Raw genomic sequence first — 70434 nt, forward strand, 5'->3', positions numbered from 1 at the left:
TATTTTTAGAACACTGCATAAATAATTTTTACAGCGTAAAAGCAAAATAAATTCACCTATATTGTAATACAGTAAGCTAGAGTATTTAGTTTAATTTACAGTAACAAGTGGGCCCACGAACGACCAAAAGTATTAAAGGCAGTAAACCTATAATTTTTGAGGATGCAAGTCCAACTGTAGCCCTCAATAAAATGAGCTATCTATCAACTATCCTGAGCCTGAAAGGAGTGGAAAGGAGGGTGGTGAGATTTTATAATCTCAATAAGTAAACAAATATCATCTAAAATTTCTAAAGCTGAGTAAATAGAGACAGATAAAATAATTTAATATACTGTAATTCATCACCTTTCAACTCATTTCAACCAAATAAAATCAATTCATATAAATCGAGTAATCAACATGGCTTATGAATTTTTTAAAAACTTTGGCTCGTGCCAAAATCATTCTCATAACCAGTTATCAGGGATGCCTTGATCGAGGGCTATCCCAACCGAGTCCGCCAAGGCTGTTAAAAAGTTATGTACGCATAAATCATATTTTTATTTTGAAAACATAGTCGTTCCTTGACGTTGGCTGCGTTCACCCTCACGTGGTGGTTTGGCGTGAAGTGAACTCTAAAGTATTAACCTCAAAATTTATCCATCCGCGCCTCTCATACTGAGGTATGAATATGACCAGGTTCCGTGCCCTTCTAATAGGCTAGTCCACAAAACCAGTCCACTGCAGCAAGCTAAACCCACCATACAATAAAAATTCAACAGCATGACATGACAATTTTATCATTATCCAGCCTATCAAGGCAAACAACAGTTTATACATTTCAACACAAATACCAATTCAACCATTTATGCCAATATTGTTATAAGCCAATCAATTAGAACCATAAATTCACAATACATCAAATGGTCTCCAATTACTCTATTTGAAAAACCATCATTTAATTTCAAGACAATTTTATAAAATCATCTCATTTAATCACATTTTGCTTATAAATATAAAGATTTGCCATTTAAACTCATTTTTCATAAAATCACAAAATCGGATAAAAACCACTTTAGATAATTAAGACGATAATAAGGTTACTCACTATTTCGGGAGTTGAATTCCAAGTACTCCGATTCTTGATCCTCGGGTACTATCTCTTTACTTTTGCCAGAATGCTCACCACCTAGACATAATGCACAATAAGCCATTTACTACATTTGTGCTAAATTGTTATAAAACCAACTCAGGCTCTATACTAATACATGAAGTGGGATGTGAAATACTTGGGTAACTATCTAAATACGGTGTTCAATTTAAATTCAGTTATGTACCTAAATAAAACGGTATTGACCTAATTCGATCTATCTCTCGATTAATTGGTCAATATGTCCAATTTAACTCCAAATAATTTCATTTTTCTCCCAATACTCCAAATCATCAAACACAAGTCAAATAGCATAAAATCTAGTAAAATCATTTTCACATTTTCTCTTGGAAAATTCGACCATGGTGGGTGCATCAATACTATGATTTTTCCTACTTGATTCTCACACCATAAATCATCATTTCCTAACCAATTCACTTGAAATAAAATCAAAATCATCACCCACACTCTACATGAAAATTCGGCCAATGATGGGTGATGTGAGAAATTGAATTTTTCTTACTTGATTTTCATACTACACATCACTAACTAACTAAAAATACTAAAATATCTTAAAATCTAACCAAATCAATCATCAAATCTTCTCTCTCTAAATTTGGTTAGCCATGAATCCTTCATGATATCTTGTGATTCAACCATGAAAAATGCAAAATAATGCATGGGAAAGGTAGATCACAAGTCAAAATCAAGAAATTTTACGTTTGATTGCTTGATTACTTGGAATCCACCAATTTTTCTCTTGAATTTTCACCCTAGGGTTCTTGTTCTTTCTTTTCTTCCTTTGTTCTACTTTGGCCGGCCATATGAATGAGAAATGGGCTGATTTTATGTTGACTTTTAAGCCAAAAAATAAAAGGATATAAATTTGACACATGTCACCATTCCATTGGTTCATGTGTCATACTTAGCCATTAAGTAATCTCTCTCTACCACTTAAATTTTCTTAATTATCCATGATAATATTGGGTAAAATCCATGTACTGGACAAGTGTTGGGTGGTGTAAAATTACAATTTTACCCCTAGGGTGGCAAAATGACTATTTTACCCCTACACTAGAAAAAATATCAAAATTAAAATTCTTCACTTCTCAAACTCAAATTATACTCCCAATGATCAATCTTAGTCAAAAATTCCAGCCAACACTCACATCTTAACCTCGGGTTGCAAAATGACCATTTTGCCCTTAGGTCATGAAAATTCCAATTTGACTCCAAATCGGTCCTCGAACTCTGAATCACCATTTTAAGTCATTCTGGGGTTATAAAATTCTCAATTTCATTTTAAAATCTCTATTCAGACTAGTTCGAGGCTTAATTCAACTTAATTGTACCATTTGGTACAATACCGTCCTTTAACGATTTTCAAGGGACCCAAGTAAGTAAACATGCATTCTTATGTAAGATTGACATAATAAATATATTGTAGAGTTGGGCTTGATAATTGTATTAAGAATATGCCTTGTTAAAAACTTATTAAGAAAAAACCTCATGGGAAAAAAATATGAGTGAAGGAAAAAATGTATATAATTCTTTTCAAGAATAAGCTTTTGAAATACTGTCTCATTAAAAATCTTATCAAGAAAAACCCAGTAGGAAAAAGTTTGATGAAAGAAAAGAGTACAGTATGCATTTTACTTCCCATGATGACTACATTATTTAATATTTTTAAAACGATGTATTCTAATCTTTTGTACCAACTTTTCAAATGTTCCAGTAAGAAGAACTTTGGTGAATAAATCTACTAGATTGTCACTTAAATAAATTTGTTGAACATTAATATCACCTTTTTCTCAAAGATTGTGAGAGAAGAAAAATTTTGGTGAAATATGTTTTGTCTTATTACCTTAAATGTATCTTTCATTTAACTAAGCAAACGATACAATTAAAGGATATGCAAGTGGTATTATCCTCATATAACGTTGTTAGAATTTTTTTCTTGATTGACAAGCCACATGTTTCTCGAATATATTGAGTTATAGATCTTAACCAGACACATTCACGACTTGTTTTATGAATTGCTAAAATTTCTACATGGTTAAAAGAAATAACAACTATAGTTTGTTTTATAAAACACTATAAAATAGTGGTATCTCTATATGTGAATAAGTAACTTGTCTGAGATTGAGCTTTGTGTGGGTCAAATAAATATTCTATATTTGCATAACCTATTAAATTTGATTTTAATACATATGGGTAATACAAGCCTATATCCATTGTTCCTTGGAGATATCAAAGTATATGTTTAATTCCATTATAATGTCTTTGAGTTAGAAAAGAACTATATCTTGCTAATAAATTTACGATAAATGATACATCAGGTCGTGTATTGCTAGTAAGACATATTAGTGCTCCAATTGCAGTAATGTCACATCCCATTTTATGGGAGGATTACGATTGAAGCAAGGACTTAGACGGGTATAGCTCGTTAGAACCAAGCAACTCTTTTTTCATTCATTCATTCATAATTAGGTTCATTAAGCATCATTATCATACATTAGAGCATTCAATATACCAATCACATGCATCCATCCATCCATCCATAGACATCAATACACGGTTATGGAACTTCTCAACTCAAACAATGTATATACTTTCATTCATTAATAACATGCATCTACACCCTTGAGTGTCCATGTAAGCTCTCAAGCCAATTATAACATTTATCCATAACATTTCATTAAGTAAATACCATTCCTTGACTACATCATTATAATCATGTTCATACACACATAAACATGAAGTAAAGACCGACTTGTCAGTGAAACATGATCGACCTTCTAGGCGTTCAGTGGGCTGTTAGACACTTACCAAAGAAAGAAGAATGGATCACGTCTCCATGACTTAGGTGGATGAGAGCTATCATTGATCTGTAACAAAAATAAGAGAAACTAATGTGTGAGTTACAAAGATTCTATGAGTGAATACGAGAAATGGACAAGCCAAAGGGGAGAGTTTTTGTACAAATTATATTGTTAATGTAAATATGAATCTTGAGATAAACATACTTCATTTTCAAATTTCTCATCAAATAGAGTTGTTATAAACCAGTCTCATTTTCAGAGTGAAATCGACATTTTATACACATATATTTCTTTAAAATCAGTTAAACGTTTACGCAAAGCCTTTAGGAAAAATAAGAAAGCTATACCTTACCTATGATACTTACCATATAACCCAAGCTATGGGTAATGTACTCCATTCTTTCATATATCATGTGAACTGCTCGTGTACTTAAGATTGTCTAATAGAATTTCAACCGTAACATTTTGTGATCATCTCTAAATTCATATAACTCATGTAATCATTTATCAATTTATATAACTCAGTAATCAATATCTAATCTATGAAACTCGACAATGCATTAGAACTTGCTCTACATATCAGTCTATCTTTGTTGTCTCCTAGCCTAAATTGTAATCTATAACTCAGTCAAACATTTTGAAAATAAGAAACAATCATGAGAAACATCATAATAACAAAAATAATATTCAATAATCATGAAATTAAGGATGTTTACTCGCTCTTGGCCCACGTTTGGGTAATGGTGAATGGTACATTGGCCTTATTCAAGTTAAGTGGTCCTCGCCCTACTCAGAATGGATAATGAATTAATCCTCACTATCTCGAATTCCCTATTACCTTTCGTGAATGGCATGTCGACCTCAATCATGTTTCCCTTAACTCAAGGGTCAATCATACCCTATAATTCATTTTGTGAATTCATATTTAATTTCATTTAATCATTCCTTTCAACTAAAGTATGGTACTTTAGGGCCAAGAAGTTCTTTATCATGCTTACAAGATCAGAAATGGTATTTTTTTACATCTATTGACCTTACAATTATTGGTGAACTTAATGGATGTGCTTTGTCCATATAAAATCATTTTAACACTTTTGTTATATAATTTTATTAACGGATAAAAATTCCATTTGTCAAGTGCTCAATCTGAAAAACCAAACAAAATTTTATTTTTCTAAGATCTTTTATCTCAAATTCTTTTTTTAAGTAATCCACAACTTTTGATAACTCTTCAAGAGTTTCAATAACGTTTAGGTCATAAACATAAACAACAATTATGACAAATTCATATCCAGATCTTTTTATAAAAACATATGGGCCTATAGGATCATTTTTATAGTCTTTTTTTAACAAATATTCACTAAGGTGATTATACCATATGCATTTAGATTGCTTTAATCCATATACATATTTATTTAATTTGATCAAATAAATTTCTCGAGAATTTTGTACATTCTTTAGACAACTTAAATCTTTCAAGGATTTTCATATAGATATTAATATCAAGTGAGTCATATAAATAAGCTATAGTTGCATTCATTAAACGCATTTCAATCTTCTCATGTATTGTCAGACTAATTAAATATAAAAATGTAATTGTAACCACCACAAGAAAATGTATCTCTTTATAATCAATAACAGGCCTTTAGGTAAAACATTATGTGACAAGCTGTGCTTTTATATCTCACAATCTCATTTTTCTCTTCTTTTTTTTTTTGCACAAATACCATTTAGATCCCACTAGTTTTACACCATTTGTTATATGGACTACAGTTCTAAAAATTTCATGTTTTGCAAGGGAATTCAATTCCGCCTTGATTGTGTTGTTCCACATTAGCCAATCATTTCTATATCTACATTCTTCAATAGATATAGGTTCAAGATCCTCATTTTTTTTATAATATTTAGCGCTATATTATATGTAAAAAAAATATCATCGACGTTTATTTCATTTCAGTTCCATCTTTTCCTTGTCATGATATAATTTATTAAGATTTCTTCATTTTCAATGACTTTAGGTTTCTGAATTTCTTTTGAAATGTTATCAATTATGTCAAGGGTCTCTTTTACAGTTTCTGTTTCTTTTTTTTTTTACCATTTTGTATATTTGCTCCTTTGTTTTTCGATATTTTTACCTTCGGAACTGATTGATTTTCCACACTTATGGCCTGCCTTATCCTATAAGAACATCAATTTTGATTAGAGCATTTACAGTTGGTATATGAGATTTAGTTACTCTATTTAAACCAGTAAATACGTCTAGCATTTGATTTCTATATTTTACAAGTGAATTATCTTTTGAACTTCAAGTTCACATTGATTTTTGCAAGGATCAAAACTAGCTAATAATAATGCATTCCAAGAAATTTTCTTTTTAGCTTATTATTTTCTCCCCTAATGTTGAAAAAATTGTTTTATCAAAATGACAATCGACAAACTTTACTGTGAATAAACCTCCTGTTAATGGTTCTAAATATTTAATTATAAATGAAAATTTGTATCTAGCATTTATTTATAACCTTATTTGAAGATCCATCTTTATGCGTTGTGGTGGAGCAATTAAAACATATACTGCATATCAAAAAATTCTTAAATGAAAAATATTTAGTTTTTGACCATAAACTAATTTTATAAGGGAGAATTTATAATAATTCATTGGCCACTTGGCCTGATGCGTACAAGTGTTGTTGTATGCAAAATGGCATGCGCCGCAACTAGAAATGGAGAGTTTAGTTTTCATAAGTAATGGCTGTGCAATTAGTTGAAAGTGTTTAATAAACAATTCTGCTAGATTATTTTTTTTTGTATAAACATGAGCAATAGGCTATTTAATAGTTATTCCAACTAATATGTAATAGTCATTAAAGGCTTAAGATGCAAATTCACCAACATTGTCAAGGTGAATTGTCTTGATATTATAATAAAAAAAATGTGCTTTCAAATAAATGATTTGCAAGAATAATCTTGCAAATGCTAAATTATAAGTTGATAATAAGCACACATGAGACCATCTAGTCGATGCATCGATTAAAATTATAAAATATCTAAATAGTCCACATAGTGGATGAATGGGTCCACATATATTGTTAGATTAATAAGCTCAGTATGAGTAAGTCCAAGAGGGGTGAATTGAACTATTTTAGAAAATTTGAAGAATGTTTTAATTTTTAAAGAAAATAAGATCCCTTCTTTAATACAATGCTCAATTTGAAACTGATCAAATTAATTGACTTCTCGATCAATGAAACAAATTAGAGTTTCAAGTAAAAAGAAATAGTAGAGAAATTGACACAAGTGTTTTATAGAGGTTTGGCCTCCTTGCCTACGTCCTCTCCCTTATATTCACTAAGGAGTTTAAAATCCACTATTGAATTAAGATTCAATACAATGCCTTTTGTGGATAAAAAATAACCGTTTAATACAATGCGTTTTTATGGTTAAAGTACAACCACTCTACATTTTCTATTGGTTAAGGTATAACCACTTAAGCAAGTACAATGAAAGAAAGACAAGTGCAACTAATATGCCTCTTAACGCTGAAAAGAGAATTTGTTACAATGGTTAAATGAAAAGATGAAAGCTTAATAGATGCTTGATTGGAAGACTTTTTGAATTTAAAAAGAGTACAATGAGTTTTGAATGTCACTTAGCTAAATCTTCTCTCTTGAGCTGTGTTTTCAAATCTTCTAATCTTAATAAATGCTGAAGAAGCTTGTATTTATAGTTGTAGGAACTTCAAGGGTAGTTAGGAGTGCATTTAATGTGAAAATAGCCATTCTTCTCTTCGTTCAAGACTCCAACGATCACATTGTATCGATACATATGTGTATGTATCGATACATTGCCTTTTATTTTGGAATTCTCACTGAGATATATCGACACATTTGTGCATGTATCGATACATTTGAACTTGCTTGCAAAGGTTTTGACATTCTGGTTAAAATGTATCGATACATATGTCTATGTATCGATACTTTTGAGATAATGAGCACTTCTGTTGAAAATGTATTTATGCATTTCTAAAATGTATCAATACTTTTAGGGTAGTAAGTATTCTGTCTCAATTCTAATGATACAATTGAGAATGTATAGATAGATTTGAGTTTGACTTTTGAGTTTTGACTATGTTGAAGAACATGTATCGATAGATGTTGGAATCTATCGATACTTATCCAAATGTATCAATACATGAAGAACATGCATCGATAGATTTGGACCATAATGCAATTTTCAGAGCCTTTTTCATTTCTTTTCTTTTTCAAACTTACATGATGTTGTTTGGGAATGTGAGAGCTTTGATCCTCCATAGGTTAAATGACTTTTGGTCATTTCTTTTTATCATTTCAAAATATATAAAGAAAAAATATTCTAACAATTTCCCCTTTTTTGATATGACAAAACTAATGAGCTTGATTTGCTAGATTTTTTTAAGATTTGGAAATTTGTTTTAATCTTAAGTCCTCCCCTAAAATTTATGCTCCCTCTTAACTTAAGGTCTTAAAGAATTATGTGATTTAGGAGTTTGCTCTCTATTTTCCCCCTTTTTGTTATATAAAAAATTTTTTAAGAATGATACAGAGATAAAGAGAGAGAGAGAGCGCAACACGAGTGAATTAGGAATTGCAAATGGCATGTGAGCATAAAGTAATAAAACAACTAGTCATAATTAGAATGAACACAGGTGATGATGGTACAAATCAAAATGATAATAAACATAAACAACTATGCAGAGTCAGAATAAATCCTAAACCAAAGTACAACCAAAATTAGTCATTGAAGACCATGTAATAGCAGCAAAGGAAATCCGAAATAAACTAAAAAAAATCCAATAAATGTGCAATGATGATCATGAAGAGAATGTGGCCATCTAATCCAATAAGGCATGAAAGGGGAAGTGAGCATCCAATGTCCCATGTGAGGGGTTCAAGCAGACAGTGGAAATTGAGTGCGAAACATAGTGAATTGCTCCTCAAGAAGCTATTGGCAATGAAAGAGCTCCTGGTTCGAGCCTCTAAGGCATCCAACCAATGAACAACAGGAGTATCCATAGATTCCATAAAAGATAACAATTGAGAATAGGTTTGCTCATTATCAAAAGCAGTGGACATAGAAGGGTAGCTAGGACTGACACTAAGGTGAGTGCTCGAATTGGTACTAAAGGCGACATCGAGCTTAGCAAAGGTGTCCTCACGATCCTCATTTCCAACAAACTCAAGGTCATTAATTGTTTCTTTGCAGACACAATAATTATTGACAAATACGAAGCCAAGCTTATTGATGGCATGCTCATTGATCTTTATGTGCATCACATGTTGCTTAGGTGGATCACACCTAGTGTTAATGCCCACAGAGTCGATGATTGCCCTTATAGCCCTGCCATATAAAATGTCTTCCTAGATTTGGCTATGATCTTTAACATGTCATCAAGAATAAACTTGGCTATGTTGACACGCTGGTTGCATTTGATGCGGTACAAAAACCAGAAATCCTCACTTTTGATGGTAGAATAATTTATGCTGTAAGGGTGAAGAGTGTATGAGACAATAAGGTGGAGGATGCGATCATAAAACAATAGACGTTTAACACTAGTCACGTCTTTCTCACTCATGGGAGGATAAGTGTAAACAGTGGATAAGACTACCTGTGACATGACACCTTTAACATAGTTTAAATCACCCTAACAAAACTCTAAGTCTAAAATAGAATTGAATGTGTGTTGTGTAACCACAATTTTCTTGCCCATGATATAAGTGCAGAACATATCAGTGTGCTTTATCGATTCATTATCCTCATAGTCTTGTAATTTTATAGTGGCATTGAAATAAAAGACTTGGACAAGATCGACATAATAGGTTCAGTTCATTGATAGATAATTAAGCTATTTTAATTTTTGAAAATGATCAATATATGAAAAATTGATGTTAGCATGATAGTTGAAGTCAATTACCCCTCATAGCTTAACATCTCACTTGGCAAAATCCTTGTTGAACTACCGTTCTAAGAATGGATGGGAGAAATTTTGCTTGAATGAGCAATCATTAGAGCGTAGGGCTAGAGGTGGTAGAGGTTGGGAGGAAAGAGTAGCCTCGGAGGTGGAGGCCCTACTATGGTTAGTGTTGGATTTTGTACGTTTAGGACGAGAAACCATTTGAAGAGGATTGTGGAAGAAAACGATCGATGGAAACTGTTATGAGGGCTGGAAAGATGATTTAATTAGACCAATTTGGCCAAAAATGTAGCCAATTTCAAGAATTGAAGGAAAGTAGAAGTTAGGGTTTTGAAATTGGGATTTTGGGTAAAATGTGATGAAAATTTGAGAAAAAAAAATTTTGTGAGTAATAAAAGGAAATAGAAACAGTTTAGTCAATGCGAAATTGAATGAAGAACATAAAAAAGTTTGTAGGGATGAGAGAATTTGGAAAAGAGAGACGTGAGGTTAAGGTGAAAATGAGTTATTAGGTTCTTAAAACCCCAAGATGTATCGATACATGGGCATATGTATCGATACATTCAAGGCAGAATGTTTTATTTTTGGCCACTAGACTAAATGTATCGGTACATATGTGTATGTATCGATACATTTAACATGAAATTTTAATGTTGGCTATTGAACGAAATGTATCAATAGAATAGACAAATCTATCAATGCATGTTCTTCAGGTTTCGATACATGGGGTCTCGAATCAATACGTGAGCCTCTGTAGCCCTGAACAAAATACTTTTGACTCTAAAAATCCATGATTTGGTCCAGACATTTGATATAAATAACATAATTTGAGTTTTTAAGTTTTAAAGTATTGTTAAGATAGGTTTGGAACGTATGCAAGTGAAATTTGAGGAGAAAATCGAGAATTTTGTAAGATAAAGTCTTGGTTCACTCATTAGCTCTCCCATAAACCTTAAGAATCAAATGGCCATGGCATGAATGCATAGAAATGTTATGAGCAAACAGGTTCATCAATGCCAAGAATCATTCAAACACTTTGCATGAAGTCATTTCAAACATGAATACAACCAATCATCAAGCATGATATCAAGAATGAATTTAGAAATGAATGCTACCAACAATTAGAGGTACCCACAGGCCAGTTTTTTTTGTATATTGGGTTAATCAAACCTAGTTCACTTCCGATCTTGCAAAATTATTCTCTATCAAGCTTTTGTAAGGATGTCAGCCAATTGATCTTTTGTAGCTATATGCTTAAAGACAACATTTCCTCTTTGACCATGATCTCTAATGAAGTAATGTCTTATTTCAATGTGTTTAGTTTTAGAGTGATGGATGAGATTCCTTGTGAGATTTATGGCACTAGTATTATCACATTTTATGGGAATTATGTCGATAACTAGTCCATAATCTTCTAATTGTTGTTACATCCATAACACTTGAGCACAACAACTTCTGACAGTTATATATTCAGCCTCAGTAATGGATTGAGCTACACTATTTTGTTTCTTTGAAAACCATGAGATCAACATACTACCTAGAAATTGGCATGTATCGGATGTGCTCTTTCTATTTATCTTACATCCACTAAAATCGGCATCCGAGTATGAGTGGAGATCAAAAGTAAAACTCCTTGGATACCATATTCCTAGATTAGATGTCTCTTTCAAATATCTAAAAATTCTTTTGACAGCACTTAAGTGTGGCTCTTTAGAAAATGATTGAAACTTAGCACACAAACCTACACTAAAGCTTATATTCGATCTATAGAGCTTTTGGTCAACGAACATACTTTTTTCATCCTTGTCAAGAATAATTGAAGTGGTCATTGGTGTGTGATATGCCGTTGAGCTGTCCATACCAAACTTCTTAAGCATATCTTTTGTATATTTAGCTTAACTTATGAATGTACTTTCTTCTTTTTGTTTAATTTGTAGTCCAAGAAAATAGTTTAGTTCACCCATCATGCTTATTTTAAATTCTCCTTGCATGCTTTTAGCAAACTCTTGACAAAGAACCTCATTAGTAGCACCAAAAATAATATCATCAATATAAACTTACATAATTAAAATGCCTTTGTCATTGTTTTTAATGAAAAGAGTTTTATCAACTTTTCCTCTATTAAACTCATTTTGGATTAAGAATTTTAATAGTGTTTCATACCAAGCTCTAGGAGCTTATTTTAATCCATATAAGTCTTTTTTTTTAATCTAAAAACATGATCTGGAAAAGTTGGGCTCTCAAAATTGGGTGGTTGTTCAATATACATTTCTTCATTAATTAACCCATTTGGAAAAGCACTCTTAACATCCATTTGATAAAGCTGAAAGTTCATATAGGGGCTCACAAACCGGGCGATTGTTGAACATATACTTCCTCATTAATTAACCAGTTTAGAAAAGCACTCTTAACATCCGAATTATTTCTAGTCTAGCTACCGTGCATCTATTTCATCATAATCTATACCTTTCTCTTGACTATATCCTTTGGCAATCAACCTAGCTTTGTTCCTAGTTATGATTCCATTTTCATCCTTTTCGTTTTTAAAAACCTACTTTGTACCTACAATTGGGTAATCATTTGACCTAGGAACTAGTTCTCACATTTGACATCTTTCAAATTGGTTTAATTCTTCTTGCATGGCTAATATCCAATAATCATTATTTAAAGCTTCATCAATGTTCTTGGGTTCGATTTGTGGGATAAAAGCAACATATTCACAAACATTTTGAACTTTAGACCTAATTCTTACCCCTTGCTTAGAATCACTAATGATTTTACTTTCATCAACTTCTCTTCTTACCATTGGATAGCTAGGTTCACTTTCTTCAATTATTGGTTCAATGTTTTGCTCTTCCTTTTGTGATGTCTCTTCATTTGTTTTGGATCCTTTAATATTAAAATCAAACCCTTCAACTTGTTCTTGAAGGATACCTGCATCATTATCATAATGTTCCTTTCTAGAAAGAAGGTTACAATCATCAAACAACACATGAATAGATTCTTTAACAACTAATGTTCTTTTATTGAATACTCTATACGCTTTAGAGGTAAAAGAATATCCTATAAAGATTCTTTCATCACTTTTAATATCAAAATTTATCTAGATTATCCTTCCCATTATTTAAGACATAGCACTTGCAACCAAATGGATGAAAGTAATTAAGTTAGGTTTCTTTCCTTTGTAAATTTCATAAGGAGTTTTCTTTAAAATTGATCTAACCATTGCTCTATTTATGATGTAGCAAGAGGTATTGACGGCTTCGGCCTAAAAGTATCTAGGTAAATTATTCTCACATAGTATGATTCTAGTCATTTCTTCTAAAGTCCAATTTTTTTCTTTCCATTACTCTATTTTATTGTGGTGTCCTAAGGGTTGAAAAGTTATGATTATATCCATTTTCATCACAAAGTTGTTCAAAACCTAGATTTTCAAACTCTTTTCCATGATCACTTCAAACATTTGTTTTCTTATATCCTTTTTCATTTTCTACTTTTTCATTTTATGCTTTTTTACAAAAGGAAGTAAAGACTTTAAGGTTTCATATTTGTGTGCAAGGAAAAAAACCCAAGAAAATATAGTGTAGTCATCCATAACTACTAAGCCATATTTTTTTCCACCTAAGCTAGTGGTTTTGGTTGGTTCAAATAGATCTATGTGCAGTAATTGCAATGCTCTAATGGTTGTTACATCTTTTTTAGATTTAAATGAGCTTCTCCTATGTTTGCCTTTAGCATAAGCATCATAAAGTTGATCATTTTCAAAATTTAGTTTAAGGAGTCCTATTACAAGATCTAGAGATAGTAGTTTTGAAATTGTGTTCATGCTAGCATGTCCTAGTTGTCAATGCCATAGCCAACTATCCTCATTCTTTTTAGCTATGAAACATACATTATTAGAAGATAAATCATCCAAGAAAACAACATATGTGTTGCCTTGTCTATTACCAACAAATAAAGTTTCATTTGTTTTAATATCAACAACATGATAGATTATGTTTAAGACCATCTACAAATAGAACATTTTCAATTTGAGAGAGAAATTTTTACCAATTGTGCCAATACCTTCTATGTGATCTTTTGAGTTGTCACCCAAGGTTACATTACCTTCTTTTTTTGGTCTTAATTCCTTAAAGAACTCCTTGATTCCTGTCATGTGTCTAGAACACCCACTATCGAGATACCACTTTCCTGTTTCTTGTGCTCTTGACTTCAAGCAAGTGAGCTCTTCCTACAAGAAACACAATCAAACATTTGACTTGAGTACCCAAATTTTCTTGGGTCTATATGTGTTCGTGTCTTTGGTTCCTTTTGGAACCCATTCCAATTTTACTACCTTACCTTGTGGAGGCTTTGTTCCTTTTGGAACCCATACACTTTTGACTTTCTTAAAAGTAATGGTTCTCAAAGGACAAGTGTAAGTGGAGTGTCCTACTTTATGACAATAAATGCATTTGATGAAAGATCTAGTTTTTACATTTTCTTTAACAGAGAAATTTTTAAAATGAGTATTTTTTTTAGTCCCATCATAACCTATTCTCTTTTTTATCAAATAATGCTCTTTGTGTTTCTAACATATCATTTAATTTTTGTTGACTCATGTTAAACTTTGAGAAAGTAGCATACAAATTTTCATTATTCCTTTTTAGCTCATTTCTCTCAATCTCCAAGTCTTTAACTATTATTTCTAGTTCTACTTTTGTTTTAACTAAGAACTCATTTTTTACTTTAAGCTTAAATATGATGTTCTTGTATTTCGATGTTTTTTCTTCAAATTCAAATACTAAGTTATCATATGCATCTTGTAATTCATCAAATGAGTATGAGTTTTTATTTAAGGTGTATGAATTTGAGTTATGAGAAGTAAAGCATACCTTGAAGTCTTCAAATGCCATGAAGCAAATATTGGCAACTTCATCTTCTTTATCTTGAGAGTCATCACTATTGCTCCAAATGGCCACCATGGCTTTCTTCTTGAAGTTCTTTAGGACACTTTTTTTGTGTCGACATTCATATTTAGTGTGTCCTATTTTAGTGCACTCATAACATATTAAATGGTCTTTGCGATGTTCCCCTTTTGCCATGTCTCCTCTAGAAGGTCTCCTACCCCTATAGTTCTTTCTCATAAATTTACTAAATCTCTTGGCTAGCATTGCTATGTCCTCATCTTTCTCACTCTTATCTTTTATACTTAGACTTCTCTCATCTTCTTCAATTTTAGATTTTAAAGCTATTTCTTTCTTTTTATTGTCCTCATTCTTTTCATCATCCAAGGCATTGTCATGTTTTATAGTCATCTCATATGTAAGTAGGATCCTATAAGTTCCTTTAGTTTGAAATCATTTAGGTTTCTTACTTCCTTTATGGTTGTCACTTTTGGTCTCCATGACTTGAGAAGGCTATAAATTATCTTTTTGACTAGTTGAGCATTTCGGAAGTCTTTTCCTAGAGTCTTTAATCCTCCAACTATGTGTGTGAATCTCTCATATATTTGATTTATGGTTTCATTTTCTTTCATCCTAAACAACTCATAATCATGTGTGAGAAGTCTTATCTTGGATTCCTTGACTTGATTTGTTCCCTCATACATTGTTTCTAAAGTATCCCAAATTTGTTTAGTAATTTCACATATGGATACTTTATTGAATTCATTAGCACTTAGAGATCAAAGAAGTGTATTGAATGCCTTGCATTTAGTTTGTATTAACTTATTTCCTCTGTCATCCCATTCTTTCAATGTTTTTGCAAAGGTTTTTCCATCTACTACCTTGGTTGGAACATAGGGACCATCTAAGATAACATTCCAAACATCAAGATCAATTGATTGAATGAACATTTCCATTCTTTTCTTCTAATAGGAATAGTTCGTACTTGAAAAGAATATAAGTCTTTGAGTTGAATGCCATTCACCAAAAATAGCTGAAATGGATTTCATTTTGATATTTTAAGCTTGCGTTTCAAATCACTCAAGGTTGTTAGACCTATAAAATTGAGCCCTTACTCTGATACTAATTATTAAATTAATAAGCTCAACATGAGTAAGTCCAAAAAGGGGTGAATTAGATTGTTTTGAAAAATTTAAAGAACCTTTTAATTTTTAAAGAAAATAAAATCCCTTTTTTAAATCAAATGCTCAATTTGAAAGTAATCAAATTAATTGACTTTTTAATCAATGAAAGAAATTAGAGTTTCAAGTAAAAAGAAAGAGTAAAGAAATCGATACAAGTGTTTTATAGAGGTTCAACCTTCTTACCCACGTCTTTTTCCTTAGATTCACTACGAAGTTTGAAATCTACTATTTAATCAAGATTCAATATAATGCCTTTTGTGGATCAAGTATAACCATTCAATACAATGCCTTTTTATAGTTAAAGCACAACCACTATACCTTTTCTATTGGTTAAGGTATAATCACCTAAACAAGTACAATGAGAGGAATATAAGTGCAGCTAATATGCCTTTTAAAGGTTGAAAAGAGAATTTGGTATAATGGTTAAATGAAAAAATGAGAGTTTAAAAAATGCTTGACTATAAGACTTTTTAAATTTAAGAACAGTACAATGGGTTTTAAATGTAACTTTGATAAATTTTCTCTCTTTAGTTGTGTTTTCAAGTCTTCTAACCTTTATAAATGCTAAAGAAGCTTGTATTTATAGTTGTTGAAACTTTAAGGGTAGTTAAGAGTGCATTTAATGTGAAAATAGTCATTTTTCTCTTCATTCAAGGCTCCAACGATCACATTATATCGATACATATGTGTAAGGGTGAGCAAATAGGACTCGAACCAAATAATCAAACTGAACCGAAATGAGTTCGATTTTTTCGGTTCGGTTAGTTCGGTTATTTAATTAATTCGGTTAGAGTAATTCAGTTAGTGTAATTACTTCGGTTTGATTTCAATTAGAACAATGTCTAACTGAACTAACCGAAGGGCATTTTTGAAATTTTACTTAAAAAATTCCTAAACCTAAATCCCCACTTCCTCTTTCTAATTTTTGTCGTCCTGTCTCTCGTGACTCCCAATCTCCCATCTCCAGTTCTCCACTATTCATTCTCGTTTCTCGCCCTTTCTAGTTTCCACCGACTGCCGTTCGTCGACGTCCGATCTTTACTCCAGCCAATCTGGTTTCTGCCGACTACCCTTTTTGGTTTCTGGTTTTTGCCTTCATCTTAAGCAAGTCTAAGTTTGTCTCTGGTTTCTGGTTCAGTTTCTTGTTGCTGCCGACTGCCCTTCCCTTATGAAGTGACTGGTAAGTTTTATTTATTCTGCTGCCACCATCAATAAAGTTTGTTTATGTATCCTATGATTATTTATGTATCCTTGTGTTTCAAGTGTGAGATGGCTGACATTAATTGTTTGTAGTTGTCGAGGAGCGAAATGAGAGTTTTTGTTGCTTCAAGTTTGTTTACATTGTTGCCAATTTAGCTCATTTTCTGAGTTCTTTTTTTATTTCTTCTTTTTCATATTTCTTGATGATAGTTTAATTTGGTTTTGAATAGTTAGGGACCACAGCTTGAACAAGCTACTTACAAGAATCGCCAACGTCTCTACGTCTTTGAATAGGCAAGCGTGTTTCCTTTATAGGGAATTTTTTTGTCTACCGAAATATGGCTTGGACTGAACAAAAAAACCCCCTCTTGTTTCATTTTGTCTGTTGCTTGATGTTCAGTTTTACATAACAAAAAAATACTCTTTCTAGACTCTCAATTTATTAAAGCAATAACAGATGCATCAAGCTTAGAACCCTTTGAATTAATGGAACTTACAACAAAAGCTTGGTTGAACAATGTTGAAGCATGTTAAATTTGTGCTTAAGTTGTTTAACCTAACATCACTCTTTTTGGGAAAAAAATTGTTATTATCGTTATTTTTTACATCTTTTCTTTTTGTTATTGTTAATGTTTTAATGCCAGACTGATTTTTAAAAAATTGTTATTATCATTAAAACGTATTAATATAATGATTTTTTACAATCATACATATTAATATAATGATTTTTTACAATCATACATATTAATATAATGATTTTAAAGCTTGTTCCTTGTTCTGCACTTCAGTACTGATGTATGCAGCTTGCTTCTTTTTATATACACGATTGCTTCATATTTTAATGGTAATACAATAAAACATGAGAAAAGGATTAGTTTAGGTGCCACCATAGGTGTTGGATGTATTGCTTTGAATTGAACCTTTAATATACTAGCTTGTTGGAATTTCATATTCAGCAGTTACAAGAACAAGATGATCACCATCTCTAATAAGCTCTTTATATATAAAAACTTGCTAATTAATTAATTCTTTTTGAGTGACAGGTTGAAGATTTTAATGGCAAGTGAAAGCAATAATCCAACTCCAGCTCCTACTCCTAGTGATGCTGCTACGCAGCCTACTCCTATTGGCATGCCGTCATCGTCACCAACACCAACTACACAGTAAACTATAATCTCCACTAATGATAGTGATGCCGTCAATTCTAAGAAACGAAAAGCACTTCCACCGAAGTCTGAAGTTTGGAAACACTTCACTAGATTCGTCAATGATCAAGGTGAACAAAAAGCTAAATGTAATTATTGTTATAGGGTACTTTCTGCTAATACTAAATATAATGGCACAACTTCATTGAAGAATCACATGAATTCTTGCAAAAAGTTTCATAGTTCTATTAATGATTCTACTCAAACTGAGTTAGCTTTTCAATCGAGGGATGGGTCTATAGGAACTTAGAAATTTAGTCAAGAAGCCATTAGAAAGTCTCTAGCTAATATGATCATCAAAGATGAGTTACCTTTCAGATTTGTAGAAGGGGAAGGATTTAAGGAATTCGTGGTAACTTAATGTCCTAGATTTATTGTCCCGTCACGATGGACTGTTGCTAGAGATTGCTCTAACCTTTTTGTTGATGGAAAGAACCATTTCAAATATATATTGAGAACATCTTCTTTTAGGATTTCTCTAACCACAAACACATGGACATCAATTCAAAGAGAGAATTATATGTGTCTTACGACTCACTTTATAGACAATGATTGGAAATTACACAAAAGAATTTTAAACTTTTGTCCTATTTATAGTCACAAAGGTGAGGCCATTGGGAAAATGATTGATAAATGTTTGCGTGATTGCGGGATTAGTAAGGTTTTCATTATTACTGTTGATAATGCTAGTTCCAATGATGTTGTAATAGCATATTTGAAGAAAAAATTGAACTTAGGAGGAAATAGCTTTTTAGAAAGCAAATTTCTACATATGAGATGCATTGCACATATCATTAATCTCATTGTCACTGATGGATTGAAGGAAATGAATGATTCAATTGCTTATATTAGAGGGGCAATTAGATATGTGAGACAGTCACCTGCTAGGTTAGCAAAATTCAAAGAATGTGTTGAGTCTGCAAATATTTAATCAAAAAATTTGTTGTGTTTGGATGTTAGTACTCGATGGAACTCCACTTACTTGATGTTAAAAATAGCTCAAAAGTTTGAAGAAGCCTTTAATTTATTTGAGGAAGCTGACTCTCAGTATAGAGCTGATTTGTCGATGGGAGATGGGATACCTGAACATGAGAATCGAGAAAATGTTAGGAGGTTGAATGTTTTCGTGAAACATTTTTACACACTCACAGTAAAAGTTTCAGGTACTTCTTATGCCACTATTAATACTTTTCTTGATGATATTTATGGTATTTATTGCACTTTGAGAGATAGACAAAGGCATCCTGATGTTGAGTTGCAAACAATGGAAAAGAAAATGAAAGAGAAATTTGATAAGTATTGGGAAAATATAGAAAAAATGAATAAGTTGTTTTATGTTGCTTCTATTCTTGATCCAAGGAAGAAACTTGTATTTGTGGAGTTTTGTTTGAGGAAAATGTATTCGAATGCGCAAGTTTCATCGATTTGTGTGAGTTTGAAGAAAACAATGGAAGAGTTGCTTGTAAAATATAAAAAAAATGTACAACCTCTTCTTGAGAAAGTTCGTGACAATAGCTAATCCCAAGTGAGCCAAATTTCTGAATTTGATGATGATGTTGACTCTAGTGCTAGTGTTGCTCTTCTAAATGAATTTAAGAGATATAAGATTGCAATTGGTAGGAAAGAGGATAAATCAGAATTGGGGAAGTATTTAAGTTTAAATGAGCCTGATGCAATCGATAGTGATGACTTTGATGTTCTCATTTGGTGGAAACTCAATAGTCATAGGTATCCTACTCTTACCCTACTAGCTCATGATGTATTAGCGATTCCTCCATCCACAGTTGCTTGGGAATCAGCTTTTAGCACCGGTGGTGGTGTGCTTGATGCATATAGGAGTTCTTTAATGCCTAAGATAGTGCAAGCTCTTATTTGTGCTCATGATTGGCTACGTGGACCTTCCTATTATCTTCATGACACTGAGAATGATTTGGCAGAGCTTGAGAAAGTTGATGAAAGTAAGTATTTTATTTATATCATCATTTCATTTTTGCTATTTTAATTGTTAATATGTTATTGCTTTATTTCTTACTTTCTTGTTTATGTATTGTAGAGTTGTCAAAGATTGCAGTGGACAATGTACTTGATAATCTTTAAGGTAATCAAGTAAGGTTTAGTACTTGATAAATATACTCCTAAATATTTATCAAATTAACAATGTTATATTATCTTATTCTTGAAAAAGTTTAGCCTTTATTGATAGTCTTGATTCTTGAATTTTATATTTTAGGCTGCTGCTGAAAATCCAACCCAAGCACCTACCATTGCACTTCCCTTTGTTGCACCACCCTTGTCTCTTACATCTTTCCTTCCATCTGAACCCTCATCTGTTGTTGTTGAAGACTATTTGCTATTGTTTTTATCTAGTTAAATACTGCTAATGATTTGTTGTTATTTGCTCAAAGATTATTTATTGTTGTTATTATCTATGTTTTTAATTATATATCTATGTTTTTATCTCACAACTTGAGATTTCTCATGGCTATCTAGACACATCTTAGTTATGATGCCTTGTAGTTGTGTAACTTGTGTTCCCACCAGCAACAACATCTGTTAAACAAAGTTTGTTTAAGTAATTGTTCTTAGTCCCTTGGTAGATAGCTATGTTCTTTCTTTGGGTTAACTGAATTCCTTTTTACTTATTAATAGTGGAAAAAAAAGGAGCTAGAGATAATTATAAAAACCTGTAGATTACCATAAATGAAATGTTTTAGCATGACCAGGCTTAGCCATAAAATTGCATATATGTTCCTTGAGTTAATTACCATGTGCATTGAAGAATATGAAGAACATTGAGAAGATCCATATCCAGAGGCTGAAAACATGAAAGAGTAGTGGTGAAATATTGTTATTAAATTGCTCTTGGTTCGATTACATGTTTTGGGTGTTCGATGGATAATTTGACTATTAGTATAATCTTTTTAGGTGGGGTGGGTGTGGAATCAGGACACATGGTGGGTGTGGGGTAGTTTTAGGTTAGTTTAAACTTTGATAAGTACCTTAGCTTATATTAGTTGGAGCTCTTGCTGCTGTGAGGTTGTGATGTATGTCAACCTAAATGAGTTGAAATTCATCCCACCCTCCCATTCATGGTGCTCTACTTTGAGAAAAGGTTACTGAATTGATTATCCTGTCATTATGGGTAAATGCCTTTGTGTTGTTGCGTATAAGTTTACAATTTTGTACTTGTATACATTCTAGATCATTAATATTTTATTATTTTGGAAGCAATTATGGTGTTGTAAATCATACTATTAGTATGAGTTCATCAGAAATCATACTGTCACAATCCTATTTTATTGTTTGTTTGTTTTTTCTTAACCCAATTGTGAATCAATGCATAACTCTGTTTTAGCACATCAAGTTTAAAAGCCATTGTTTTAAAACCTTAGACTTCTAATTTGCATAGCTTTGTGGTAAACTGTCCATTCAAAAGTAAAATGGGCTTGAACATTCAGCAGGCAAACAGGAATTAAAAAAAAAATTATTAAGTTCGATTTTTGATAACCGAACTGAACTAACCGAGTTAGTTCGGTTTCGGTTAGTTCGGTTAGTAATTTACTTCGGTTTGGTTTTGGTTAATTTTATATAGGAGTTCGGTTAGTTCAGTTACTAGATATCCAATAACCGAATTAACCGAACTACTCGTTTTCACAGCCCTACATATGTGTGTATATCGATACATTGCCTTTTATTTTGAATTCCCACCGAGATGTATTGATACATTTGTGCATGTATTAATACATTTGAACTTGCCTGCAAGGGTTTTGACATTCTAGTTAAAATGTATCGATACATATGTCTATATATTGATGCTTTTGAGACAGTGAACACTTCTATTAAAAATGTATCAATACTTTTAGGGTAGTAAGCATTTTGTCTCAATTCTATTGATACAATTAAGAATGTATCTATAGATTTGAGTTGGACTTTTGAGTTTTAACTCTGCCGAAGAACATGTATCGATAGATGTTGGAATCTATCGACACTTATCCAAATGTATCAATATATGAAGAACATGTATCGATAGATTTGGACCAGAATGTAATTTTTAGAGCCTTTTTCATTTCTTTTCTTTTTCAGACTTACTTGACAATGTTTGGGAATGTGAGAACTTTGATCCCCTATAAGTTAAATGAATTTTGGTCATTTCTTTTTGTCTTTTCAAAATATATAAAGAAGAATTATTCTAACATATATCACCTTGAATACTTTCTAAAAATGTAAGAGATTTAGTCCCAACTTTAGCTGGTAATGACCTTATAATTAATTTGTTTTGAGAGCAAGCAACAAATGAGAATTCATTAGACTGAAAATTTTTCTGGTTTTTCGATGGATGACCACATATATTTTCAATAATTTTTCGCATCATTTTTTATTTGAATGGCCTAACCAGTAATGCCAAACATTAAATTCATTAGTAAACTTATGATTTACTATAGTATGAGTTTCAATCATTCTAATATTTGAGTAGTATAATTTAGAGAGCAAAGTAGGTAATTTTTTCAACACAACTTCTTATCTGAGATAATAAATGTAATATATAATTATTAAATGTCTTTTTCATTCGTTGTCTCAATATAATATCCATTCAGACAAATATATTTAAAACTTAATAAATTTCTTTAAGACTTAGTAGAACATAATGCATCTTTTATTATAAACTTTGTTCCTCTAGGTAGTAAAATTTTGACTCTTCTGAAGCCTTCAATTAATCTTGTACTACCAGATATTGTATTAATATTGGTTTCTTCAATTGTCAAGTGAAAAAAATATTTTTTATCTTCTTATCTTTAAATATAGTATACATTGTAGTAATGTCTGTTATAAGATGAATATCCATATTTTTTTAGTAAAATAATATATATAATAAGAAACTTACAAGTTAATATAAAAAAACATTAAATATAAAATTTATTATTAAAACACATAATAAGAACATATCATTTAATTGTAATAAGAACATATAAAAACATCTTTATAATAAAGTTATATTAAAACATACCAACAAACTATTAAAAAAATTTCATTCTTAGATATTTTCATTATTAATTAAATGATCAATTCCTCTTTTAAGTTGGATAAAAAAATCAACATCTTAATGTGCTATATCAACTTGGCTATGGTTAATATCATCTTAAACAAAATTTGTCTTGATATATATAATTTCTTTTTTTAAGCTTTCAATGATACTTGATAAAGCTTAGTATACAACAAGTATGTGACCAATGGTCTTTCATGCCATATTGATAATAGATATTTTCTATATTTCTTTTATTTTGTCTATTTGTGTCTTTTTTTGTATCTTTTTATTATTCATCCACTTGTTCTAGTTAAAAGTATTTATCCACTTTTGGTGGTTAAAAGTATTCATTTATTTCTAATAATTTAAAAGTATCCATCCACTTCTAGTGTGTTAAAAGTATTCTTATTATTAGAATTATCACTAGTGTAACTATCATAATTGCAATAATTATGATGATCTCTTTCACGTTTATGACCATAATTATTAAATGATATCGCATTCACTTTAGGAATTGGACGAAAAGAATGGACAAGGTTCATGATGTTTCATTAGTAGGTCGTTATTTAGCTCAACCATAAAAAACACGAAATCCAAAACAAAATGTATTTTCAAATTACCAAAAATATAGTATTTTCCACTTGTTACAAAATAAATATCACATAAAGTCAATTTAATATGTTTAATTCAAAAAGTTTTATCAAAATCTCATAATATCAAAGATAGATTTACATATATAGAGTATAATCGTATTTGAAAGTATGATTTACAAAATGATTATAGAGTATAATCATATTTGAGAGTATAATCATATATAGATCTACAAAATCTCATACTTTTATTTTGTCTATTTTTGTATTTTTTTTATCTTTTACTATTCATCCACTCCATATAGTTAAAAGTATTCATCCGCTTTTTGTGGTTAAAAGTATTCATTTATTTTTAATAATTTAAAAATATTCATCCACTTCTAGTGTGTTAAATGTATTTTTATTATTAAAATTATCACTAGTGTAGTCATCATAATTGCAATAATTATGATGACAATTTTCACGTTCATGACTATAATTATTAGATAATATTGCATTCACTTTAAAAAATGGACAAAAAAAATGGACGAGGTTCATGATTTTTTATTAGTAGGTCGTTATTTTGCTCAACCACAAAAAACACGAAATCCAAAACAAAATGTATTTTCAAATTACCCAAAGTATAGTATTTTTCACTTGTTACAAAATAGATATCATACAAAGTCAATTTCATATGTTTAATTTAAAATGTCCTATACAAAATCTCATAATATTAAAAATAGATTTACATATATAAAGTATAATCATATTTGAAATTCAAAATAAAAAAATTATGTATATACTGTTGGAAGAGATGTCGTGATTTGATTAAGATGTTGACTAGAGTACCCTTGGTTGATAATATTCAAAACAAAGAAATCAGGTATAAACTGTTAACAAATCGGTGCTCTTCTTCCTACCAGATTTTCTTTTGTAAAAAAAAATTTATATAATAGGAATTTCTAAAATTAATAAAAGTTAAAATTATCTTTTCATATAATAGTAAGTTTTAACCTTTGGCTAAAGACGTAATTCATTGTACATGATTTCTTTGTTTTCACTAAAATATTCTTAGTCAGTTGGTGAATGTTACCATTTCGATTGATCATGTTGTTTGAGGAAAAAAATATATATTTTAGTTTTTTTATATTTTTTGTTAATAATGTTTGTATTTTTGAGTTTCATTATCTATTTGAAAAATTAATAAATTTACGTGAAATTTTAATTAAAATTTTAAAAAATTTAAATATTTTATTTAATAAATAAACATCCATAATTAGGTTTGAGTATTAGATATCCAATAGTGATACTCATTCCTACCCAAAGTTGAAATGTGTATTAAACTTTGCTATCCCGAACCCATCCCAAATCCAAATACAAATACTCATAGCCTATACTCGAAAATATTCACTTAAAAAATATCCATTATCACCCCTATTAGATTTCTACTATCATGTTTTCTTGAAGCACTAGATATTTTTCGTAGTCGCACGTTAACCCAAAAACGGCAAAAGGCACGCGCCGGGGTACGAGTACGACTCATTTGACTGGAACCCATCCCATGGGGTCCACGAGCCACGGGGTTGCTAAACAAGCCACGCGTACCTCAGACGTGGACCATTCTCCACACCCTCATCTGTCATCTATAAATCTTTCTCTCCCTCTCCACTCTCGCTCCTCTAACGAAGTGTCAAAGAAAAAGGGACCAAATCCTAATTCAAACCCAAAGCCTCGATTTGTCCCTCTTTTACCATAGCTCAGCTCAGGTTCGTTAACTTGTTTTCTTTGTTTCATTTATCTTCTTATGATTTTTCTGCTTATTGTTTTTGTTTATGCTATGATCTCTATTTACCCACTTTTTTCTACTATATTCGTTCTCTTGGCTCTGCTAGTAAACACTCATGCTTTATTTGGGTAAATCTTAAGGGATTGAATTTCTTGCACTGAGGGCCTTTTTTTTTTTTTTCCGTTTAGCTTGAATTGGAGATTTGATTTTATCAGTAAAGAAAACAAGGAGGATATGGATAAAATGAAACTGGCTCAATGGGGTGAGAGATTGAAAACGGGTGGAGCTCAAATGGGTAGAATGGTTAGTGGTAAAATGAAGGAAATTCTACAAGGCCCCACACCCGAATCAAAAATGGTCGATGAGGCTACATTAGAGACCTTAGAAGAACCCAACTGGGGAATGAACATGAGGATATGTGCTATGATCAATAGTGAAGAGTTTAATGGGACCGAAATTGTTAGGGCCATAAAAAAGAAGATATCTGGAAAAAATGTTGTCAGCCAAAGGTTGAGTCTTGATTTGTTGGAAGCTTGTACAATGAATTGTGAGAAGGTAGCTTCCGAGGTGGCTTCGGAGAAACTGTTGGAAGAGATGGTTAAGATGATTGAGAATCCACATACGGATAATGGGAATAGAGAAAGGGCTTTGCAGTTGATTCGCGCCTGGGGACAGTCTGAGGATCTTGCTTATCTGCCTGTGTTTCACCAAACTTATATGGTAAATATTTCCACCTTGATTCATGTTCTTTCATGTGCTGATGTCGTGGTTAAGCTCTACATAGTTTTATTAGTACTTTGATGACAATCACCGGGCAATGGCATTTATAGTTTCATTGTTGCATCATATAAATAAAATCTGTCAATCTGCTGCACTTTAATTATGGCTGCAGAAATTCTCTGGATGAAATGTTTAGCATGACGAAATTTAGTATAGCTCTTGTTATTTCAGATCATATATACACCTTTCCCTTATTGTGCTCTGGGGTTAAAATGCAGACAAGTTTTTAGGCAGCAAGACTTTGGCTAGCACCAATACCAATTTGCTATGATAAATTATATGCACATAACACACCTTTTGTTCTTCCCTTCCTTTTCCTGTCACTAATACCCCTCCCATTTCAATTTTCATGTTATAGAATTAAAATAATTAGGAGAATGAGTACCTGCGGCTACAAGGTTTTTCTCTTTTGTTCTAAGTTCAGCCAGGGGTTCACTCAGTGTTCTCAAAATATGCTGGAATTAGATGTTGAAAATGCCAACTTGCAGGTTGGATTTGCTCAAGCCAACTATTGAAGCTTCGAAGTCACCTTTGACTGTGTTATCATTTCATTTTCTTCCCTTTACTCTTATATCCAATGTTTTGATCCTTCACAATCCATTTTAACAATAAAAATATGTATTTATTGGAGAATTTGTAACAATAATGTGACCTTACTAAATGTGGTTTTGTTTTGTTTTTTTTTTCTGATATTTAATTTTTGATAAATTACCATATAGTCTATCAATTGCCAATTTGTTCCCTTCTGGATGCTGTCATACTTTTCTTACCTACACCAATTGCATGCAGTCTATCATGCATTCAGCTTTTTGCTTACATTTTCTCCTATTTTAATATAAAGCAGAGCTTGAAGGGAAGAAGTTCACACCTGCCAGTGGATGACGAGAACTCACCCTTGCACTATACCTTGGAGTCTTACATGGAAGAGCCATTGCCTCCCCCTGAAAATTATCCTGTCAATAACACAGGATTGCATGGTAGTGATCTTAGTACTTTTGCCTATAATAATGGGAGTCTATCAGTGGAACAAAAGAAGGAACTTTTTGAAGTAACTCGGAACAGTCTTGAGGTTCTCTCTAGCATGTTGAAAACGGACACAGAACCAAAGCCAACAAAGGTAATTCTTCTGCTTCTAGCAGGAAAGCAGGATTTAACTGTGTGCTATGTAGTTTGTAGACCTTGCTGCATATCCAGTTATTTCTACTCAACATTATTCCTGATATTATATGGGATGATAGCATAATATTGTAACTCCCGCTGGAGATTTTTTTTTTTCCATATCTTACCTGCTCTTTGATCTCTTTGGCATGCCGGGAAACTGAAATGCTACTGCACATTAGTTGTTATTATATTTTTCAAATAATATTTGTTAACGGCATCATGTAGCTTTTTGTTCTTCCAATGTGATATTGGCATGATATCATCCAAGTTAGTAGGACTGGATTAAATGCATTCTCCCAGAATGTGCCAACCCCCTTTAAAATTGGAATGATAAATCGAAGGAAAGAGCAGACATGGAAAACTGAAGAACTCAGAAAAGTTCTTGTGTGATTGCAGGACGAGCTGACAGAGAGCATGTTGGAGAAGTGCAAGCAGTCACAGCCAGTCATTCAGATGATCATAGAGAGCACTACTGATGATGAAGGAACTCTGTTTGAGGCACTGAATCTGAATGATGAGCTTCAACAGGTCATCTCCAAATTCGAGGAACTAGAAGCTGGTTTGAAGCCTGGAAACAGTGGCACCACTGAGGCTAATGTCTCTGCTCCAGTTGAGACCCGTAACAAACCTGTGATAGGTGGTTCCTCCTGGACCCATGACGAAACCAAGATGGGTGCATTCCCCAAAGGAGATAGTAGTAGTACTGAATGCAGCAGTGATAAGAAAACATTGAGTGAGAAGTGAGGGGGTTTGCTAGGTGTAATTTTGTCCCTTGGTCATCTTGTGTTGGTAGAACTTTATGGTTGGGTTATTGTAATTAAGAGTGAATAAGATTCTTAAGCCGATTGGCTGAATATTAGTTGATAACGTTATGTAATTACAGGACTAGGAGTGTATGACGTGAATTTAATCTCTCTATCAAAATTCAAAACCTCCTGTCTCACTTAATGCAAACAGAGTCTTAATTTGACTCTAAAATCATTTGATTGATTATACAGAAAATCCTCAAGTCTAAAAGGCCTGGCCTGGGAAGGCCGCAACCCGCAAGGCTAACGTTAAAAACTCATTAAGGGTAAAAATGGGATGCACTCCCCGAAGTGAGAAGCAACCCCACCCACCAGAAGAAACGTCTCTTGCAACTCTACCACTCTCCGCTTCGAAAATGGAAACTCAAACTCCACTTCCATAATATAATCTCCCAAATTCTCCCCTCCCGCCAATTCTCGCCCCCTCCGCCCAATCCGTAATCCTTCCATTTCCCTGGAAAATCCTCTTCTCACCTCCACCTCCCGTACAAACCCTTGTTTTGCTTTCCACCCAGACCCCCCAAACCCTAACTCTTCATCTCCAAAAATCCAAAGACCATGCCGTCCCTCACTTCTCCAGGCAAAATCCTCCGCTTAGAGCTTGAGAACTTCAAGTCCTACAAGGGCCTCCAATCTATCGGTCCCTTCTCCGACTTCACCGCCATTATTGGACCGAATGGGGCCGGCAAGTCTAATCTCATGGATGCAATCAGCTTCGTTCTTGGAGTCCGAACGGGACAGCTCCGTGGGGCCCAACTCAAAGACCTAATTTACGCTTACGACGACCGCGAAAAAGAACAGCGTGGCCGACGCGCATTTGTGCGATTAGTTTACCAACTTGCTGGTGGCTCCGAGCTCTGTTTCACCCGTACCATCACCCCAGCCGGCATTAGCGAGTACCGTATCGACGGCAGCGTTGTTAACTGGGATGACTACAATGGGAAGTTAAGATCCCTTGGTATTCTTGTTAAGGCCCGGAATTTTCTTGTATTTCAGGTAATTTTGTTTTTTTTTTTTAAATTTCATTTTTATAACTTCAAATAGGATTTTTGTTGGAAGTTGACGCTAACTTATAAGATATAATAATGTAATTTTGTGAATAATTTGTGGTCTTAGGGTGACGTGGAGTCCATTGCTTCAAAAAACCCCAAAGAACTTACTGGGCTGCTCGAGCAGATTTCGGGTTCTGAAGAACTCAAGAGAGATTATGAGGATCTGGAAGAGCAAAAAGCTAGAGCCGAGGAAAAATCAGCGCTTATTTATCAGAGAAAGAGGACAATAGTGATGGAGAGAAAGCAAAAGAAAGAACAGAAGGAAGAAGCTGAGAAACACTTTCGCTTGCAAGATGAGCTGGTATAATTAACATTTTTTCTTTGTATAATTTACTTGTTTTTTTCTTTTTTGGACATTAAGATGGCTTGCCAACATTTCCGTGCAGAAATCTTTGAAGAAAGAACACTACTTGTGGCAATTGCTTAACATAGAGAAGGATATTGACAAGATTACTGAGGAACTCAACTCTGAAAAGAGGAATCGTGAAGATGTGATGCGTGAGCTAGAACATTTTGAAACTGAAGCAGCTAAAAAGAAGAAGGAGCAGGCCAAGTACCTTAAAGAGATAGCTCATTGTGAAAAGAAGATCTCTGAGAGAAGCATTAGGCTCGATAAAAGTGTGAGTTCTTCCAAGTCTTTTTCTTTTGAGTCAGTGCAGAATGTTACTGTTGGACTTAAATTTTTGATCTAGGTTGGAATGCAAGTTTGTCAATTAGTTTTGGTTAAGTCTTTGGCGACTATTTCTTTTGATGGCTAAGTTGGGGAAGGGGGGATTTGAACTAGAGACCTCCTTTTTGGGGTAAGATGTCGCTACCACTAGGCTATTTCCTAGTCCACAAATTCTGTGGTGACTAGGTTGCTTCTTTTTATGTGTAGGTAGGACTTCTTTCAGTTAATGATATATTGATCTCAGTTTTTGGGAGAATGTTTGTAGACTAAGCTTACAAGCTTGGGTTTTGCTAACGAGTGTCTTAAGGGTACTCTTTAAGGTTACTAAATTAGGTAATATCTTCTCCTAATGCATTGTAGTTTATCACTTAACTGTTAACTACTGTATTTACTTCAAAGTATTACTATAAAAAGTATTTTAACTAACCTTAAAGAGTGTCTTTAGGGCATTGGTTAGCAAAACCCAACAAGTTATTATGCACTGTGATTTTAGCATGAGCTGTTCATGAGGTGAAATGTAGCCCTTTCCGTTAGCCATCTCTCATATTGATTTGCCTCGCTGCCTGGGTGGACACTAAATGTAGGTTGTGCTAAAAAACTTAGCTGTCATCATAATGCTTAAAAGGGCACCCCCTGCTACGCCCTATTCTAAGACAAGATGTATCAACTTGGAAGATAATGGATCAACAGTTGTCATTTGGTAATCTTACTAAAATGACATGGCATTGGAACTATTGGTGTTTCTGGTGTAAGCTTATATTGAGAATTTGAGAATCAAGGTTGATTATGGTGCTCAAAGCTGTGTTAAGCTTCTTTTTTTATTGGCAGTATCATTAATTATGGGACATAAATTGGTCTATTGTAAATATAGTTTTAGATTGGTTTGGCTATTTATGCTAGGGGCAAAATACTTTGTGACTTATCTTTGGAATCTGATTCCCTGATGATTATCCCTTCAGATGAAGTGACTTAATTTTGGGGCAAGTATTTGAGGTGTGCTACACATACCAAAAGATGATGGTTTTTTTGGTTATTGGTTGTGTCAATCTCCAGATGTTGGCTTCAAATTGCAATCTTAACGGGACTCTTCATGTTGGAAATTGTTTTTTCATTTTTATCTGTTGTGTCTTTAATTTTTGGTTAATGGTTTATTATCTTATGTGATCATGGTATACTAGAAATTGTGTGTGTTATGCCTTCTGGATCCTTCAATATTCTAATTATGTACTGGGTTCTAACTTCTCAAATGACCTTTCCTTGCATGCTTTTTATACTTAGTCCCTCGTATGAAATATGTAATCTATTAGTGAGTTTTTTAGCATGGTTATTCACATATAAGAGTGGATATTTGACATTAGGATGGAAATTTCTGATGGATTCGACGTGAACATGTGCCACAAATTGCTCATATGGCATGATCTTTGTTGAAAATGCACTATATTTATTGTGTATACTTCTTTGTGCTTCTACATGTGTAATCTTTACTTATTGTGTTGCTAGTTTCTAACCGTTAATTATCTGTAAATTTAATGAGCTGAAGAGAGGCTTGTGGCTTGTTTTTTTTTTTTATATTATCCCTGAGTGCAGCAACCTGAGCTTTTGAAATTAAATGAAGAAATGTCACGCATTAATTCAAAAATCAAGAGTAGCCGAAAGGAGCTTGAAAGAAAAAAGGAAGAAAGGAGGAAACATACCAATGATATAAAAGAATTACAGAAAGGCATACAAGATCTGACTGCAAAACTGGAAGACTTGAACGAAAAAAGTCGAGATGGTACTGGGAAACTCCCTTTGCTTGACAGTCAACTTACTGAATATTTCCAAATGTAAGTTCTTTTTTGTTCCTTATGTGATGAAATTCTTCAGTTTCTTTCCTTGCATGGATTGTATTGCTGCTGAAATATCAGTTTTCTCTCCAATTCAACTTGACTCCTGGTCATATTCTATGATAGTGTTCCAGTTTCATTTGCCATCCACTTCTGCTGGAAAATCCTTAAAAGTGTTCTCTTTTCCTTCTTTTCCCTCATCTCATTAAAGAAAATTTGTTGGTGTAAGTTTTCTTTTTCGAAGATTAGAATCAGTAGCCTGAGTTAAGTGGAATTGAACAGTTTCTGAAACAATTTTAGCACGTACAAGAAACATGGTGTTAATTTTTTATTTCTTTTCTTTTTCCTTTTCTTTTGTGTGTCTGTGTGTGTAGAATGCTGACTTTTATGATAAATCCCCTTTCCCCGTCTGAAATATTACAAAAAAAGGGAGAGAAGACCAGCTCGTCAAATATGTTAGAAAAGCCATGTAATCAGGCTTTAAATATTGCATAAATGATCTTTGTTTAATGTAGAGAAAGCAGTTTATCTTTTTGATGTAATCAATCCCAAGTGTCAAAACTGAATTGACCTCATTTGCCATTTCCTATAGGTTTTTCATCTGGTAGCTACTCTGTTCATTATAATGACATATTGGCTTTATGGTTCCTAGCTCGGCTTTATTATCAACTAATAAAATTCTCTACTGGTGGGCATTGTTTGTGACACATTTTGGGAAAGACATTTTGTTCCTTATAGTCTTGAGAAAATAAGTTCAGATGGTTCTCAGATATGCAGTCTTTTGGATTGCCTGAGGTGAATTTGGAGTTGAAAATTGGATCAATGATATTAGCTGATCTGTTTTTTTTTTTTTTTTGTCTGTTGTTGATTGTGTTGTGCATTATTCTTGTCAGTTTGATAGATACAATCTGTGAGTAGGGATTGCTTATTACATTTGTATAGCTAATCAAAACACAATTTCTTCTCTGTTTCAGAGTGTCGCTTAAAGTTGCTGTTATTAGTCATGGTAATAATTTGTCTGGTTTTCTGCAGGTTGGAGTTGAATCTTTTCCTTTCTTCCATGATTTCAAATTTCCTCCAAACTCATTTAATTAGGATTCATTGTTCATTGGTTAACCTTTGTTTGAATTATTCAAATTTGTTTGTAAAAGGTGCTACAGTAGTCATCCTCTGCAATTTGTTTTCATTTGACCTAATTAAATGGTTGGTGATGTATATATCTCTGGGCATGTATCTTACTTGTTTTTGTCAGTGCATGTAACTAAACTTCATAAGTTAAAAATTGAATCTTTTCAAAGCTGAGAACTTTCTGTTTATTAACATCATCTTGGGGACTTTGGCATTTCAGTAAGGAGGATGCTGGGATGAAAACTGCAAAATTAAGAGATGAGAAGGAGGTTTTGGATAGGCAGCAACATGCTGATATTGAAGCTCAAAAAAATTTGGAAGAAAATCTTCAACAATTGAGTAATAGGGAGCATGAACTGGAAGCACAGGAGGACCAAATGCGAGCTAGACTGAAGAAGATTCTTGATACCTCTGCTAAACAGAAGGATGAGCTTGCAGATCTGAAAAAGGAGCTGCGAGAAATGCAAGATAGACACCAGAATGCCAGGTTATTCAAGTTGATGATTTAGTTTTTTGCTGCATTGCTCTCATTCCTATGTGTTTTGTGTAGTTCTAAGTTCTTGTTTATTTTCTGTACTTGCAATCTTGAAGATGTCCTGTGCTTATCTAAAATGTTTTTTCCTCCCACTTTGAATTTTGGCATGTAGATCCAAGCATGAGAATCTCAAGTCTAAAATTGGTGAAATAGAGAATCAGTTACGTGAACTGAAGGCCGATCGCTATGAAAACGAAAGGGATGCTAGGTTGTCTCAAGCTGTTGAGACTCTGAAACGTCTGTTTCAAGGCGTTCATGGTCGCATGACTGATCTTTGTAGGCCAACTCAGAAGAAGTACAACCTTGCTATCACTGTTGCAATGGGCAGATTTATGGATGCAGTTGTAGTCGAGGATGAAAATACTGGAAAGGAATGTATTAAGGTCTGCTACTTTGCTGTGTTCTCCAAGTAATCTTGTCATTTGTTAGATTTTGCTATTAACAACTTTTAATACTTGCATTTAAGTATTTACATCTTTATTAAAAACTGTTCAAAGATGGCTGAGTAGTAATAAATGTAAGTGCTTATATGTGCTGATAGTCAATCACCTGACTGACTTCTATTTCTTTGTTTTGGTAAAACGGGATGATGCCTTCATTTTTCCATCAATCTTTTGACAATGAAAAATCTATGTTACAATAGTAGGAAATAGGAAAATCTCCCCCTAGGCATCTGATTAAAAATTGAAAGAAGCACCATCTTTGTAGAGGAATGACTTCCGCATACAAGAATGTTTATTTCATCATTACTGTTGTTATTCATCATCTTGAGTCCTTGTTTACTGTCGGATATATTGGCTTTAATGCTGTATCCATGTTATTGGTAGTTTTGTGTGTCTGAGCGTGGTCTTGATTTATTTTGCCACTTCCTCCTTGTACCCTATTTTTAAGGAGTAGAAATGATAAGAAAAATGAAAAAAAAATACATGATAATTGAAATTTTCAATTGCTTTTGCACATTGATGATTCATGCATATGTAGAATTGGCTCCTTTATTGTTATCCTTTTGTATATTATATCTTTTGTATGATAATAAGAAGGCAGAGAAAATAGAAACAGTAGAATTGCTGGTTTTTATTATAGTCATATAACAGTGTGTTTGCAATTGCAAGATTTTTTTCTTTCAATATTTAATATTGTTCTTGTATAGATCTGTTCTATATTTTTTTCCCTTCAAATTCTAATTTGATTGTTGTTGGTTAACAATTATGTCTATGCAAAGTGGTGGTATGGGTATTAATCCTGGTTGGTTATTACAGTATTTGAAAGAGCAAAGGCTTCCTCCTCAGACTTTCATACCTCTTCAGTCAGTGCGTGTTAAGCCAGTTATTGAAAGGTTGCGCACGTTGGGTGGCACAGCGAAGCTTATCTTTGATGTGATCCAATATCCTTTACCAAAGCTTATAGTACTTTTTCTTTAGTTATAGGAGAAATATTTCATACATGCCATCCTACTTCACAATTTACAGAAGAGCTTCATATACATTTATCTTTATTGGAGTTACACACTCCATATTACTAGGGCTTTATCCACCTGCAGCCTGTACAAATCCACCAGGTTGTATGCTGGTATCTTATAAGTCCTTGTTTATGAATCATGTGTTGGTCCCACATTTTAATGATTGTAAATGCCTTTTCTTTTTTTTTTCAAAAATAAAATGGAATATATGATTGAATGTACTGCTTATGCCTTTCGTCAAACAATAATTCTTATCCCTTACACACTGGTTCTCTGGGCACTTCATGTATGGTTATGTAACATTTCGTTGTATCTGGCAAGCCACTGGTAGGGGCACACTTCAATCAGTCACTAACAGATTTGGTACCAGGTCCTGCTTCCATGTTTCCTTAGAATTTGATTTGATATTGATATCATCTGTCTTTTCAGTCCTGTTTCCTAAGTTTTCTGTGTTAGTATGTAAAAAAGGCATGTTCTTTTTGTTAGTGTCAATGTACTGGACGATAATGGATTTGGTTATGGTGTTGGAATATTAGGCCCCGATTCCCCATTTCCTTAGAATTTGATTTGATGTTGATATCGTCTGTCTTTTCAGTTTGTTTCCTATTTTTGCTCCATGTTAGTGTGTAAAAAAGGCATGTTCTTGGTTTTAGTGTCAATGTACTGGACATTAAGATGTCTTCTGTTGCATGGAACTGTGTGGGAGCCTGGGAGGTGTTAGGGTAAAATCTTGGAGTGTGTGAATCTGGGCTTCTGCTATGGTTGCCTATGAGTCTTAAGTTGGATTAAAAAAGTAAGAAATGTTTATCATCTAGTTTATGTGCATGATGGCAGGAAGGTGGTCTCATATTTAGGATGGTTGATGATACTCTGTGAGCTTTTTGGAACTATGATGGTGGCTGGAATTCCATTTCATTTGAGTGCATTTTTCTAGCTGCTTTAAGTTATTAGTATATTCTTTTAGTTGAATTAATATGAGGAAAGGTGTTCATATCCCATTGTGAGCTTGATATGCTCAAGAAAGAACATAGTGGTAAGCACATATTCTGAGAAACTGTTTGATTTTCTGTCTGTGTATTCTTGTGTAGAGACATGTAATGAGAGGATTCTGGTATTTGTTTGTTCCTCTTTCTCAATTGGATGCTGCCTTAGTCTTATTTTGTCATATATAAGAAAAACTATATCCATTAAAGAATGTGAAAGAAAAAAAAAAAAAAAAGGAAAGGAAGCAGCCATATGCCCATACACTTTGTGAACTTAACTTTCGTAAATTTGATCCTGCTTTGGAGAAGGCAGTTCTTTTTGCTGTTGGGAATGCTTTAGTTTGTGATGATCTTGAAGAAGCCAAGGTTCTTAGCTGGACCGGAGAGAGGTTTAAAGGTGAATATTATCCTTTTCATTTATTAGTTCTTGATACCTATGTGTAGAATTCGATGTTAATCTATAGATTCATGTTCTTGCATTAGTTGTAACTGTTGATGGAATATTACTCACAAAGTCTGGCACGATGACTGGTGGTACAAGTGGTGGAATGGAAGCAAGGTCAAACAAGTGGGATGATAAAAAAATTGAAGGTTGGTTTTATACATAATATTTTCAAGCCTTTTTATTATAATATTAACTGTTAGTGTTCTACAGGTCTGAAAAGAAAAAAGGAACAATTTGAATCCGAGTTGGAAGAGCTCGGATCAATTAGAGAAATGCAGCTAAAAGAGTCTGAAACTTCTGGGAGAATTAGTGGACTTGAAAAGAAAATTCAGTATGCTAACATTGAGAAGGTAGCTCGACCAACTTTTATATACAGCAACTCTCCTACCTTTTAATAGAATGCTTTTTTTTTGAAAAAGGGAAAAAAATCCTTTTGTAAAGGCCGTAGTTGAAGTTTTTTTCTTTTTTAATTTTCCATTCTTCTCTATTTAATGTTTAAAGGAAGAGATGAACTTTTCTTTGTCCATAATGGATAGGGCTGGCAGTTTATGTTGGCGAGTTGTAATTGTGTCATGTAATGGTAAGGATATAACAGGTAAAGGGGTTGATATGAACATGACATGATTAATTAATCATATCAAAAGTCCTTGATATGAACATGACATGTTTATTGCATGGATTACACAACATGTCACAGTTTACATGTTTACATGTGATGAATTTGTCTAGACATGACATCGTTAACTTATTTAGATACGATTAACCTATTTAAACACGAATATTAAGTTACTTTATGTTTAAATATTAATAATTCAATAAATGAGTTTAAAAGGGTTAGATATGTTGATTAATGTGAGTTGTTAATACAATAATTTGATGTGTATAAATATGTCATATAAGGGTTAGGTGTGTCAACCGGCATACGACAAATATTTTTGTGTCATAAATGGGTTGACAAGATTATGACACGAACACGATTATATAAAATCAAAACCTGTTTTAACTCCGTTGCATGTTCTTGGCGTGTTATCTGGTCGTATCTAAAATTGCCAAGTCTAATATTGGATGTTGTCATATACGGGTTAGATGTGTCAACTCACAAAATACACGAATATTTAAATGTCATAAACAGTATGACACGAACATGACTATACAAAACCAAAACTCTCTTAACTCTGTGTCACTGTTCATGTCCTGTTAGTTGGTTCTGTCCAGAATTGACAGGTCTAATAATGGATGTCATCATGGTTTGTTGATTCTGTTGATTACATGGGTAAATCTTTATTCTTGTTCTATTTTGAGAAAGTAATATATATAGTTTAAAGTAGATTGCTGAAAGCATTTGAATCTGATCCATAATAGATACTATAATGATTTTCTTGATTGTGTCGATACTTAGGTGAGTGTTTATTCATCTTTTATTTACCACTGATCTCCATGAGATACATAACATACAAATGTTTTGTTGCAGAAAAGCATTGAAGACAAGCTTAAAAACTTGAAGCAGGAGAAGCAGAATATTAAGAAAGAGATTGGGCTTATAACTCCTGAGTTTCGGAAGGTGATTTATGATGGCAATTACACTTTTACTCTATTTTGTTATGTTGCTTCTCTTATGGGTTTAATTGCTTGCAGTTAAAGGATTTGATTGATAAGAGGAGCACAGACATCAGGAAGCTGGAGAAGAGGATTAATGAAATAGTTGACCGACTCTTCAAAAATTTTAGCCAGTCTGTAGGTGTGGCAAACATCCGCGAGTACGAAGAAAATCAACTCAAGGCTGCCCAAAATATGGCAGAAGAGAGGCTTAGCTTGAGTAACCAACTTGCAAAGTTGAAGTACCAGTATGTTTTCTCTCTCTATATAATTTTCTCCATTATAAGTCTCCCCTGCTGTAATATATATGTTTATTTGCTGATTGAAACCTCCCTGGTGACCCACAATATATATTTATTTTTGGCGCCTTCTTTGTTGGGTATTCTAATTCTTAAGAGTTCTGGACCTTTGATACATTCTTCATTACGTAAAGGGTAGTGGAAGAGTTAGCATACCTATTTGATGTAAAGAGTTATATAGCAGGCTGAAGCCGCACTCAGCCCTGATAGATTTTCGGCCAAAAGAATAGGGTAATAGTTGCATTACACCATTGCCACAGAAATCCTGTTGCCAATGGTCCAATGTTCAAAACCACCTTGTTATGCAACCTTCAAATGAGCGTATCATCACCTGAAAATGCTCCCTGTAATGCCTTATAGAGTGAAAGGGGCCCTAAAATTATAAGTGGAAATAAGCTCTATTTAACTGCACCACCAATTATGCTGAATTAACTAGAAGTGAAAACCTAAAGAAAGGTAAATCTTTTTGGGGAAAGAAATCACAAGGTTGGCATTTAGTAAATAGTAGAATTTTTGCTAGGCCATTCTTTAAATTGGATGATGACATCTGCTTTTGGTGGGCATACTGCTGAATAATGCAGATGTCTGGTTTGCCTATGATTATTATGATAGCATCTTGATATGGCTTTGAGATGTTGATGAGGAAGGGATTAAGAATAAGAGTGGAGATTTGGCTCTTTTTCTGATGTACAAGTTTTCAACCCTTTCTTGTTTATAGCAAAACAAAGATTACAAAAGGAAAATGTTTACATCTCCAAACTGTAGATTGTCATTAAACCTTAAGTAATTTCATTTCAAAATCATACTGCATTGGCATAGCAACAGCTGCTTGACATGTATTCTTCTTTCTGGCATCCAGGTTGGAATATGAGCATAAGCGAGATGTAGAATCGCGAATTAAAAAGCTGGAATCTTCTCTCAGTTCCTTGGAAAATGATTTAAAACTGGTTCAGAAAAAAGAGGCTGAAGTAAAGGTGGCAACAGAAAAAGCTTCTGATGAAATTAATCGGTGGAAGGAAGAAGTGAAGGGTATGGTTTTGTCCCATACATTCTACGTGAAGTTCAATTTTTTGTTGAGTAAATTAATCCGTTCAATGTTTCTTTTGAGCAAATCAACTTGTATAGTTGCAATATCTTACACTTTATCCTTACATGTTAGTAAATTTATAGTTGGATCTAATATTTTACTTATGTAGATCTTGCTGTGTCATGTTTTCAAGTTCTTTAGTTTCTCTAGCTATATTACACAGTAGCATTGCAACTGTAAATACATATAGTAAATATTAGTTTCAGCCATGTAATGGCTGTAGATTGACATGCATGATGTACGTGAATAGATTATTCTACCCAACAATTGAGTTTTTACGGAAGCCAAAATAACAATAATTAAGAGTGGTGTTTGACTTCTTGAGACTTCCTAACTTGATGCTTTATAACAGTGTTTCTTACCACAAATTTCTAATATAATTTCAGAGAGGTTATTTGAATTGGAGGGTGAAATTGGTAACAGTCAACATGGTTTATGGTTGCTGACTCATAGCAATGAAAATAATTCTTATGATGGTTCTTTTCTCACTTGAAAATTCAAAAATATTTGAGGTTTCACAGCTACTTTTTGTTCAGTTATGCTGCTTGTCTCTCCATATCTGCAAACAACACTGCTCCCACTCAATGTGTACAATTTGATGTTTATTTTTCCCTATTTATATTTTGGTAGAGTGGAAATTAAAGTCAGAAGAGTGTGAGAAGGAAATTCAGGAATGGAAGAAGCAGGCTTCTGCAGCTACAACAAGCATATCCAAACTTAATCGCCAATTAAATTCTAAGGTCTGAAGATCTTTTTTCTTCTTACTGTCAGATTTTCGAATATTTGAAGACGTCTAATGTTGAATTAAATTGCCATATACATCTCTTTCCCTGATTTTACAGGAGACTCAGATTACTCAACTGGATGAACGAAAGCAGGAAATTACAGAAAAGTGTGACTTAGAGCGTATTGAGCTTCCTCTCATTTCAGACCCAATGGAAACTGAATCTTCAACAGGGAAAGAGTTTGATTTTAGTCAGTTAAATAGATCTCTTCTGCAGGATAGAAGACCTTCTGATCGAGAGAAACTTGAGGCAGAATTCAAACAAAAAATTGATGCGCTAGTGTCGGAAATTGAAAGAACTGCTCCCAATTTAAAAGCACTTGATCAATACAAGACTCTTCAAGAGAAGGAAAGAGATGTAACTGAAGAGTTTGAAGCAGCCAGAAAAGAGGAGAAGCGAGTAGCAGATGAATACAATTCAGTTAAGCAAAGGAGGTACTAAACTATTATTATGTTGCAGCAACTGCGAGCTAACATGGTAACCAAGAGAGATTAAAAAAATAAAGACAAAAGGTGTTTGAAATGATTAAACCTAGCAGACTGAATTTCTAGGTAGAAATAATGTATATGATGCTGGTTTCTTGATTGCAACTGGTTGGTTAGTTTATGGGAGCTGTATCAATTATGGGTAACAGTTGGATCTATTAATTGTTTTGAAAAGCTGTTCGGTATGCATAATCATTTAAATGCATCGGCAAATGAAAGGTTCCTTTTTTTTTTTTTTGTGGGGGGGTGGGGGTGGGTGGACTGGTTGTGGTTTTGGGTGCGGGAAATTACCAATTGTTGTCTGCTCATACTTTTTGAAACTTTGTTGCTTGACTCTTTTTTTAATGATTATGCAGATATGAGTTGTTCATGGAAGCTTTCAACCATATTTCTAGTAATATCGATAGGATTTACAAGCAGCTAACTAAAAGTGGTACACATCCATTGGGTGGGACAGCATATTTGAACTTAGAAAATGAGGATGATCCTTTTCTGCATGGCATCAAGTACACAGCTATGCCGCCAACAAAGCGCTTCCGTGATATGGAACAACTCTCTGGTGGAGAAAAAACTGTTGCAGCACTTGCACTACTCTTCTCAATCCACAGGTAGAGCTCTTTCCCCTATATTGTATGTAGATTGGATCTGTTGCAGGTGATGCAGTGTGTTTAGTTTAATATTTTTGTACCATTTTGTATGTTTGTGATGCGTCTTTTCATTCAGTTTGACCTGTTATTTTCCTATCACTAGGGTCCTAAACTTTGCCCCCATTCTCTCTCTCTATTTTTTAAATTTGATTTGTTTGAGTTTTTCCCTTTTCAAGTTGTTTCTCCTATTTGCTTCTGTGAGGACTGAGGACATTCTTTAAACATTGTTATAAAGATAAAGATGATCTGATGGATTAAGTTACACAGGAAAATGGGCTAGTTATACGTGGATCATAGAGGTTGCCCTTGTGATCTTGTTTAATTTGGACTAATGTTGTTATCTTACGAACATGGGTGGTTCAGCTACAAGCCTTCGCCCTTCTTCATATTGGATGAAGTGGATGCTGCATTGGATAATCTAAATGTTGCCAAGGTAGCTGGATTCATCCGTTCAAAATCATGTGATGGAGCAAGGGCTAGTCAGGACAGTGATGGGGGCAGCGGTTTCCAAAGTATTGTGATATCACTTAAAGATAGCTTTTATGATAAGGCTGAGGCTCTGGTTGGGGTTTATCGAGATTCAGAGAGGAGGTAAGTTGTTGATAGACACCTTGTGATTGACCTGAAGCCAGTGAAATGGCAACAAGTCCAGTTTAAGTATGCCAACATAAAATATCCTTTCTCATTTTACAGCTGCTCGAGAACTTTGACGTTTGACTTGACCAAATACCGGGAGTCATGAAGGCAAAGGCAGGTTGTAGCTTGTTAATTATTCTTTCTGTAAATAAATTTAGTTACAACAATCTTGAAATTATGTGTATATGCTATAATTTTCGTAGCAATTAGTGTTTATTTTGTAGGACGTAGGAATGTGCAAATGAATGCCAAATGCTAAGTAATCTGAAGGCTTTTGTATCTGAACAAAAATGTTGTGGCAGTCCTGACTTCTGAGTTGGGTTCTCTCTCTCACACGCTCACACACACATACACATAGGGAGGCAAGTGGAGGCAGCTGCCCGCCTGCCCCGACTTAAATCCCTAAAAATCCTTTTGGGTAATATTCTTGCCTTCCCAATGAACCAAGACATATGAATCCAGGTCGGTGACCTTTTATCAATCGGGTGAATTCTACTTAAAACAGTTTCTAACCTTTGGTTTTTTGTTTTTTTATTTCGGTTAATTTTTAATTTTTATGAATTGTTATCCCGTCTATATTGGGCAGGCAAGACAAACAAACTATTTGTTTGTAACTATATCTAAATTTGAAGGCAGGCAACCAACGGTTGGAATTGGAAAGCTCATCTTAGATTTGAGTCATTACTCAAAACCAGCTTTTTTCTAAGAAAAATTACTATTACGTGCGTTTACCTCTCTTTATTTGGCTCTCCTCGATCGCTCTCCCTCTCTTTGGGTCTCTCCATTGAATCCCCTATAGCTCAGGGGTTCAGTTCCTGGCTGGCCCCTCTCCCTATGGTGAAGAGAAGAGCAAAGATGAAGAAAGGCAAAGAAAGTGGTAAGATTCAGGATCATAACATGGCTAATGAAATCGATGGCGAGGCTCAATTAGATGCTAATGAGAAAGTCAATGGACAATTAGCCACCAATGAGGAAAAGTTAGAACCTCCTTCGGGCGAAGAAGATGAAAAGAAACTAGCTGCGGTAATGGAAATGAAGCGCAGAAAGAAGAAGGCCTTGATAGAATTTAGGTGCAGAATCGAAGACGCCATTCTTGGGAATTCTCTCCTGGAGAAACCTAAACACAATACTCTTAGCCCAAGAGAAAGGGCAGAGGCAATAGAACAACTGAAAGAGATAACACTGTGGGGTGTACCTATGATGCCAAGCAAACGCCATGGAGGGACCGATGTTGTGTTCCTGAAGTTCTTGAAAGCAAAAGATTACAAGGTTCATGAGGCCTTTGAGATGCTTCGAAAGACGTTGAAATGGCGCCAGGAATTCAAGGCTGACGAAATCCTCCAAGAAAACTTTGGTCCTGATTTAGAAAAGGCGGCCTACCTGAATAGCAGAGACAGGGAAGGTCACCCTCTGTATTACAACATATACGGTGCTTTGAGGAACACGCAAATGCACGACAAAATACTTGGTTCAGAAGAGGATTGCGAAAAGTTTTTAAGATGGAGGGTTCAATACATGGAGAAGGGTATCAAGGAACTCAGGTTTGAAGCCGGTGGAGCTGACTCTATAGTTCAGATCATAGACTTGAAGAACTCACCAGGGCCTGCCACCAAGGAACTGCGTTCGCTTTCCCGAAAAGCTTGGATGTTGTTTCAAGACCATTATCCCGAGCTCATCCATCGAAGTGTAAGACCAAAATATAGCCAGCCAGTCAGTCAGTCAGCTGGATCATGCTATTTGGATTAACTGATTGCTTATTGCTACTATATATATATATATATATATATATATTAATCTCAATTGAAAATTGCAGATAATCATAAATGTCCCCCTGTGGTACTATGTATCCCATGTTCTTTCTTCTCGGCTGAAAACTCAAAGAAGGAATAGCAAGATTGTTTTTGCCAGACCAGGGAGAGTCTCGGAGACTCTTCTCAAGTGAGAAATGCTTTTTTTTTTACTGAGGTTAATGGTTTTTTACTTATATCATCACAATTGCTTATTTCTAATTTTATCCAAGTACTTCCTTTGGAAACAAGATTTGTATCTCCAGAAAACCTTCCAGTTGAATACGGAGGTCTCAAAAGAGAGAACGACAATGAGTTTTCCCCAGAGGACAAGGTTTTAGAGCGCAACGTCAGAGCCAGTATATCTGAGCGCATCCAAATTCCAGCCCCTGAGGTGTATACAAACATATATATACTGTATAACCCTACAATGTACGAAAACTAATCTTGTGGTCTGCTTTGGATTAATCTTTGGTGTCATGTATGTAATCAGGCTGGGGTGACAATACTCTGGGATTTAACGGTGGTAGGATGGGATGTATCTTACAAGGAGGAGTTCGTCCCAGACGATGAAGGCTCGTACAAGGTGTTGCTCCAAATACACAAGGAAAAAAAAGGGGGAGAGAGTGTTAGAAATTCATTTTATATCAGAGAACCAGGGAAGATTGTTATAACTATCGACAATTTCATGCTCAAGAGGAAGAAGGTTCTCTATAGATACAAAACCAAGCCCACGGTTCCCATGTACGTCTTCTTAAAGAAATAGGAGAGTTGGCAGATTTTTTTCATCATTTCACCCTCTGTCCACACACTCAAATTCGCACCTGTGCGTTAGAAATTAAACACCATCTATTTGGTGAGCTGTAGTACTAATATTCTTCTGATGCTGCTTAATTAATAGCTATATCTCGTGCTATATTAAGACTTGTACAAGGACTTGATGACAGAAGCACATATTGCTTTCATTTTGTAGTGCACTATTTTAAAATTAATATGGTTCAAATTAAATAATTTTTACCCACCAAATAATTCATGATGTCTTACTTATACAATAAACATATTAAATATTTCAAAAAAAATGAAGATTTGACTCTGTTACAGAAATGTATTCCTATATCTTTACTAATCAATAATCAGTTAAGAACACGTAACATTGTGCTTTTCAAGCACTAGTAACATATTTTTGGTAATTCTCCCGAGCTCAAGTTTAGCAATTGGATCTCGCAACGGTTTATGTAGCTGCTTCTTGGTTTATCATTTGACGGCAATAGAGGCATGGTAGTTCGCGTGGCCTAATGGATAAGGCGCTCGCCTCCGGAGCGGGAGATTGTGGGTTCGAGTCCCACCGTGAACGGACTGGATTTAGTGTCAAGAAAAATTTTGCCGACTCCGTTTTAGCCCATCAAAAGTAGGCAGTTTGCAGTTGGGATTGTTCTGCTTTAGTTATGAGTTATGACCCATTAATTAATTAAATATACCTGGCGGTGGCCAGGTGGGAAGACGCCTAACATTTTATGGCCCAGTTGTCCCACCCAAGAAGCAACAACAACAATGGTACGCCTTAGGTTCATGGCGTCTTAGCTAGCTCCTGCGGCATATCACGTTGGGACTTTTGAAGGCCGTAGCCTTTGGCTTTGGTTGTGGAGACTTGAGGGACAAGAAAAAAACAGTGGTCCGACTTGGATATCACCTGCCTGTTCCCGGCTTGAGTTACGGCTGGTGGAACCTCAAACTCAGACTCCTTTTGAGAGATTCTGAGGTATGGAATTAATAGACTGATCCTTTTTTTAGTACTTTTGGATCATTCACTTTCTCTTAGGCTCTTTGTGCTACTCTTCTGAAGCTTTGAGCCACCTGCCCTACCTGATTTTATGATGTGTAAGCTATTAGGGTTAAGTCACCATGCAAACTGAAGCATGGCGAAACAATCCCCACCTCCGTGTCACCCTTTCGCTTCCACTTCTCTTCTATAAAATACCAGCTTCCTCTACTCGCCTCTTCACTCCAACCAAATAAGCAGCCCTTGTCCACACTATAGATATGCCTAACCCCTCTCTGCTCTCTCGTTCTCTTACTCTTCTTTTGCTCTTCCATGGCTGCCTAGCCCGCTCCTCGCAGTCTTGGCAGTTCCAAAGTGAGTGCCAAATCAATAGGCTTGACACCATTGAACCCGTCACACGAATCAAGTCCGAAGCCGGAGTGACTGAGTGGTGGAACCCCAAGAACAAACAGCTCAAGTGCGCTGGAATGGCAGTGATGAGGCACATTGTTGAACCTGATGGACTTGTTCTGCCATCCGTCACAAATGCTCCTCAGCTTCTATATGCTGTCCAAGATAAATATAAAGCATATAGTATGGGTAAATTTTTTTAATTAGCTTACTTTTTCAAATGCAATGAATTAATGTAAGTTTGACCTGACGATTTTGTTTGCGATGCTTTAATTTGTTCAGGTAGCGGTATTCAAGGCACCGTAATGCCTGGATGTCCCGAAACATTCCAGGATTCACAACAATCTCAACATGGACAAAGCCTAAGTTTCCAAGACCAGCACCAGAAGATCCGCCGCTTCCGTGAGGGCGATGTCTTAGCATTGGCAGCGGGAGTAGTTCACTGGAGCTATAACGGTGTCAATCAGTCTGTTATTACTGTCAACCTTTTTGACACCGGCAACAGCGCTAATCAGCTTGACATGAACCCTAGAGTAACTATATATGTTTACTTATTCTTGCAGCAAATCATCAATCTCCAAAGTAAATTTTTCTTAACTCTTTCTTCTTGTTGGGTTTCTTCCGTATGTTACAGATTCCATCTTGCTGGTAAACCAGAAGAGGATCAGAAGAAACTAAGGCAGCTACAACAGCAGCAGCAGCAGCAGGGAAGCAGTAGCGAGGAGGAAGAAGAAGATGAAGACAACCGCAAAAGTTGCCACCACCAGCAGCAGAGCTCATACCGCAAAAGTCTGAGTTTCTTGCTCAAGCTTTCAACGTCGACATGAAAACCATAGAGAAGCTACAAGACGACCAAGGAAAGAGAGGGACCATCGTCAAGGTCAAGAGCAGACTCCAAGTTATAAAACCACCAAGGATGGAGCAAGAAGAGCATGAAGAGCGTCAGCAGGAAAGAGAACAGCAGCAAGGAGGAAGAGGATCATCTCAACGTGATAATGGCCTAGACGAAACTTTCTACACCATGAGAATCAAAGAGAACATTGCCGACCCTGAACATGCCCATATTTTCAATCCTCAGGCTGGTCGTATTAGTACTCTCAATAGCTTTAACCTCCCCATCCTCAGGTACCATGGCCTCAGCGCTGAGAGGGATGCTCTCTACAACGTAAGTAGTACAACTAAATTTTGTGATTTTCATATAGGAAAATTTATTCTAATCACGAGTTTACATTTGATGAAATAGTGAATTATATTACTCTATAAATTATTCTAATCAAATTTCAAATAATTTTTAATTTTTCTTCTTTTGAGGTGAAAATTTGGGTGCAGAAAGCTGGTTTGATTCCACAATGGTCCATGAATGCCCACAGAATATTCTACATGCTAAGGGGACACGCCAGGGTCCAGGTAGTGAACCAAAACGGTGATGCCGTGTTCGACGACTACCTCGAGAAGGGACAGCTTCTGACGGTGCCGCAGAACTTTGCCTTCAAGAAACCGGCCGGAAGTGAAGGAGCCGAATGGGTTTGCTTCTACACCAATGACAATGCTATGAACACCCTTCTGGCTGGCCGATTGTCTGCCATGCGGGCAATACCTGAGGAGGTGGTTGCCGTTTCCTATCAGATATCAAGAAAGGAGGCCAAGAGGGTCAAATATAGCAACCAAAACAACTATTTCTTCACTTCTTCGAGGTCCGAGAGGAGGGCCGAGGCTTAAAGCCAATGCAATGAAAGTCATGAGTAATGGTGTAGGTAATATCCTAATAAAAGAGTTGAGCTTGACCCATGTATTCCCCTTTTTTTGGGTTTCTTTGTGAGGTTGGTACGTAGGTGAGATTAGGTTAGAGGATGCATAAAAGGCCTCCGAATAAGATGGCCTGTTATGTGAGCGGCTGCAAATTTACTGCTTCAATATGTAGCTTGTATTTCTATCTGCTTTTTATGAGCAGTGTAATGTTATGTTTACTTTTCTTTTTCTCCTTTGTTTTCTTTCTACTCTTGGCTTATACGCAATAATGTTGTACTATAAAACTGTAAATGTTGAGACACTTTTGTGTTTGGCAAGATAAGAAGAAATCAAAAGAGTCCCCATCTCTGCATCACGTTCACATGTACTACAACGTGGAGGCACCTTCCTTTCCTTCAAATTTTTTCTGACTCCACAAACACAAGGATACCCCTTTTCGTCGACTCTAAACAGCTATACTCTAGACCAGGTTTGGATTGTTAAAGTGAAGTTATTCAAATTAAACAAGGGTAAACATGTCCATATCCTTTTAAATAATCCATCTCGAGAACAACAGTTTCTCAACTCGAAGCAAGTGTTAAGTAGCAGGTTAGCAGCACGTTCCGGACAGCGAATCGAGACAAATATCTCGACTACTCGGATCCCAAACACAAATGGAAGTAGTCTGGTCCCTCAAACAAGCTAAGAAGATGGCTACTTCTCTTCTACTGAGTCCACTCATTCTCCTTCTCCTCGTCACTTGCCTTGCACCCACTGCGTCGGCGGCTACGACCACAACAACTATTAAACGACAGCCTGGGTTTCTCTACACTAGAACCAGAGGAAGATGCACTCCTCAGTAAGCTCTCTTTCTCTAAAAGCACTTCAAACATACACTGTATCCTTATTTATTAGCTAATTATCCCAACTACCCAGAAACCTATTCCTTGTAAAAACGTGTTTTTCCCACACTGAGACTCGGTGAGTCATGACACCGAGTTGACCGTGTTGACTCGGGCGACTGTGTGTAAATGGTGTGTGCGTCCGCAGGTTCTGGAGCAGCAGGAGAGAGGCGTGGCCAAGGATGGTCCCACAGACATCGACGGTATTGAACGTGTTCGGGTCGAGAGCGTTTGAACGGTACAGATCTGAGATGACATTGCTGGAATCAACGGGTGTGAATGAAGGTGGGAACGTGTACGATAAGTTGCTGACGCAGGCGAGTGCTGCCTTGCTCAACTCGTATGCCAGGAAAGGGTTTCCATACTCGGCGTGGGAAGTGAAGACTCTGATGATTCAAGGGTTGGTCTCGGAAGATGCTGCAGCTCGCCTGACCGAACGCTTTTCCATTGCAAATGATGCGTGTAATTAGTAGACTGTGTGGTCATAGAAAAAAGCGTAGGGTAGGGGAAACTTAGTTTTGCACCAACTTGTGCTTTTGTCTTTTCAGAGTAATCTGTCGAGGATAAGTTTACTACTATATTGACATAGATTTTGCACACCGTTTTATTTTGTGGACAATCTAATATCCGCATGGGATGTTTCTTGAAGGTGAGATCAGGATTTCTAGTGTATGCGATTATTAGCCTTTGGAAGGTGTGTTTGAAAATGCCAACTTCAATGGACTATCATAGCCTATTGGGTGTTGCATTTGCCATGCCAAGAATAGTTTTTAATCTTAATTCAAATTCTTTTAAACACAACAACAATACCAAACTCAAAAAGATGGTCAAATAAAATGATCGAGGAAGAGCCAAATGGGTTTTGTTTCTCTTGACAACGGGAGAATGGATAAACAAATAGACATGTTTAGAATTTGGGAAGGCAAAAGAGGAAAAACACCAAATGGCACCCCATCCATACGAAGAAGATTGGCCAGCTGAGCTCAGAGAGATTCCTTCCACTCTTCAATGGCTTTTTCTTTCTTTTACAATAGTGCCTGATTGCTGAAATGTCTTATATCCTTCTTTTCATTCAAAGTAAACAAGCATCAAAATGTTTCTAATATTCCATGTCATATATTTCATATGCAAATTATAGGTAAAATAAAACCTACTTTTATTACTGCTTAAAGATAAATATAAATATAAGAGGAATGATTTGCTTATGTGTATATATATTTTGGGTTTATTTTGCAAGAAATCTAAACTTTTAAGAATCAAGGTCCTTCATGTAATTTCACAAACTGAACAATGAAAACCCTAGTCCTATTTGAACAAGGGCAACAAAGGCGAAAAAGTTCAGACGTGAGATGCCCTGCCCCCAACAGGAAATTAGAAATACCAGAGAGAAGGGTTTAGTTAATCCCTTTAACCAAACAACCCCTCAATTGTCAATTGTTTGTTTCGCACGACAGAGATTTAATAAAAATCTCCTTCTTTACTTCAATTTGTCCACTATTTCCTTCTCTCTTTCGAAGAAGGGGAAAAAAAAAAAAACCCCAAATTTATACCACACCATATATATGTTTTTTTAAACCCTAGAAAGTGTTTTTTCGGAGAAAACTGGGTTGATGGCTGGTAGGAAACTAGTTCGAGATTTTTTCATTGCAAGACAGCCTCTTTTTCTTAACTTTACGTCTCAACAGGTATAAAGCTTCTGGCTTGGTTCGGCAAAGATTTTAAAGTTTTGTTTTGTTTTGTTTTGTTTTTTAATATAATTTTTCTTTTATTTTTTTGGGGTTGGTGTCTTAGGGCTCGAATGTGAGACTAAGACTGCTATCTGGAAATGGGTACTCGAGTAATCGACGGTTCAGCGTCTTCAATGAATTCTCCAATAAAATTAAAGGCGAAGCTAACAGGTATTTTTAAGCTCAATGCTTTTTCATTTTGAGAAAGTAAGAAACAATCTTTTTTAACAATCTTTCGGTGGCGTCACCTCTTTTTGGGACATTATGCATATTGTAGAAATCCGGAATTCAAGCAATCGGTTGAGGAGCTAAAGGGGAAAGCAGAGGAGCTGAAAGTTAGGTAATTTTTTTTTTGTATTATAGTAACGACTTTATGTTTTGGCATAAAATTAGCCTTGATAGTATAATAGGCTGAGACATACCCTTGTATGTCAAGGGAGGGCCTGAGATGGTGAAATGGCGAATGCAGAACGAAGCAGACAACTCAGCAGCTCTACAAGCAGGTCGATGGTGCATGGACAGAGGCTGAAGCTACAGCTAAAAAGGTTACTTCCAAACTTATCTTCTCTTCCTATAGTTCTTCCAGGGATTTGCATGTATTGATTATTTACCCAAACTAATTATGTTGACATTATGTTATGTATCTGTTATATGTTTTGCCAAATTACTTTCCTTATAATGCATGTTTATGGAAGTTACTTATACCCAAAAGCTGTACGTATTCTTCCTTGTGCATTTGTATCCGATACATTTCGTGGAATTAGTATGTAATCCAGCTTAATCAATAAGTTTGACTTTAGAATTTGACCATAGCTCAGAAAGTGGGCTGATTTAGATCAAAATCTGAGGATGATTACTGAAAAATGACCTCCAGTAGATTCTATATAGCACTCTTCAGTCAATGTATATGCAAATGTACATATGTATCAAATGTTGTTTGCATTCAATATGGTACCTCACGATGATTTCTGTAGCACTCTTATGTTTGACCACAATTCAGGTAATATAGATTCTATATTCTCTTCGAATGATATGAGGTCAATCAGCTGTAGTATTCTTGTTGCTACTAAAAATTAGGGTGTCTCTTTGTAATTAAAGTATTGGCTGTGAGATATGAAGAATGTTGTCTGTTTTCAATATGAATGTTTCATGGAGCTACTGTCTATGTTGGTATTACCTAAATCTTATTTAATTGGTAATTATGTTCTTTTTAGGTTTCGGCCAATATGAAAGAGAAGATTTCAGCTGCCAAAGAGGAGGTTTGCTTTCTACTCAAATTGTTGGCCTACTAATTATGTCCATGACCATTATTTAATCAGTTATTCCATATTACTTTTTAGGTTAAGGAAACTTTTGGTGTTGGAAAGGAAGAGTTTTCAGAGGGAACCGGTACTTCAGCTCAGCATGGTGCTGATGTGAAGGATGGAGATAAGGCGTCATCTGGGGAGCAGAAACATGAGCAGTCTGCGTCAGGTGATACTGCAGAAACTATTTTTGGAAAATTTAAGTCAGGCATTTCTTCTCCGAAGGTGTCTTTGGCTTTCCAAAGGTTAAAGGAAGCAAAGGTTGTTGATTTAGCAAAGAAGGGATATGACATTGTGAAGGATGAGTTAAGTGGTAACCCAAGTAAGAGAAGGCACCTAGAGTATACTCCCCCTCCCTCATCAACAGGTGAAAGAAGTACAAGAACTGATATTGTTGTTATGCCATCTAAGCAGTCCCGTTGGAGTAAAAAGTGGGAGGCATTCAAAGAGAAGGTTAGTTTTTTGGTGATGCTGAGTTTTACTGAACTATCAATAAAAAGTTTCACCTATTGCTTAGGTTTGTCTGCTTCTTATGCGAATGAATTCTTTTCTCTTCTACCTAGATGCAAGGTCATCCTTTATTCAAGCATGCTAGTGGCTTTGGTGAACCTGTTGTTACAAAGGGCCAAGAGGTATGTTCCAATCCTATTGCCTTTTTCTTCCCACTGTCCTAGTTCTTTTGCTGACTATATACTCTGGTATTCTGCTTAAGGTGCATGCTCCAGTTATTTCTTGTACTGGAGTGTGTCAATTAGTTAATTTGGGAAAAAAAATTGTTATATTACACATACTTTCCCATTGAACTGGTTGAAATTATTATATGGGCTGGATTGGCAGATTGCAGAGGATTTGCGCGAAAGATGGGACACCAGTGATAACCCCATTGTTCACAAAATTCAGGAGTATGTTACTTATTCTTGTTGTGTTTTCATCCTTGTTCTGCTAGTAATTTATCAACCATAAGTTTACCTAGAGAGTTCTTCATGTGATCTTTTGGGTGCTGATATTATAATTCTCCTTTTGACAGTATAAATGAGAGTATCTTTCAAGAAACAGATGCTGCAGCATCATACAAAGAAATACGTCGACGAGATCCGTAGGATCACTTGTCCTTTGTTTTTGCTTGATTATTTTATGTTCCGTGTATTGACAACTACGGAATTTTTTGGTGCATGGTCTAGGTCATTTTCTTTGCCAGAGTTTGTGACGGAAGTTCAAGAAGCGATCAGACCAGTCCTTAATGCTTACACAAAAGTGAGTATGGGGTCCAGCTGGCTTATGCTCTAGTGTTTTATCTTTGCCTTGAAAAGGGTGTTTCCAAATGGTTGCTAGGTCTTTGATAGTAAACAAAGAATTTTATGCATGCAGGGTGATGTCAAAACTTTGAAGAAGTATTGTAGTCCTGAAGTTCTTGAGAGGTGCAAAGCAGAGCATACTGCTTATCAGAGCAATGGTATATTTTTTGATAACAAGGTAAGAAAGTGACAATTTTGTTAATTGCTGTATAAGCCCTAATATATGGATTTTGGTAAGATGGTTATCTTCAATCTCACTTGTATGAAGTTTTCTGGAGATTGTTTAAGGATATATTAACACATTTAAATGCTATTAATAAATTTAAATACAACATAATTAATCTATTTAAACATAGCATCAAAATACAACAAAATCAGTAGGAAAACACTGACCTGAATAAACCATTTAACTTGCTCGTTCCTCTAATGCATAAAACAGTCATTTTCTGAAAGATATCTTGTTTTGTGTTACATATCCAAAAAAGATCCGTAATGTGAAAGATTTGGTGCATATGGTTTTCTTTGCATGAATTGTTTACATGAGCAAATCTGACAGTAGCAATTAAACTAGTTGATTCGGATTTTGATTGGAGACCATAAATTACCTCAATGTTTGAGCCAGTGGTCTTGTTCCTTTGTTAAGTTCGCTTGTCATTTCTTACTTGTTAGAAATTGTTTGGTAATTCCACTACTGACTATTATTAGTTATGTGGTTGGAAAACAAAGCTGGCTGTAATTGACTTGTTTTCCATGATGTTGTTTTACGTGTTCAAAATGCATGTCTAGGTGCCTGTTTCTTCATACAGGCTTTCAGAAATGTGGTTATAAGTTATAATGCCCTAGGTAAAAAGTCAGGTTGCAGATTGCAGTCAGGATAATTTGGTTTTAAATGTCATGTTGAATTGTATTCTTGATATGAATTGATATTACTAATTTGGGCCTACTTTTGGTGCAGATTCTTCATGTATCTGATGTAGAAGTTAGAGAGACCAAAATGATGGGGACTTCCCCCATTATCATTGTGGCAGTATGAGTTTCTTTTCTACTTCATCAATTTTTGTCTTACTTGATTTTATGCTTCTTATGGTTTTTGAAGCTGATGCTGGTGCCCTTTACCCTTTTAATGTTCACAGTTTCAAACGCAACAGATCTACTGCGTACGTGATAGAGAGGGTAAAATAACGGAAGGTGGGAAGGTAAAGGACAGACCATTTCTCCGTGTTGCATGCTTTTACATTCATGTCATTTATATATGAACATATATGGTTTTTATGGAGAGGTGACTAGGTAAATTTGTGTATGAATAAACTACAATAAATTGAAACTTAGAATTCTAGTCGGAGATATGTTAGTGTTGTGTTCATACCTTTGCTTTAACGCATTTTGATCTTTAATTTACCATCTCATGTATTGATTTAGATCTTCTCAAACTTGTCTTTTACTAGGATACAATTCACACTGTTTATTACGCCTGGGCCATGCAACAAGTGGATGTAGAAGAACTTGGAGAGGGTGCCCTCTATCCGATTTGGAAGCTTAGAGAGATGCAACTTATTGGTGTACAAGCTCTCATCTAGTTTGTTTTGTGGTCAATACCCTTTCTAATTAATGGATGTTGTATGATTTGGTCCCTCCTGCTTTCATATATTTTTTCTGCTGATCCTCTCTGGGTTTTGTTAGTTTCTCTGCCAGGGAGAATTTTAGCTGATAAATGTTTTTTTCTTTAATTATTTTCGATCAAATAAAGGAACTTTGTACCAAATAGATTCATTTATTCTTAGGATTAGGTTTGCCTGAGATTCTTTTATGCAGTTCAATGCATGATGGCATCAGACTGACGTGGGAACATTAACACGATACGAAAGTGATATGGAGTTAAATAGGTTTGGTTTGTATAATCTTGTTGGTTTGAACTTGTTAGTAACATGAACATAATTTCGTCTTTTATGCAGTTTGATATGCCTATATTTATGATATGTTTAATTAATTGTATTAATAACTTAAAGTCACATTATTTAACATATCTAACTCATTTAAACTCATATTTTAAATTATTAATATTTAAAATATATAAAATAATTTGATATTATGTTTATGTTGTATTTAAATTTATAAGTAGCATTTAAATGTGTTAAATGTGTCATATCGTGTAATTTTTATGATCGATTTAAGTCATAAATAGATTGATTGTTTGAGCTTGGAGATTTTGTATGTCATCCAATTTTTCATTGAGAAATGATGTTTTATTGTGTATTTGGTAAAACTTCAAATTCAAATTTGTGACTGATTATATCGGGGGTAAATCTCACTGTTAGTTAAAAGATTCTCATAGTCCACACTTTCTCGTAAGAGTGTACTCTTTTGTTGCTATGGAGATGGATCATTAATGTGAAGTAACTATGTGAGTGACGAGCTCTATGTGATTATGGAGATGGATCATTAATGTAATATAAGTATGTGAGTCTAAGAATATGATTAATTTTTAACGAACCATACTACCATGATCAAAGGTGACTGTTATATCACATTGGAATCCCATACACGATAGCCAAACTTCAAAAATCTAATTAAAATTCATTACTTATTTGCCAAAACCAAAATCGATTAACTTCCACAATTTAGCAACCATAAACACAAAGGCCATTGGTGCATTGATTAACGATGCAACCATTGCAACGGCTAACACAATCCTTTTTGGCATTGAATTGGCGTTTCTTGCTTTGTGGAGTAGTACTCTTCTAATGGAAGGGCACAGCCACGTACATAGTATCACATGTTCACGTTTTCAATTTAAAAGATATACTTAATAAGTGGAAAAAAATCTTTATTTATAAACGTAAGTCCCAATCTACCCACCTAATTGTGCAATGTGTAATATCGAGAAAGACCCTTACATTGGTGATGTGAAGATTTATATATGCTCTAAATACTACTTGTAATGAGCTCACATTTTTAACCCAAACGGCATGTTTAATAGGTGGAAGAAGACCCTTATTCATAAAACCAAGATCCATTGTCATAAGCCAACCTTGTATAAGGCTTTGATAGGGTAGAATTGCATAAGAGATTAAGTCTTTTGTACTCTCAAGGGAGATGTCCCATTTTCAAACATTGTAATGGTATTTGGTGACAATTTTAGAAATCCTTGTTAAGTCTTTAGGGGGAAGACCTTTTAGGAAGGGAATGTCCCCATTTCACGCATTGTAATGGTTATTGGTGAAATATTTGTCAAACATTGTAATCTCTTTATAAAGGGTGAGCAGTTGGCGGATTGTTAAGCTACTCACTAGGAAAGGTATGTTTGTAACAAGTCATCTAGGGCTACCTTTATGGCTCGATGGTGGTGTTTCTGAGTTCCTTTGTACTTATTTCGATATTAATAAAATATTTTTCTTTATGTGGCTCTAGTGGTTAAGTATATGGCATTTGTTATGTCCTCTAATTTTAATGTTGGTTGTCTTAATCTAATTTGTGGTTATTATTGTTATTTGTTCATATTTGAATTATTGGCTAGTTGGCTTGCATGGAAGCGTCTACTCAAGCGCCGCATGGATTATCACATACTTAAGCGAATGAGCGTAGTTCATGACAGTTGATATCAAAACACAAGCAAGACGTGCTAAGTGAAAGAGCAAACATGGTGATCACGTGGAGTGCACCAAAGGACCATTAGAGAATTGACGAGTTAGAGGCCGCGGTGGTTGCAATAAAAGCTTAAATGGTCCCACGAGAGCGGATAAATCAAATTGAGACAGTCCGACAGGAACTATCTAAAATGATAAATACCCAGAGTGATGAGACCAGGGATGCGTTAAGTACTCTCCAAGGTGAGTTTGGAGAATTAAAAGCTCTAGTAAACCTCTTGATTATTGCTGTAGGTTATAGCGGTGCAAACTTAAGAGAGCGAGAGAAAAGGGCTAAAGTGTTAGAGCCCACGCGTTATGAAGGGGTTAGAGATGCGAAGAAACTAGAGAACTTACTTTTTGATATTGTATAGTAGTTTCGAGCTGTGGGTACAAAGTCAAAGGACGATAAGGTGGCGATGGCCATAATGTATCTTGCAAGGGATGCCAAATTATGGTGGCATTCTAAATTCGTTGATGGTGAGTGTCACATACGAACGTGGACGAACTTGAAGTGAGAACTCAAAAGTTAGTTTTTTTTGGAGAATGCAGAGTACATGTGTAATACCCCGTACTTTGATATGGTGACTAATAAAGCTTATCAGGTGCCAATTGAGGTTAATTATAATGTTTAAAAGTGATGAAAGATGAAAGGAATAGTTTGAGATAAAATATTCCACACTCGAGGAAATAATAATATTTTTATTGAAAAAAAATTTGCTAGATAGAAAGTGATTTGAAAGTGAATTGAGGCATAATAAAGTATTTTGGGTACTAATGAGACGAGAAAAATTTTGAAATAAAATAATATTAAAATATTAATACTTTATTCAGTGTCAAAATTTTTCATGAAGGAGGAGTATATGGTCAATTTAAGTGGGAGAGAAGAAGAACGAGAAAATTTTGAAGAAAAATAACGTTAATGGGGCTCCCGTGTCTTTATTAAATAAAGCTAGCGGTGGTAAGTAAATATTAAATATTTCAGTGATACCACATTGGAGTATAAATTTGATATTTTATTGGTACAAGTGTTAAAGAAGAAATATGGAAAGAAATTGGAATTAAAAGATTGTGGGAGGATACAATTAAAAAGGATGAAAACCTTAGAGGGTAAAATGGTAATTTTGTCATTTCCTTTCTTTTTCAGCCATGACCGTCCTTATCCTCTCCCACTAGATATTTTCTTCTTCTTCCTCATCCTTTCCATGCCATTTTCATTCCACCTCCATGAAAATCAAATTTCTCATATGATTTTCCTTGTTTTCTTTTCATTTCTTTTATTTTCTTACTCCTTTCTTCTCCAAACTTCTTGAGCATCAAACCTGCAGCTTCTAATCCCAATTTTCAGCACTTCTAAACCCTAGGAGAGAGAAACAAAAATCTCTCTTTCTTTCCTTTATTTTCTATTTCTACTCCACTTTCAATAATACTTGGATTTTTGGCTTCAAATCTTCATTTTTAAGGCTAAAAGGTATATATTTCCAACTTTTGAAAATTTTGAATTTATGGTTATATTTTCAGATTTTATTTCCTAATTTCTTCAAATTATTTTTCTTGAAAATATTAGGTTTTTTTTTGTTGATCTTCATGCCTCCAAGCTCACCAAGGTAAAGAATCTTTAAATTTGGAATAGTTGATATGATGGGTTTGAGAATTAGACTAGAATTCTAGGTTAAAAATTAGGCTGGGATGTGATTTATCAAGTGCATGCTTATTAGAATGATTAAATTCAATTTTGTGATATATTTGAAGCTATTAATGTTTATAGGCAAATCTATATTTTAATGGTATTTCGGGATTGCCAGGATTAAGACTTTGTGGACCTTAGTCTTGTGAGTTGCCATTATTGAGGTGAGTGAACTTGCATAAAAATGTTTTGGGATCAAAGCGTATGTGTTTGAATGAATTTCATGAAATGTTTTATTGGCATTTTCTTTAAAATATGCATGGGAACAAACCCTTGATGAAACATTTTTACGTTGTGGAATGTGACTGTGATGAATCCATGTGCTTATATATCATGTTGATATATATATAAATATATGATTATATGATATGTATTGATAAGTAATATTGTGTGATAAATATAACCGTGTGTGTGCGGTGTGGGAAGGCACATGCCGGTAATGACAGTGATGATTCCAGCTATGTGCGGTGTGGGAGTGCACATGAGCTGATGACCGGTTGGTGGTGATTCCAGTTGTGTGCGGTGTGGGAGCGCACATGAGCTGATGATTGGTGGTGGTCTATATCCAGCACATGAGCTGATGACTGGTGGTGGTCTATATCCAGCTATGTGCGGTGTGGGAAAGCACATGAGCTGAGGACCATTGGGCATATACATGCTTGTATATATATGCCATAGAGATGATCATATATGCTATGAAATTATTTGCATATGTTATGAAAAGGTTATGAAAATAATGTGATTGCATTGAATATTGGGAAAACTTGATTATTGTCAATGTGTTCAATTTAATGTACAATGTGGCATGAGCGGATTTTCCTTGTGGCAGTGAAAAAACTCCCTTAGATTTTATCTGGCCAGAATTTCGTTGCAGCGAGAATGCCTTTTCACTGCAGTGAGAATCAATCTATTATGCTTGACTTGCTTGAATTCTACTTAAGTTTTCATCCTTCAACTTCTTTGTTGTTCATGGATCCTTCATTATCAAGTGACTAAACAACCAAGGGTTTGAATGAGGGATTTTTAATAAGAAATAAACTAAATTGCATTGTTTTTGAAGTTAAGTGCATCATGATTTCTAAACCTTCCTTAACGTTGCTTGTTCCCTTCTTATGTTCACTCACTGGGTTTATACTCACGTTTTTAAATTTCATATTTTAGGTTTTTTGAGTTAAAGGTGACTGGGTCCTAAGACGAGGTGCTTTTCCCTATCCATTGCTCGGTAGGTTTACCATGACACTAAATGTTAGCAACTGTGCCCAGAGTCACTCCGCTGACACTCAAGGTCTAATTATGTGTATATGAATACTTGATGTGAAATACTAAGACTCATTTGTTAAGCTATATATGTATATTATGGTTGATGATGCCATTATGAATACATAATCGGGTCTTATGAATTGTTTTCAAAGAAAATATATTTGAACATTATGAATTTTGGATTTTAAAGACATATGGATTAATGTACAAGATTATATAAATAAGCTTACATGGGCTTAGTGGGCTGAGCTCATTGGGCCCTTGCCCCGGTCATGGCCCGAAAATTAGGCTCTGACAACATGGCTTAGTAGAAGTTGAGGGAGCTACCTCAAATCAGGTTTGTTCAAGAATTTGTGATAAGCTTCTTTACCCTAATGTTAGATATTAGGGACATGATTGAGAAAGATAAGTTGTTGTATTTTCTTGAGGGTTTAAAGCCATTAATCTATTAATCTTGTTATGCCTTTAGGACTAACCAATGCTCCTGCCACCTTTTGCATATTGATGAATTAGGTTTTTCATGATTATTTAGATAAACTCGTGGTGATCTGCTTAGATGATATTGTGCTGTACATTTCAACCTTAGAGAAGCACTAAAGGCACTTGCGGCAGGTCTTCCAAAGGTTACATGACAACTAGTTGTATGTGAAAATAGAGGAATGTGCATTCACACAAACCTGAATTCAATTCCTTAGTCACATCATCGAACAAAGGTGCATCTGAATGGATATGTAGAAGGTGAAAGCTATCAAAAAATGGGCCACCCCTAAGAACACAATAGAGCTTTGATTGTTCTTAGGTCTAGCCAATTCTTATTAGAGATTTGTATAGGGGTATTTAAAAAGGACGGTATTGCTCACTGAACTGTTGAAAAAGAGACAAAATTGGAGTTAGACACCATAGTGCCAAGAAGGTTTCGAAGACCTAAAAGAAATGATGGCGAATCTTGTTTTGGGACTCCTCGATATTGAAAAGCTTTTTGAGGTGTAGATGGATGCATCAGACTTTTCCCTTGGAGGAGTGTTTTAATAAGAAAGGCACATAGTTACGTTTGAAAGTCGAGAATTGAACGAAGTTGAGAAAAGATACATGGCATACGAGAAATAACTAATAGCAATGATTCATTGTTTTCGGGTATGGCGACACTACTTGCTAAGATCGCAATTCGTGGTTAAGATCGACAACACCGTCGTGAGTCATTTTTTCACACAACTAAAACTTAAGGCCAAGCAAGCGAGATGGCAGAAATTCCTAGAAGAGTTTGATTTCTCCTTTGAGCACAATGTTGGAAAGGTGAATCGTGTGGCAGATGCCCTCAATAGGAAGATCGAGCTCATAGCTCGCAAAGTGATCGTACCAATGACAATCAGCAAAGTAACCACTAAATTTGGAATCTTATTGAAGAAAATTTACATTGAGATCCTCAAGCAATTTCCATCATGAAGTTGGTAGAGAGTGGGAAGTCCAAATATTTTTGAGTCTAAAATGGGCTTCTACTAACAAAAGGACTATGAATCTTTATCCCAAGAGTAGGAGAGCTAAGGTAGAAATTGAGGCAAGAATGCCACGAAACTCCTTAGGTTGGATATCCAGGTTGGTAGCGGACCATTGCATTATTGAAACAAGGTTATTAATGGCCTAGTATGTGGTAGGATGGGATGAATTATACCAAAATGTGTCTCATTTTCCAATAAGACAAAGTGGAGACACAAAAACCGACAGGGATGCTTGAACCATTACCAGTATTAAGTAAGTCATGGAAAAATATATCTCTTGACTTCATAGTAAGACTTCCTAAAATGAGAGATATGACAACAATTCTGATGGTAGTGGATCATATTTCAAAGTATGCTACATTTATCCAATACAAAAGTTTGGCATTACAGAAAAAACAACACTTACAATTTTCAAACATGTGGTGGAGTATTGGGGAATACCTAAAAACATTATTAGTGACAGAGACCCACAATTTACTAGTTTATTTTGAAAAGAGCTTTTTAAGCTATTAGGTTCAGAACTCAACATTTTCTCTAGTTATCATCCATAGATAGATGGTCAAATAAAACGCTTCAATGCATTATTGGAGGAATATTTACGACACTTTATGCAAGCAAACTAGAGGAATTGGTCGAATCTATTGGATGTGGTTTAGCTATGTTTCAATTTGCAGAAGAGTACTATCATGAACAAAACCCTTTTCAAGGTCATTACTGGACAACAACCTAGACTTCCCCACACCTTAGTGGAGTCTTATAGCAGAAAGAGCTCTCGAGCATTCAACTTTGCTAAGGAGTGGAGACAAAATACAAAGATTGCTCAAGTTTATCTAGAGAAAGCTTTCATCAGCATGAAGAAATGGTAGACAAAAATCGCAAAGAATAACACTTCATGGTGGGGCACTTGGTGTTAGTGAAGTTGGTACCTGAACAACTTAGATTTTTAAGAAAGAGGGATGGACGACTAGTGCAAAAGTATGAAGAGCTCGTGCCAATTACTGCCAAGGTGGAGAAAACCTCTTACAAGATTGATCCACCTAAGTGGATGAGAGTGCATTTAGTGTTTCACGTTAGCAACCTGAAGTCGTTCCATGCAGATCCAGTAGATGTAAGTAGAAGTCAAGCCACAAGAGTTACCATCACCACTAAGCCACCATCGCAACATCGAGTAAAGGAGATTCTTGTAGAGAGAATGACCATCATCAATCGACGGCTAACATAGGGGTATTTGGTGAAATGGGAAGGTTTGGGGACAAATGAGATCACTTGAAAAAAGAAAGCCGACCTTTGCACCTTTAAGCAGAAGATTAAAAAATTCCTAGCCAACCAGTCAATAAAAAACGTCGACAGATTGAATGGGGAAAGATGTCATGAGCTAACCTTATATAGGGCTCTAATAGGGTAAAATTGCATAGAAGATTAAGTTTTTTGTACTCGCAAGGGAGATGTCCTCCTTTCAAATATTGTAATGGCATTTGGTGACAGTTCTAGAAATCCTTGTTAAGTTTTTAGGGGGAAGACCCTTTAGGAAGGGAATGTCCCCATTTCACACATTGTAATGGTTATTGGGAAAATACTTGTAAAATCTCGTAATCTTTTTATAGGGGGTGAGCAGTAGGCGGATTGTTGGGTTGCCTTATTGGGAAAGATATGTTTATAACGAGTCATCTAAGGCTGCCCCTATGGCCCGATGGTAGTGTTTTTGAGTCCTTTTGTACCTTTTTTAATATTAATAAAATATTTTTCTTTTTGTGGCTTTAGTAGTTGCATATATGACATTTGTTATACCCTTTGATTTTAATGTTGCGTTGCCTTAATTTAATTTATGGCTATTGTTGTTATTTGTTCAAATTTGAGTTATTGGCTGGCTTATTTGGAAGCGTCCACACAAGCGCCGCATGAACTATCATATACTTAAGCGAAAGAGTGTAATTCGTGACACCTAATCTATCTTTTACTGATGTGGAATGTGTGACACATAAAGCCTAATTGGGCATTGGTTTACAATGCACCTGTTGCATTGGTCAATACAATCTAAGGGTTTTTGGCATTGCATTGGCTTATCTTGTGCATAAGCTCCTCTAGGCAAACCTATAAATCATTGTTTTCATTAGTTAAAATATGCATAAAAGTTATAACGTAGTTTTCATCAACTAACTTATCTTTAATATAAAAAATAATATTAGAAAAAATGTTGAAGAATAATCAAGCGTGATTGTTGTTAATTATTTGATCCTAAAACTTAGATTATTTTAATATTTTTAAATTTTTTGATGTGCATTTGATTTATTTAAGTTTTGATCAAATGGTTGACATGATAGGTTTTTTGATATATTTTTTATGTTATTTTGAATTCTTAATCCTAGCTTTTTTCTTGTGTTTATAGCATAGGAAACAAATTTAACAAAAACTTAAAAGATTTTAAAAATGTAAAAGAGAGAGACTCACATGATCCAATAATTAGCAAGGCTATCAAGAATGCCAACTTGAGGTTAGCAACTTTCCCCATTTTGCTGTTTTGGAATGTACTTTTGGGTTTGATTTTCTTCTATATAGCTTTAATTAGTTTAAGAAAATTTACAAAATTTGTTGGTCCCGTTAATATGTGCTAGAGGAGGGGGGTGAATAGCACAATTTGGCTCTTGACAAGATGTGAAACTAATTTTCAGAACTTAAGAAAGCAAAAACAGAGTATAAAATGCACAGCAATTTATAGTGGTTCGGTCCAAGACCTACATCCACTATCTTGATTATCCAACCAAGGATTTTCCCAATGATTTATTAAGAATCCGGTGAAATTCACAAGCTTTTATCAAGTTTTTACAATGACTTTTCGCAAGCTCAGCCAAAACCTTTACACTAGTTTTTCACGGGCTCAACTAAAACCCAAATTGGTTTTCCAAGGCTCAACCACAACTTATAACATTCAAGCTTTTCCAAGCTTGAACAACCTCTTAGAGTAACTCCTTCACTCTAAGTATACAAGAATAGAAGTTAAAGAAAGTACCTATGATCACAAGTTGATCTGAATGGTACAAGATTGAGTGCTAAATATAATGACAAAGAGTAGGCGTTTAAGTGCAGATACGTGCAGTGAAGCTTTTCTGATTTTTTTTCTTTCTAAAGCTCAAATCTCATTCAAGGCTTCAAAAAACTTATTTCTTATTGTTGGAAGACCCTTTTATACTTGGAGATGCAACTTTGATGGTAGTTTGACAGTTTATGGCCGTTGGAAACAATTGAGGATGAGTTCTAGCCGTTAATTTGTCTTGTAGTGTTCTGGTTCAAATTGCAGACAGAGAGCTCTTAGTCGACTAACTTGGTTGACTAAGTTGATTCTGTTTCTGGGTTACATATTCTGGTAGAGAGCACTTAGTCGACTGACTTGGTTGACTAAGTTGGTTTTGTTTCTCAAACTCTTCAGGCCGCCATTTCTCCAATTCGAAATTTGGTCAACCAATGTTCTTCCTTGTTTAACCAACAAGCTTCATTCTTGTTATTCAGTTACATCTTGTTGATTTTATTCATCTTTTTCTTTCAAAAATACCCTTTGAAGATTTAAGAAATTAATTTCATGTATTAATTTCTTGTACACGTAAATAAAAGAATTAGACACAAATAAATGGAAATGTTTTATTATTATAAAAAACTAATGGAGCCAACACAATTTATAAGGGAAGGTATCATAAATACACATGGCAAGTATCTCCATAGATAGAAGGCATTTTATCATTGATGGAAAGGAATTTAGTAGCACGGAGGATTATAGGTTGATTTTTGTGAGGAAAAAATCCTTTCCACAACTTGTTGATTTGGGGCAAATAATAAGATTATTGATCAAAGATTTGGCTCAAATTAAGTTACTATAAATATAAAATGTTCCAAGAAAAGTCTGTGATCCTTGAGATTTATTTATAAATGGTCTTTGATTTACTATATGGTAAGAGATCCAATTTAATTTTTAAGTAGAAAATTAAAAGAAAATTATCTTCACCTAACTCAACATTAACAATAGTTGATCTCATAATGATTTTGAATCTACCTTGATAGATCATAAATGGAAAACATGGATGAAAAATTTAAATTTATTAACTCTTAGATTTGCAGTCTTTAACTTATGATGAAATACGATTATGAACTAAAATTATAATTAAGCTATGTTAAAATTTTATGATAATTTTCACAAAAGCAAATTCGTTGGAATCAATTCTCTTTGAATATCAAAGAGGCAATCAAATTATGTATATTTCTTTCCAAATATATATAATTGTCACCTTTACAACACTAGGTTCCTTAACTGTGACTTTTTCTCGGGTTTTGCTACACGTTAGTTGCCACTCTCGTTGCTTGGATACTCCTTGCCCAACAAGATAGCCATGAACTTGTTACGCTTTGGATAGTCCCTCATTCAGTGTGATCCTTTGCACAAAAAACATTTGGTGGGTTTCCTTTCCTTGCTCTCTCCCTTGGGTGGCATGTCTATCCTTGGTCTATTTCTCTAACTCATTGTCCTTATTTCCCTTACCTTTTCCCTTTTCCTTGGGCCAAGATGAGCGAAACTTGATCATACCCTTGGTCACTGCTATGGATCGTGTGAGGTCTTGCATGTCTCTACATTGAAGCTCCTGTTTTTCACATGGCTTTAACCTATCCATAAATGCAAATAGGGCTTTTTTTCTCACTTAAGTCTCTTACTTGAAGTACTAATCGAAAAACTCTTTAATATACTCTTGCATTTTGCCTATTTCAAACAAACCTTTGTAGTTTCCCCTTACCTCGTCCTTGGAACATATTCAAGGTAGAATTGCTATTAAAGCTCCCTCTAGAATGCTTCCTAAATGCTGATGATCATTCACTTGAGTTTGTCATCGCATTGGCACCTTTGCCATAGCAAAGTTGTGTCTGCTAGGTACATTGCAATAGTGTTGATGCACCTAACATCTTTCTTCATCCCCATGGCTTAAAAATACTACTTTAAACTCTACAAAAAATTATTGATCTCCTTGGCCTTCCTCTAGCCCCGAAACTCCTTGGGTTTGGGCACCTTCAATCGGGCTCTCACTTGGATGGTAGACACACCACTCTCTTTAGTTGCCTTGAGTGTAGTGAGCTTATTTCTAAGCCCACATGCCTCGTTCCTCAATGCCTTGATCAGTTCCTCCAACGCGGCATCTCACTAGTTAATTCAACATGTCCACTGATTCATTGATTCTCGACTACATTGTCCCATGAAACTTGTTGTCTCAAGACCTCAACTCTTCGAAGTCAATTTCGACCTTTTTGAATTTTTCCTTCTTTTCCCTCATGGTCACCTCCACTTTTGACACTCGGTCGTCTAGAGTAGTCAACATATCTCATGAACTAGACTTATCTTGTTTGGTTGCACCTCGAGTCTCTCTCATCTCTTCGGAGGGTGTGAAATGGTTAACTATAGAAGTCATTTATCTTTTCTGTCAATGGAGTTGCTCTAATACCAACTGTCACAAATCGAGTAACTTAAGCAAACATCATACGACCTTAAGCCCTTCTTACCTAAACGAGCTTAAGTAAGCCTCCACAAAACCAATCAAGAACTTAAGGTTCTTGAAGCAATACAATAAGCAACAAAGATAATAGAGAAAGAAGATAGGAAGGTTTGAGAGAAATAAGATCTTATTCTCAAACTTGATATGCTTTACAAAAGAGCATAGGGAGGTATTCATAAGTAGTCCCCTCATCTAGCTTATTTACAATTCAAATTTAAGATAAATTGTTAAGACATTCAAATTTAAATGTTCACTCTATTTACATCATCTAAATTTGATATTAATTCTATTTACATTTAAATTTAAATTATATAAACCTATCTACACTTTTAAATGAGTATGCGAACTCTTGATGCATAAAAGAGTTGGGCTTTCTATTTGTCTGGCCAGTCGACTAGTTAGCTTGGACGGTTGGCTTGTCTGGGTCACTAGTTTGCCTGTATTGCAGACCACTTGACTTGTGACACTTGCACTGACCTTCAATTGGCCGAGCTATGTTGGCCCAATGGGCTTGAAACCTCTATCCAAGCATGGCACAATTATGCCTCGAATAACATGCGCATCGCTAGCTTTTTTCATTTTTTTTTATAATGATAGATATTGTTAGGTATGATTTTCCTATGCTTTGCTTAACTTTTGCGATATTGATATGGTCTTATAAGGAAATTTATTTAGCTAAATTAGTTTACATCTTGGCCTTATATAAGATTGATGGTATGGTTAATAAGGCATGATCTTGAAATGCAAGTAAGGATATGCCATTCGATATCTGTCGGCAATGGGTAGTGATCATTTGCTGTTGTATGCTTTCAACTTATACGCAACCAATCAACCAGCCAACAAAAGCATATTTGAAAAGTTGGAAAATGGAAACGCAAGACGGCTGGATTGTTCCCGCGAGTGTTATAACAAAGATAGAAGGAGAAACAAACAAAAATGAGAAAAGGCATCCAGCTCCATCTTATCACCTATGCTATGAGGTACCTTGTGAACTCATATGTTGGTTGCATAAAGAAGGCCCTTTTTGCGTGAAGGAATATGTGTGGAGAAGGCCTAGAAGGGCACCTATATATGAAATTTCCTTTTAATCCAAAGATGACCTCGAAATGATGAGAGCTAAACAAGAAGAGTAGAACCATTAATTAGGTGCACTAAATTTTGGGGACAATTAGGTTTAGGGCTTTTATTTACTTGTTTTCCTTATCACCAAAATTCCACCTCTTAGCAGAATTCCATATTCCAAATTCCCTTCATTATTATTCACAAAAGCCTTTTCTATTTGATCATTGTTTATAGTTGTGAGAAGAGACAAATTAACATTGTAAGAAGAAATACCATTATCATTTACTCTCCACTATTCTCTTCTTTCTTATATATGTAAGTTGATAATCTCGTAAGTAGTCTAGATTTCATATGCATTCTCGAAATTTCAGTTAGAGCTTCATTTTTTAGGGTTCTACTAAGTAAAAGAAAGGGGTAAGAAGAATGTTAATTTAGTATCCAATTGCAAATGGTTAGGTGAAGGATAGATGTGATTCCAACTTGTCGTTGAATAATTAGCGTAGGATATAAGCTGGTTCATTACCGTCTTGATTCAATAAACAGAGTTACTTTTACTTTCCACCCACCAATTTTGGACTATCTGCTTAATATTTCTCGCGTCAAGTAGTTAGCGTAAGACCTAAGCAAGTCCCACAAAGTTGCAAGATAGAGAATACGAATCATACAACAAATGGTAACAGCAAAGATTCTAAGCTATCTATTGTATAAAGAGCCAATTTTAACACCCTTAGTTCCTACATTATTGCATTTGCATATCCCCTCTTATCTCTCACTCTCTCATTGTTCATGTCTTGCTTGAGCATAAGGCTCCCTCCAGCCAAGAAGGCATGGAAGAGCTTTACTTCCAAACTGCAAACCAGACTACATAAACTTCACAAATCCAAAGCTATCAAAAGACCCAAGAATAATCGGTTGCAAACAGCTGTTGCAAAAACTACTAGGCCTTCACTTTTCTTGGGACAACGCCTTCAGCGTAAGAAGCGTCGTGCCCTTCCTTTTGGGTACCAACGCTACTACGTCTCAAAAAATAAAGCTGCTGCGCCTGTTTACATAGATAAGCTCTTTAAAGATGCGCCTGTCACTGAACTTGTGGGCTTTATTCATCAACAATCATCAGGGAAGGGTGATGTTCAAAGGGAAAAGAATGTGAAGCTCGTTGATCAAGTTGCAGCTGCTGCAGAGGAGGGAACAAGCAAGGAAGGAGAAAAGCAGGGAGATGAAAAATCCAGTGTGGGAGATGATATTGCGAAATCGATAGGAATGGCGCCGCTTATGCTGCATGGAATAGATGCAAGAGCAGAGGAATTTATTGCTAGTTTCCGAGCAGAAATGGAGCGCCAGGAGATTATAGCACGTAATTTATAGCGCTTGTTAGCGCAACGTTTGGCCCTAGTTTTCTGTTCTTTTTATTAACTATTTTCCCTTTTTCGTTGCCTGTACTATTCAATTGATTGTGGAGGAATATGATTTCAATGGCGTTGAGAAAGTGGGAGGAAAGGGGAAGTTAAATGATGTAAATATAAATTGATTAGAGAATGTAGTGAGTTGGGATGAAGTCAATTTAAAGCTTGTGGGTTGGTTTACATTTTCAGCTTTTCCCTCATCAAAGCATGCATCATCTACCGTCTCCTGTATTATATATGTTTGAGAAGTAGACCGTCAAGTGTCAACAACCACCAAGGCTTAAGCTTAACAGCTCTTCTTTAAAAGAAAAGGTTTACCATATTCTTTGATTGTGGCTGGAGGCAAAACTGCAAGTCCATGTGCTTGTAGTCTGGTAGATGGATATAGTTCCCCTGGTCCTCTCCTGTGTGAAAAGGAGCTCGCAAAGTTAAATTAATGGTGGACGAAATTAAGGAGCTTATTCCAAGATAATGCCTCTTTTCTCCAACGAATATTACTGCTATTTCCACACAAGCCAAAAGAACACCACAATTGAATAATATAAGATTACTTCTAAATCTCATTCGTCTCTCTTATTTGTCTCTAATTAATTGATTTTCTAAATCTCATTTTGTACAATAAACATTGCGACCTCCATATTTTTTTTGCTTCATTAATTATCCAGTTTTCCAAAAGATTTAATTTTTTTTTATTTATCACCTATTTTTGCCACACATCCAAGCACATTATACTAGTATGGTCCACTTAATCCATTTTGATAAGGATTATTATGTACAGTTGCAAGTGAATTATTTGTTATTATTTATTTTTTACTAATAATTATATATAAATACATATATTTTGTTATAATTTAGGGTTTAATTCAAACCGCTTAAGAAGATGATTAAATTAATCAATTTAAAAAGTAAATTGATTTAAGCGAAACACCAATCAATTAATAATGTCAAAATAGTAATAAGAAAATCATAAAAAGAGAAAATATAACATTATACGTGATTCGAGAATATTACTTACGTCTACGCACACTATAAAACAATAGAAATTACAATAGCCACACTAACTCACATAACCACTCACCCAAAATTTCTCACTATCTCGATGGTGGATACACAGCCAAAGCAAACCCCAAACTTAAAAAAGAGCTTACAAAGAAGAAAGTTCTAGCTTTCTTTTGTTTCTTTCTTCCACTCTTTACCGAGCATAGAAGGCACGATGACCCTATATACTTTATTTGGCTCTCCAATCTCCCCAGCCTACGTACCAACAACAATGCAGGTGCCGCGGTCGAGTGATCCCTACCCTTTGAAACTGCAAATCACATTCTGACTTGTTT

The 70434-nt window shown here is 34.8% G+C and overlaps 7 protein-coding genes, 1 non-coding gene and 1 pseudogene across 9 annotated transcripts; all 9 read left to right on the plus strand.

The window, feature by feature from the left end:
• The first annotated feature begins 18893 nt into the window (after positions 1-18893).
• On the plus strand, positions 18894-20744 carry LOC148764742 (zinc finger BED domain-containing protein RICESLEEPER 2-like; annotated as a pseudogene).
• A 4829-nt stretch (positions 20745-25573) lies between these two features.
• LOC18613137 (ENTH/VHS/GAT family protein) lies at positions 25574-28623 on the plus strand. Of its 2 annotated transcripts, none has more exons than XM_018124131.2 (4): positions 25574-25731; positions 25940-26471; positions 27373-27648; positions 28089-28623. In XM_018124131.2, exons 2-4 carry the CDS (start codon positions 25986-25988, stop codon positions 28434-28436), a joined length of 1110 nt encoding a protein of 369 aa, XP_017979620.2. In that variant the 5' UTR covers positions 25574-25731; positions 25940-25985; the 3' UTR covers positions 28437-28623. The 2 variants fall into 2 exon arrangements, with proteins under 2 accessions (XP_017979620.2, XP_007050288.3); XM_007050226.3 differs by having other exon boundaries at positions 25575-25731; positions 27376-27648.
• Positions 28624-28780: 157 nt separating this feature from the next.
• Positions 28781-42422, plus strand: TTN8 (Structural maintenance of chromosomes (SMC) family protein). Its single transcript, XM_088803025.1, has 18 exons — positions 28781-29494; positions 29615-29851; positions 29937-30170; positions 31808-32046; positions 33395-33661; positions 33822-34092; positions 34969-35092; positions 36438-36548; positions 36635-36742; positions 36807-36946; positions 38068-38157; positions 38232-38440; positions 39351-39520; positions 40209-40318; positions 40421-40797; positions 41205-41456; positions 41859-42086; positions 42189-42422. The coding sequence occupies exons 1-18, from the start codon at positions 29057-29059 to the stop codon at positions 42235-42237; spliced, it is 3654 nt and encodes a 1217-aa protein (XP_088659151.1). The 5' UTR covers positions 28781-29056; the 3' UTR covers positions 42238-42422.
• A 45-nt stretch (positions 42423-42467) lies between these two features.
• Positions 42468-44844, plus strand: LOC18613139 (patellin-4-like). Its single transcript, XM_007050232.3, has 5 exons — positions 42468-42593; positions 42718-43817; positions 43945-44069; positions 44171-44312; positions 44412-44844. The coding sequence occupies exons 2-5, from the start codon at positions 42966-42968 to the stop codon at positions 44682-44684; spliced, it is 1392 nt and encodes a 463-aa protein (XP_007050294.3). The 5' UTR covers positions 42468-42593; positions 42718-42965; the 3' UTR covers positions 44685-44844.
• Positions 44845-45199: 355 nt separating this feature from the next.
• TRNAR-CCG (transfer RNA arginine (anticodon CCG)) lies at positions 45200-45272 on the plus strand. Its single transcript has one exon. It is a non-coding gene; the product is annotated as a tRNA-Arg (tRNA).
• A 1725-nt stretch (positions 45273-46997) lies between these two features.
• Positions 46998-47914, plus strand: LOC18613140 (legumin A-like). The gene is made up of 2 exons (XM_018117968.2): positions 46998-47253; positions 47418-47914. The coding sequence occupies exons 1-2, from the start codon at positions 47005-47007 to the stop codon at positions 47805-47807; spliced, it is 639 nt and encodes a 212-aa protein (XP_017973457.2). The 5' UTR covers positions 46998-47004; the 3' UTR covers positions 47808-47914.
• Positions 47915-48251: 337 nt separating this feature from the next.
• Positions 48252-49466, plus strand: LOC18613141 (pollen Ole e I family allergen protein). Its single transcript, XM_007050235.3, has 2 exons — positions 48252-48675; positions 48867-49466. The coding sequence occupies exons 1-2, from the start codon at positions 48491-48493 to the stop codon at positions 49186-49188; spliced, it is 507 nt and encodes a 168-aa protein (XP_007050297.3). The 5' UTR covers positions 48252-48490; the 3' UTR covers positions 49189-49466.
• Positions 49467-50030: 564 nt separating this feature from the next.
• LOC18613142 (mitochondrial import inner membrane translocase subunit TIM44-2) lies at positions 50031-54942 on the plus strand. The gene is made up of 14 exons (XM_007050236.3): positions 50031-50403; positions 50510-50616; positions 50723-50785; positions 50915-50990; positions 51660-51704; positions 51786-52202; positions 52313-52381; positions 52587-52651; positions 52777-52845; positions 52931-53003; positions 53118-53222; positions 54000-54071; positions 54178-54240; positions 54490-54942. Exons 1-14 carry the CDS (start codon positions 50329-50331, stop codon positions 54619-54621), a joined length of 1431 nt encoding a protein of 476 aa, XP_007050298.3. The 5' UTR covers positions 50031-50328; the 3' UTR covers positions 54622-54942.
• Positions 54943-68424: 13482 nt separating this feature from the next.
• On the plus strand, positions 68425-69280 carry LOC18613143 (uncharacterized). Its single transcript, XM_007050239.3, has one exon. The coding sequence runs from the start codon at positions 68484-68486 to the stop codon at positions 69060-69062; it is 579 nt and encodes a 192-aa protein (XP_007050301.3). The 5' UTR covers positions 68425-68483; the 3' UTR covers positions 69063-69280.
• Positions 69281-70434: the final 1154 nt, after the last annotated feature.

Source organism: Theobroma cacao, chromosome 1, assembly GCF_053813885.1.
Source record: "Theobroma cacao isolate CCN51 chromosome 1, ASM5381388v1, whole genome shotgun sequence".
NCBI lineage: Eukaryota > Viridiplantae > Streptophyta > Magnoliopsida > Malvales > Malvaceae > Theobroma > Theobroma cacao.

Bases quoted from the DNA above. Each gene is read 5' to 3' on its own strand.
- LOC18613141 (XM_007050235.3), top strand. From the start codon at position 48,491: ATGGAAGTAGTCTGGTCCCTCAAACAAGCTAAGAAGATGGCTACTTCT. The intron at 48,676-48,866 runs GTAAGCTCTCTT...GTGCGTCCGCAG, and splicing joins AGAGGAAGATGCACTCCTCA to GTTCTGGAGCAGCAGGAGAG.
- TTN8 (XM_088803025.1), top strand. From the start codon at position 29,057: ATGCCGTCCCTCACTTCTCCAGGCAAAATCCTCCGCTTAGAGCTTGAG. The intron at 35,093-36,437 runs AATATCCTTTAC...TTAACTTTCGTA, and splicing joins GCTTATCTTTGATGTGATCC to AATTTGATCCTGCTTTGGAG. The intron at 42,087-42,188 runs GTAAGTTGTTGA...CTCATTTTACAG, and splicing joins TATCGAGATTCAGAGAGGAG to CTGCTCGAGAACTTTGACGT.
- LOC18613140 (XM_018117968.2), top strand. From the start codon at position 47,005: ATGGAGCAAGAAGAGCATGAAGAGCGTCAGCAGGAAAGAGAACAGCAG. The intron at 47,254-47,417 runs GTAAGTAGTACA...ATTTGGGTGCAG, and splicing joins AGAGGGATGCTCTCTACAAC to AAAGCTGGTTTGATTCCACA.
- LOC18613137 (XM_018124131.2), top strand. From the start codon at position 25,986: ATGGATAAAATGAAACTGGCTCAATGGGGTGAGAGATTGAAAACGGGT. The intron at 26,472-27,372 runs GTAAATATTTCC...TTTAATATAAAG, and splicing joins TGTTTCACCAAACTTATATG to CAGAGCTTGAAGGGAAGAAG. The intron at 27,649-28,088 runs GTAATTCTTCTG...GTGTGATTGCAG, and splicing joins CAGAACCAAAGCCAACAAAG to GACGAGCTGACAGAGAGCAT.
- LOC18613143 (XM_007050239.3), top strand. From the start codon at position 68,484: ATGTCTTGCTTGAGCATAAGGCTCCCTCCAGCCAAGAAGGCATGGAAG.
- LOC18613139 (XM_007050232.3), top strand. From the start codon at position 42,966: ATGGTGAAGAGAAGAGCAAAGATGAAGAAAGGCAAAGAAAGTGGTAAG. The intron at 43,818-43,944 runs GTAAGACCAAAA...TGAAAATTGCAG, and splicing joins CCGAGCTCATCCATCGAAGT to ATAATCATAAATGTCCCCCT. The intron at 44,070-44,170 runs GTGAGAAATGCT...TTTGGAAACAAG, and splicing joins GTCTCGGAGACTCTTCTCAA to ATTTGTATCTCCAGAAAACC.
- LOC18613142 (XM_007050236.3), top strand. From the start codon at position 50,329: ATGGCTGGTAGGAAACTAGTTCGAGATTTTTTCATTGCAAGACAGCCT. The intron at 50,786-50,914 runs GTAATTTTTTTT...TGGCGAATGCAG, and splicing joins GCAGAGGAGCTGAAAGTTAG to AACGAAGCAGACAACTCAGC. The intron at 52,846-52,930 runs GTAGGATCACTT...TGCATGGTCTAG, and splicing joins GAAATACGTCGACGAGATCC to GTCATTTTCTTTGCCAGAGT.